Here is a 72,089-nt window from a genome sequence, read left to right as displayed (position 1 = left end):
CACTTTAACTCTTATCGCCAACTGTCTTAACATCTGGTGATCTGCTAAAACAAGTACAATACTTTAACTCTTATCGCCAACTGTCTTGACGTAAATAGTCTTCAGTGAAGTACCGTACGACTCCTTATCACACACAATACCTTGCTTGTGCTGACGGTATCGGGTACTTGTGTGAGCGTTCACGCACTGTCTAGCACAGACGTCTTGCGTCACTGAGCCCGCCTCTAAATATTAAAGTTTCTGAGCCTTCCGATATGTGTACTACAGCGTTATTAAACGCTTGCGTAAGTAAATGGCACCATATCTTGTTTACCCCCTTAGTCAGCAACGCAATAGAAGGAAACCTTGGACGTTGCTGCATTGTTTATGGACTTGTCATAAGCTTGTTAGACTAAGAGTGATCGACCAGTACAAGGCAAACAGGGCTAAAGCAGTTGAATATATCGTTTCTTTGGGTCATTCACAACATCATTAAATACTATTTTTAAATTTATTCTCTGTTGTATATTTTATACCCTGTTTTCAACATAACCTTTTGCTCCTGAATTCCATTTGATCCCTTCTTTCCTTGAGGCATAGATTTGAATTTCAGTATAGTTACTCTGAACAAAGATTCCATAATACACAGGATGTCCCAGGAGGAATGGCCAATATTCAGGGATATGAAGGGATCGATCATTCAAAGCAAAATATCAAGTAAGCTTGGGCTCTGAAATCCATAGCTGAAGAACTTCGAGCATTTCCTCTTCTATTTGTAACTGCTCCATCTACTGAAAATATTCATTGATGAAGTTTGTGCTACAACCAGTTAGCGATAGAATGTCTGAATACTGTCTGATAAGGAATGTTACGAAAGAAGTCTGTCCTGCTGCACCATATTCACGCAGAGTGCATATTAACTGTACCGGCCAGTTCAAATAATCATATGCTCCCCGAAGTGTACGAGCACAGCTCCACGCAGATGCATACAAACTGCTATTATTGCACTAATCATGGTTACAGTCTATATGTAGCAATAGTTTCTCCACTAAAGTTTTCATTGTACGTAAGCTAAATATTCTGAATAATACGATAACTTTTTTGAGTGACAAAGAATATATATATCAAACAACGGAAAATCGAGGATGGAATGTAATAATACCAGAGAAGGAATGTTGCTACTCACCATATAGTGGAGATGCTGAGTCGCGATAGGCACAAGAAAAATATTCACACAATTATAGGTTTCGGCCATTAAGGCCTTTGTCAGCAGTAGACACCCGTACACACACGCACACACACACACACACACACACACACACACACACACACACACACACACACGCGCGCGCGCGCGCAAACGCAACTTGCACGCACGTCTGCAGTCTCAGGGAACTGAAACCACTGAAACTCTGAGACTCAATTGGACTACTTTTCGGGTTGAAACGAGAAATCTGGGTGTGACTAATGCCTCTTTCACACAGACACTTTTTCCAAGATCTACACGAAAAGTACGAAGCATTTTCCGTCAACAAGACTCGGTTTTCCCACTTGAACTATGTATTTCTCTGTAATAATCTACATCATTGGCTTTACCCTTACTGATTTTAATGGGTACACTTGTATGTATTTGCTAAACAGGTCATAAAATGCAATCACACGTTTAAAATTACCCTTGGATGCTCGTAAAGAACCCATTCTGTCACACGAAACTAGATCAAGAACATTGTCGACTACAATAGGTTGCAATTCTGTTTTTGTGGAGTAATTGATCTGTATAGCTTTTTGGCAAATCACACAATTTTTTTAAATCCTTTGTGCAATACGTTTCAAATTTGAATCATGGGCGTACGCCATTATGACTTTAGCACATGTATACCCACTTGAATGTCCCCAAGAGATATGTGTATGCCACAGAAATTTGTACAAATAATCTAAGGGAATGCAAAACTTCCACCGTCGGAAAAAGTCACTGTTTTTGTAGAACAAAATATTGTCGCCTAGGAAATATTTCGTGTTGTGACAGCTACGGTTGTTACCTATTAGTGATTGTCTGATAATTTTCCATTTAGAATCTTTTTCCTGCAGTTTGGTAATGTTTTTGCACATGAAAATGCCCATGCATCTTGGTTAAGATCCTTGATGCAATCATTCAGAACGCAGGCAAAACGACTTGAATTCTCCATATACTTAGGTATTTCGCTGTTTACTTTGTTTTTAATCACGCGAAATTCCTCTTTCACTTGTTCAATACCTCTTGTATTGGCTATGTTTAATTTTGTCTCACTAGCAGAGTTTAATTTAAGTTCAACCAATGTCGTTTACTTGCTTCTTTATCTCCCTTGATTTTTGAAATATCCATACAGAGATTTCCTTTTCCCATTGATTAGATTTTTCAAGCACAAACATATCTACATTTTGTTTAATGTTTAACTCCAGTTGATTCATTTTGTCAAATAATTCAGAAACGCGCTGAACTACAGCGTTTTGAGTTGATTTTACTACAGCGAGATTTTCTTCCAGTGTTTGTACAGCGCCAGAGATGTCATTGATCTCAGTCTGTACTTTTTTCAATTTTCTGACTATATCTAAGATTCAGTCAAAGAGTTTTCAATAAGATCCAGATTTCACCAGTTGCTTTAAAGAAATCTAAGTATTTTCCCGCAATTCGATACTAATATTCACTTCCTTTTTCGTTAAATTACTAACAGTCTGTCACTTTGGGACAAAGTTCAGTCTTCCATTGATAATAATCAATTTAAGACAAATTTCTGTTCTTTTCCTATCTTTACTTTACGTAATGATATACTCAAAGTTGCTGATCTACCTATTTCAAGTTTAATGATTCCTAGCAGATTGCAAATCTCCGAAGTGTAAAAACAATTCGTATCGCCTACGTATAAGAGCACACGTTAAGTTACGACACGATCAAGCAAGCGCTAGAAGCACATTAACAATGTATAACTTTGTCTGCTGTATTCTACGGTGTCCTCAAAGAGTACTCGCAAGTAGTATTCTTTGAGGTCACTTGTTCTACTCTGTGATCTATAAGTACACTACTTTGCGATCTACTTTTAGTTTAATCTGGTACAAAAGGGATTCTATTTTAATTTCTTTTACAAAAATACTGGATTTCGTTTTTATTTCTTTTTACATTGTTTCTCTCCAGTATACTTGCTACTATTCAAGTGACGCTATGACAGTGGGAGCGTGTTTCCTTTTTCTATGAAACCTGGATCTTGGGTTTGGGGCTGGTATTGGGTTTTGGGTACTATTTTTACATTTTCATCTTTGCGCCCAAAGGAAGCGGCGTTACATACTGCTAAATGTTTGTTTCCCATTTGTGCGACAAAGTAGTGTAAACCAAAACAAGAAATATACATCCAGTACATATGGGCTCTAAAATGGTTACCGTAAGAGCTAGAAGAACTTGTGCAGTAGAAGAAATATGTTTCGTAGCGAAGATGAACAAGTAGCTGTGGTACATACTCTAGCACAGATATCTATAGACATTTTTTCTTCTTGTTTTGATTCGTACTACCACCTCTTAAAATATGGAAAGCAAAGAGATTTCAACAGAAGAGATTTGTTTTACAGGGATGAAGAATACTGACCGTTCCTTCTGGAACACCCTATATTGTAGGTGAGTTGTAACATTCCCTAGGCCGATGTACTACTTTGTAACATCCCCTCTGTGGAATGATAAACCCTAACTTATGACGTATTGGACCCCTTGGACTGTATGGTACGGTCAGCGGTAGATTTACAATGGTGCGTTTCAGGTCCTTTTTGTGACTTAGCTGCGCGGTAGCAGTGTACTCAGCCTCCGCAGTTTCTCGACCTGTAATATTACCTGCCCTTACCTGCAGTAGAAGAAATATGTTTCGTAGCGAAGATGAACAAGTTGCTGTGGTACATACTCTAGCGCAGATATCTATTAGACATTTTTTCTTCTTGTTTTGATTCGTACTACCACCTCTTAAAATATGGAAAGCAAAGAGATTTCAACAGAAGAGATTTGTTTAAAGGGATGAAGGATACTGACCGTTCCTTCTGGAACACCCTATATTGTAGGTGAGTTGTAACATTCCCTAGACCGATGTACTACTTTGTAACATCCCCTCTGTGGAATGATAAACCCTAACTTATGACGTACTGAACCCCTTGGACTGTATGGTACTGTCAGCGGTAGATTTACAGTGGTGCGTTTCAGGTCCTTTTTGTGACTTAGCTGCGCGGTAGCAGTGTACTCAGCCTCCGCAGTTTCTCGACCTGTAATATTACCTGCCCTTACCTGCAGTTCAGCCGCCCGTACATTATTCGGCACCCTGTGGATTCTGAACTTAGTAAATACGTAAAACTAAGTTTTTTAAGAGGAATTCCGGTGCTTCTAAATAATGTAACGCAACTCTGACAAAAGCAGTTATATTAGCCTCAAAATCCTCTGACACAATTTATTACAAACAGTTGCAAAATCATAGTTTCCACGACAGAATCCAGCCAGATAGCTGTCAGTCGGTACGCCCCTCTAACAAGGAGACGGCACGACCGTGGGGTCGGGGATTTGTCCGAAATTTTGTGTGGTGAAAGAGGACCTCTAACACCTCACGTACTTAAAATATTAGGACGCACTAGCCGGGAAATCCCGGGAAAAATCGATCCAAAGTTTCTTAGGTGCCTTATGAGTATAAAATGTTAGTCCATTGCCGAGCCTCGGAGTTTTACGCCAGAGGTCTCTGTTTCGATTCATCCTCTGGCACTTTTTTTCATCTCTTTCATTTTCTTTTGTTATTCCACCAATTATTCAGAAAGTTTTGCAAACCTACATTATCTTTAACAAATTAGTTACATTATTGAATAAAAATGATTTTCTTTTTGTCCAAGAACATAATACATGGCGGTGGGTTTTCCATTTTTAATTGTAAATAATATGAGGGGAAACATTGGGTTTTTAATCAGAATAACAAAGTTGATTGGGAAACATTTAGTTTTTATACATATAATAATTATAAACAAGAACCGCAGTGGTAATTACCGTAAAAACAAACAAAGCAATAATTTTTGCGACATCTTGCGCAACATGTAAAGGTGGATATTTCTCAATCACAGGGCGTTTGCAATTTATCTTTACAAAAACATGCCCCATTAACATTTTCGAAAATGTTTTGAGTTTCTGATAATTTTGAGGCAAACCAGGCATATTGAATCATGTCTCGGAATATTGGTGACGATAATTGACGGTGAATTATAGAATGAATTTTTATACAATCTTCCCGGGAATTAATTTCACAATTCTTCTGCAACAATGCGCTGCAATTTTGCAAGCAACAGACGAAAAAAAAGTGCCGCAGGAGGAATCGAACCCATGACCTCTGGCGTAAGGGTCCGAGCGCTAACCATGTAGGCCAGACGGCGGGTCGGCAATGGACTAACATTTTACACTCGTAAGGCACCTAAGAAACTTTGGGTTGATTTTTCCCAGGGTTTTCCGAGTAGTGCGTCCTAAAATTTTAACCACATGAGGTTTTAGGTGTCCTCTTTCACCACACAAAATTTCGGACAAACCCCCGACCCCACGTTCGTGCCGTCTCCTTGTAAGTGGGTTTAAGATCACTGTCGGATACCGATTGCCTTTGTAGCTGTCTCAATCAGGCTAATCCCAGGCCAATCCCAATCAGCTGCCACACGGAACTTTTAGTGCACAAGGCCAGGATCTACACTCCTGGAAATGGAAAAAAGAACACATTGACACCGGTGTGTCAGACCCACCATACTTGCTCCGGACACTGCGAGAGGGCTGTACAAGCAATGATCACACGCACGGCACAGCGGACACACCAGGAACCGCGGTGTTGGCCGTCGAATGGCGCTAGCTGCGCAGCATTTGTGCACCGCAGCCGTCAGTGTCAGCCAGTTTGCCGTGGCATACGGAGCTCCATCGCAGTCTTTAACACTGGTAGCATGCCGCGACAGCGTGGACGTGAACCGTATGTGCAGTTGACGGACTTTGAGCGAGGGCGTATAGTGGGCATGCGGGAGGCCGGGTGGACGTACCGCCGAATTGCTCAATACGTGGGGCGTGAGGTCTCCACAGTACATCGATGTTGTCGCCAGTGGTCGGCGGAAGGTGCACGTGCCCGTCGACCTGGGACCGGACCGCAGCGACGCACGGATGCACGCCAAGACCGTAGGATCCTACGCAGTGCCGTAGGGGACCGCACCGCCACTTCCCAGCAAATTAGGGACACTGTTGCTCCTGGGGTATCGGTGAGGACCATTCGCAACCGTCTCCATGAAGCTGGGCTACGGTCCCGCACACCGTTAGGCCGTCTTCCGCTCACGCCCCAACATCGTGCAGCCCACCTCCAGTGGTGTCGCGACAGGCGTGAATGGAGGGACGAATGGAGACGTGTCGTCTTCAGCGATGAGAGTCGCTTCTGCCTTGGTGCCAATGATGGTCGTATGTGTGTTTGGCGCCGTGCAGGTGAGCGCCACAATCAGGACTGCATACGACCGAGGCACACAGGGCCAACACCCGGCATCATGGTGTGGGGAGCGATCTCCTACACTGGCCGTACACCACTGGTGATCGTCGAGGGGACACTGAATAGTGCACGGTACATACAAACCGTCATCGAACCCATCGTTCTACCATTCCTAGACCGGCAAGGGAACTTGCTGTTCCAACAGGACAATGCACGTCCGCATGTATCCCGTGCCACCCAACGTGCTCTAGAAGGTGTAAGTCAACTACCCTGGCCAGCAAGATCTCCGGATCTGTCCCCCATTGAGCATGTTTGGGACTGGATGAAGCGTCGTCTCACGCGGTCTGCACGTCCAGCACGAACGCTGGTCCAACTGAGGCGCCAGGTGGAAATGGCATGGCAAGCCGTTCCACAGGACTACATCCAGCATCTCTACGATCGTCTCCATGGGAGAATAGCAGCCTGCATTGCTGCGAAAGGTGGATATACACTGTACTAGTGCCGACATTGTGCATGCTCTGTTGCCTGTGTCTATGTGCCTGTGGTTCTGTCAGTGTGATCATGTGATGTATCTGACCCCAGGAATGTGTCAATAAAGTTTCCCCTTCCTGGGACATTGAATTCACGGTGTTCTTATTTCAATTTCCAGTAGTGTAGTATTACCGGATGCCACAGAACTCACTCTTTACTGACACTTGTTACCCCACATAAAAATAAGTATTATCATAACCAAGTGGTCATAATGATCACTACCCAAACACAATATCAGAATTTGCAACAGCAGGAACGAGCACAGCAGCTGATTTACCATGTTCATTGATTGTCCGGTTGTTGCATGCACTAAGCTTAGGCCAATTAACCATTTGCGCCTATACCTCAGTAATTGTCACATATTAAGGTAAGCTTCCTTCACAGTCAAAATAACTTCACTACCTATGCGAACGTTACTTTTCCACGGTGTTAAGCAGATTAAGCCAAAAACCAAAGCTTAGTTGGTAATCTTGCAGGAGCGCAACCGCCTGCCATCCGTACTGCTCCCTGGTTTAACCGCTAGTCCTCCACAATGGCGTACTGTGCATTCCTTCCCCCCGCTAAACCGCTTGTGACGTCAGCCACCATCTCTGCCATACACATTTTACTTCATACTTTCCCTGGTGCTTTCTGCGCCAATACACTTTCGATTTTCACTCTTCCGCAAATTTTACTCTGGCCCTCTGCTCTAATTTAAAGTTTTACAAATGAACTACTTTTGTTCCTTTGGCAGCCTCTGGTTGGACCTGTCTATCCTTTCCAGCCCCAAGGGGTTTCCACCTATGGGTGCTGCATCGTATTTCAAAGCTACCCCTAGCTTTCCTGTGTCCTTCCGCCTTTACATATTGGGAAGTCACCGTGCGGGCCTACCGTGCCCGACTCGGCTCTTGTCTTAACCCTTCGGCATGCCACCTCCACTCTGGCTGTAACTCCGTCTGCCATCCCGCTGCATTCTATTGGGTGCTCGATTAGTTAAAAAGGCTTAAAACTATTGCTTACCTGAAGCATGGTCATTTGTGCACAGCACATTGCTACGTTTCACCACGCCTCCATTGTTTGTGTAAAATAAGCTTGCCTTTTTCAGAAACAATATACATATGTATGTTATCTCTGTAGTGTCTTAAATTATGTCTTTATGATTTCCCAATTTCAATCCTCCAGTTCTTTGTTTCTCATTAGGTACACCTTCAATCTGCCTTTTCGATGATTAAGCTTAATACTACTGATTCTCATTTCCTCTCCCAACACACCAATTTCCGTCCCACTTAATACAATTGTCACTTAAATACTAGACACCAACAGCTTTCTTATTAGATACTATACAGACAGTAACTTTGCACTATGACTACTATCATTTCACGACTCCAGTTTCTAATTACTGTCTTTGGTTGCCTGTCACAATAACTGTGAACTTACAAACCTACTGATTTGAGTCCTCGGCATCATTCATGGCAACTCCTACTCTTCTTTTTTCTGTTTGCTTATATTTCTTACTTTACCTTATATAATACCCCTCTATTCACAACCTTCACACTAACGTATTACTTTTGTATGTCTACCAGAACCTCACTTTCCACTACTCTCTTGTGCCCTTAAATTTCTGTATCACTTTAATTTACCTAACATATGTACAAGACTATTCTAGTGTATATCAGGCGGTCATGGCTGCTCAGTCCAACTCACACATCTTAAAGGACTCTCCTTTCACATCTTACAACTAAGTCATAGCATCTTGCTCGCTTAACTACTACTACAGAAAAACCTAAATGTAATGCTTCTTTAATAGTTAGTGCCTTCTATGGGCTCTGATCATTACTCCTCATCTTTGCTCTCTACTTTCAATTCGTCTTACATTCCAGCAGTGCCTCGCATATAGTACTAGACTCCATCTTCCTTCATCCTAAAAATTAAACCTTTTCTTTACCTTTAAGTACCCCTTTACTGCACTTAATTCTGTTACTTCGCAATTTCAAAACTAATTCTCTCCACTCGGACTATTGTCCTCCCTCCTTTTACTCCACTGTGAAGGATGTTTGATGAATAAATTATTAATAGAAGAGACTGAAGCACAGAAAGGAAGAATTACTTCAGACTGCTGAGGTGCACACAGTCGCAAACTGTGAAGTCTACCCAAGACTGAGAGGCTCCCTATAATAATTATCACTGTCTCCACTCGTGTAACTCTTCAATTCTATTACATTACTTAGTCCAAAACCTCGTTTGGAACCAGGATAGACGAGTCGATAGGCATTAATATGTTGTGAACTTTCTACCAGAATTGGGCTGTGATACACTATAAGAAGTTTCTTTAGCTCTTGGGGCACCTTTTTCGATCGCTCTTTGGTCTTAATTAGTACCAAATCCCCTGGTTTAAACACAGTTACCTGAGCCCTAGCATGATGTATTTTCTTTCTTTCAGCTGCCTGTCGACGTATTCTTTCTCTGGCCAACTTTTCCATTTCATCTTTAGTTAGAACTCTGCTTACTGGAAAAACTACTTCACCCCCAATAACATTCGTTGGTTTATGTCGAAACATTAATTCACATGGCGAAAAACCTGTTCAAATGGTTCAAATGGCTCTGAGCACTATGGGACTTAACATCTATGGTCATCAGTCCACTAGAACATAGAACTACTTAAAACTAACTAACCTAAGGACATCACACAGCACCCAGTCATCACGGAAAAACCTGTGATTCATGCCATACATAATTGATTATCTCCAACATTTACAGTAAAGTTTGCCCAAGTAGTGTTTCTCCTGTGACAATAAGTCCTACGTAACCGGTTCAACTCATTCATAACCCACCTACTGGGATTCCCTTGAGGGAAATTTGGCGAAATTCTGACATGTCTCAGTCCATGTCGCTCCCACATTTCTGTAAATTTGTGGACCGCAAACTAAGGACCATTGTCTGACAATAAAGCACTCTTTCTCCAGTTTTTCAGTCAATATCCTGGCATTCGCCCTCCTGACTGGGTACAACTTTACGTGTTTCACAAACATATCTGACACTACAAAAATATAAGTGCAACCACCCCTGGATACTGGGAGAGATCCAAACAAGTCCACTGCAATAAATTCTCGAGGTTCTTCTACTTGCACATTCTGTCGCAAATCTTTAATGGGAACGGTAACTGTTCTCACCTTTTGACATTGATCACAAGCTTGGATTCGTCTCTGCACCCTTCGACACATGTTCTCAAATATTACCACTTTCAGTAACTTTGCAATGCACGTTCGTGCCCCATAATGTCCATAGCTTTCGTGCGCTATGTCTGTTAATTCGTCTACATACTGCTGCGGAAAATAGAGTTTCCACTCCTCCTGTTGCTCTCTCCTCCTCCTACACAATACCTCTTCATTAATTTTATGAAATATTTTCACTTTGCGATGTTACTTTCATCCTAAAATTTGCGTAACATATCTCAAATATTCGTCGTGATTCTTCTGTCTTCTTATATCCTTACATACTCGCCTAATTACAGCCTCATGATTCGATCCTCTCATCATGAACGTCCGCAAACCAAGTTTCCCTTTTTCTCAAGGTCTATTCCCCCTACCGGCATTCTGGATAATGCACCTGCAGTAATTTTATCCTCTCCTTTAATGTATCTAATTTCCATATCAAACTGCTGTAGATACATTGCCAAATGTCCCAGTCTAGTATTACGCAAGCGGCACTTCTTCATAAAGCTTAACGACTGATGGTCAGTAAGCACTATTTTGTTATGACCCAACAAATAACCCTCAAACTTCTGGAACCCATGTAATATGGCCAGGACTTTCTGTTCTGCTACACAGTAGTTCCTCTCAGCTGCCGTAAGTGTTATGCTAGAGAATGCGATGGTTTGATGGCGGGTTCTCCCTCCTTTTCTCTCTCCTCAAATATTTCTACCCCAATGCCATAGCCACAAGCATCGGAATACATGTAGAAAGGTCTACCGAAATCTGGATGGTACAGAATTTTGCTACTTAATAGTTGCGTTCTCAGTTCCTGAAAAGTCACCTCACGTTCCTCTGACCACTTCCAGAGCACATTCTTTTTCAATAACTGATTCAATGCTGTGTTATTAAATGCTTGTTATGACACAAAATGCCGATAGAACCCAAACAGTCCATACATAACCCTCAAATCTTTCTTATTCTTTGGCCGACGAAACTCCTCAATGGCCCTACGTTTTCCACTCTCTGGTTGTATTCCTGTTCGTACAATGATATTCCCCATTAATTTAATCTTTTTCTTCAGCCAATCTGTCTTACTAAACTTAAGTTTCGTACCCACTTTGCGCATGGCTACCAGTAGTTTTTTCAATAATGCACAATACTGCTCCCACGTCTGTGTGGCTGTTAATAAATCGTCGACAGAAACAGTAAGCTGATCCATTAGCTCAGGTCCCAATACCTGGTGCATGGCTTGTACAAAGACACACACAGAAATGTTAAGACCAAATGGCAAGATGCAAAATTGATAACAGATTCATTTATGCAGGAACGCTGTATATTTCCTAGAATCTTGTGCTAACCTTATATTCCAGTATCCATAGGTCACATCCATGGACAAAGAAAACCTTACTCCATGGAACACCTGGAAAAGTTCGTCTATCGATATTGGCCTAACGGTCTCTCGTTCCACAATTGCATTCAATCTCCTTGCATCCAAGACAAGTTGCACACTTCCATCCTTCTTGGGTACTACAAACAACACATTGATATATTCACTACTTGCTATTTCAATTACCTCCCCCCCCCCCCCCCCCATGACAACATGCGGTTTATCTCTTCTTGTACTGCTTTTCTTTGGGCAAACTGTATTACTTAAGTCTTGGGGGCATACATCTCATGTGGCTCAGTAGTTAAACTGCACTCGAAATACTGTACCTCACGTGGTGCACCAGAAAAGACTCCACAATTTCGTTTTAAAACTTCACTCAGTTCTGGTTCTGTGGTACAGACAAACTCCCCATCTCTGACACCCTCGCTAGTATTTTCTCTTGAATCGTCTCCATCACATCCTTACCCCGACTCAAGCTATGTATCGTTACTAATTTCACCTATGCTGCAAAGCCTCCCTCTTCGATGTACTGTGCCTCTTTAGGACTAGTAAATACATCCTTTCTCTTAATAAAGGGGGCCACTAGTTTTCTACCTCCCACTTGGAATCTCAGCTCAGTTCACCCTTAAACGTATTCAGGAAATCCGCGCCCACTAATAACTCTACATTCAAACCGGGAATGAGAAGAAAGGAATTTTTTACCACTACTCCCCCTAACTGCACTGTCATCACTACTTCCTGTTTAATAACTTTTGACAACTTTGCAGTAGCACCAAATATTTTCACTGGGGACACTGGCCGCACTGCCATGTCTTCTTTTTCCGACCAACTCCCAAAATACTCTACCGAAATTCCGGAAACCACCGATCCACTGTCCACTAACACACACGACTTATCACTACTCCAACCTGCAAAAAATGGTTCAAATGGCTCTGAGCACTATGCGACTTAACTTCTGAGGTCATCAGTCGCCTAGAACTTAGAACTAATTAAACCTAACTAACCTAAGGACATCACACACATCCATGCCCGAGGCAGGATTCGAACCTGCGATCATAGCGGTCGTTGGGTTCCAGACTGTAGCGCCTAGAACCGCACGGCCACTCCGGCCGGCTCCAACCTGCACCTCGACAATAGGCTCACTACCCGCGACCGGGAATACCTTCCTCCTCTACTAAAAAATCGGCAATTGTCTCTCGTTGGCCAAATTCTGGAACAACTCTAACATTTTGGGATTGAAATTCACCTACCTGCCAACCCAAAGGACCTTAAGCAATCTGTCGTGAAGCGACAGTTCACACATACGCTCAACTTCTGCTCATTCTGTGCGAGATTGGAGGAGCTCAACTTCTCCGTCGTTTAACGTTAAGGGTGGTCCATGTTGCTTACCTCCATGAAACATGAAAAAACAACGTCGCTCGCTCGCTCATCACTGCTGGCACCTACCTCTAGTGGTTCCGCTATTGTAACATTTACATTCCTATCCATACCGCCAGATTCTATATTTACTCTTGGATGCCATAGTTCCCACACTCTTGACTAAACGAGATGTTACTATTTTTATTGCCCTATTGTCTCTTCAAATAATCGAGCTATTCCGCTAGTCCGCCCACCCCCTGCACTTAACGCGGTGTTTTCATTACCTCCGGCGCCCTCATGGTACTGCCGTTTGCCTGTCAGCTGTTCGCATTTCCTGAGCGCGGGACCCCCTACTACCGTTCCTCCCCCGCTCTCTCCTTCTATACGCGCTGCGCTCGCATCCGCTGTCACCTGTGTCCCGCCAGCAACAGCTGACTCTCTCCCCTCCAGACCACCTTGCCGAACGTCAAGACCATCTCTTACTGCCTACTTGCTCTTTCCTTTCATTTTCTCGCCCCCCCCCCCCCTCTCCCCGGGCTGTCTCCGACGTGAGCATCTATTTCTATATTGGCCCTTTCTTTTGAGTTGTCTCCAGTCGACCAATCACTGAGACACTATTTAGTTTAACCTTTAAGTAACGTGGTGCGGTCTATTTGACCGCGCGCTTTCATCACCATTAGCGATTTAGCCAGTTCCCTACCCATTATATTGGCCGTCGGCTCATTAGCTTCGAGTTTAGTTGTGGGTGGACCGGCAGAGCATGTGGTGTTCTTCTAGAGCTTCTATAAAGTGAGTGACGTCCTTTAGAAAATCGCTCGCGGTCGTTTTGACCGCACTACATTGTTTGTGTAATTTTTTCTGCGGTTACTTTCCTTACATATTCTCGATATTTTCCATTTCACAGCTTTGGAAATATGGCGGAATCTAGTAATTCAACAGATAAAGGCTATGACGCAAGTAGCAGACAACGTGTTAACACTTCAGATCGAAACTTTGAGAAAACTGTGAGCAGATGGTTGGAGGAATCAGTCGATAGTGACTGTGACGATAATCCTGAGGAAATTTAATCCATTCTGAGTGAGAATGACACTTTGTCAGAACAAACTGCAACAGAAAATTAGTCTCATGAAAGTAGTGATCCATGGGAGGAGCAAGGGACAAGCAGTTACTTCTATGGTAAAAATCAGTAGAAATGGGCCAAAGCACTTCCTATCCGAGATGTTAGAACTCCTCGCCATAACATCATGAAATTTCCGTCCACTACGTTGACTATAGGAGATCCAAAAGACCCATTTGCATTTGCATCTTATTTTGATGACGAAGTTCTCGATCACATCCTACTATGGACAAATGCTAAAATATATTGCGTCACGCAGCAGTCGTCTGACAAAAGAAAAGCTGAACTTCAGAAGCTGGATTTGGCTGAACGTTTGGCCCTTTTAGGATTTCTGATATATTTTTCTGCCTTTAAATCCAACCACAAAAATTTAAATTATGTATTTTAACTGATGGTTCAGGTCGGGAAATTTTCAGATGTGTCATGTATAGGAATCGTTTCCTAATGTTGTTGAATTGCATAAGGTTTGATGACTTTTGAACTAGAAAAGCGAGTCTCAAAGTTGTGAAAATGGCAGCAGCCTCTTTTCTCTTTAGAAAAATTGTCGAAAATTCCAAAAAATATTTCAATTTAGGCACATGTGCTACTGTAGATGAGCAACTAGTTTCCTTCAGTGGTAAATGCTCATTTGTGCTCAACATACCAAAGAAGCCTGGTAAATACGGTTTTAAAGTAATGTCCTTGTGTGATGCAAAGACCAGTTACTTTTATAATGGTTATATGTACACTGGAAAAGGCTCTGATGGCGATACTTTGATGGACAACGATGAGAAACTGATGATACCAACACAGTCCCTGTGGCGATTGTGTAAACCAATCTATGGCAGTAATCGCAACATTACTGCTGACAATCGGTTCAGCTCAATACAGGCTGTAGAAGAGTTAAGGAAAAGAGGATTGATTTTTGTTGGAACTCTAAAAAAAAGAATAAGACAGAGACTCCGCAAGCCTTCCAACCAAGTAAGGCCAGTTGGTTCCTCTATGTACGGTTTTACGCAAGGCACCACTCTGTTTACGCATGTGCCAAAGACAAACAAAGCGGTTCTCCTTGTCTCTTCCATGCATCATAGCCCCGCTAAGGATTTGACTTCTCAGAAAACCAGAAATAATATCGTACTACAACGCCACTAAAGGAGGTGTCGATGAACTGGACAAAAAGTGCTCCATATACTCCTGCAGTCGAAGAACTGGACGTTCGCCAATATGTTTATTCTACCGTTTATTGGACATCAGCACAGTAAATGCATATGTTCTTCAGAAGAGTGGATCAGATGAAGCTCCTGTCGACAGAGATATCTTCCTGAAAGAGCTGGCCCATTGTCTTGTGCTGAAGCAAATGCAAAAGCGAGCTCAGAACCCACGTTTTCCGCAGGAGTTACGACTAATGACCCGCCGGATTTTAGGCCCCAATGCTCCAACAGAAAAAGCATTGGAAGCAGAATTACATCCTAGGAATGCGAAAACGTGAAGAATCTGCCCAGCCAGCAATAAAAGGTGGACTTCGCATGTTTGATACATCTGCAAGATACCAATATGCATGCAGTGCTGTTCCCAGGTCTGCAAGCACTGTTGTGAAAAATTGTGATTTGGAGTGCTCTGATTTTTGATGAGGTATTTTTTCAGGTTAAAAACGTTGCATTTTTTGTTACGTTAGTTCTTCAGGATGAAATACAAAATCGATCTAAGCATTAAGTTCGTTTTTAGCTTATGAAAAACACATGAATGTATTAGTTTATGAGATGTGCAGTAAACATATCTGAGTGCAAGTTTATCAATAATTATTTAATGTTAGTGTTTTGTATTTTAATTTTTATTTATATTGTATTAAGGACTGCCATATGCAAAACAGAAGATTTCAAAGGGATTCAAATTGTTAACATTACACCCACCTATAATTAAGAGGTCAGATTGACTGCACCACATTGTTAGTGTCCCATGTTTGTCACTAGGTTAGTTAAAGGTTAAACTCTCTCCTCTCTCTTCCCAACGCCTGTCTCTTTCATTCTGGGCACGAACGCCTCTCCTAAAAAATCTTACGCCGCGCGGGATTAGCCGAGCGGTCTTGGGCGCTGCAGTCGTCGACTGTGCGTCTAGTCCCGGCGGTGGTTCGAGTCCTCCCTCGGGCATGGGTGTGTGTGTTCGTCCTTAGGATAATTTAGGTTAAATAGTGTGTAAGCTTAGGGACTGATGACCTTAGCAGTTAAGTCCAGTAAGATTTCACACACATTTGAACATTTGAACACATCTTACGTACGTGACATCACGCATCAAATGTCGCTGCGGCTGATTACCGTCGCGCAAATATAGGTGCTCGAGTCTGTCTAAGAAACTCACATATCTTTCGTAGCTGTCCCGTGGTGCTGCTACCAGCTCCTTCCTAACATAAAAATACAACATCCGCTCTATACCAGTGGCAAACAACTCAACCGCCATACCTCCATCTACATGCTTTATGCGGCGCCACCACCAATCACAAAACTGTTTCATAGCGTCATACTCTGCTAGGTACTTTCTGCCTCCCCAAAAATTCACTAACAATTGTTGCTGAATTTCTCCAGACCACCTTTGCAGTCAGTAATCACCTCATTAGCGCACTGAAAGGCATCGCCTCTTAAATGACCCTCTACATATGAAATTCGCTCTTGATCCGTCCAGTACTCTCGCATTACCCCATCAAATTCCTTAAGGAATACTTAAGGATTAATAGTTCCCTGTGCCTCAAAGGTACTAAACTTACGACACTAAATTAACGCTGCTTGCACTGAATTGCTCGTCGAACCGCGGCCTGCCCTGGTGGCCAGTTTAGCAACTGTTTGCTCATTTTGCAATTTTGATGCTACAATGAAACCGCTACGCGAAAACAAAAATTAATTAATTAATTAATTAACTTGCTCTTTGACTTTTTGTCTTTGAGAAAGATAAGACAGGCACTGCACTAAAATAAAATTCTCTATTGAATTTTTAGTCCAGATGCTTGCATTATAATATTTTTACCTGTCTAATACAAATAACCTGTCAAAAAATTTGACTATAGATGAATGTGTTTTTCTTCGTGGCTGCTGAAAGGAGACAACCTGTTAGGTACAGGACGAGCTGGCGGTCGGAGGTTTCCGCTTTTCCAGTTCTCAGAGAATACCCGGCAAGGTTGGAGAAGACTGCTACAACTCGTGTTGAAGACTCCGTCTCTCTCTTCGCCAAAAAAGTACTCACAGTCGCCATAACATTTTCTGGAAAACACCTTTCAAACTGAGAAGGGTAAACAAACAGTGTCAGTGTTGTATCTTCTGACTAACAACCTGGTCGCTTAGGGAACGTCTTTAACACACAAACTGATAGCGAAATGTTGCGCGTCTTTTGTACCGTGATAGTAACAGATTCGTCCAGTATAGTTAATTCGCGAAGAAATCACTATGCACTGTATTGCTAAACGCACTAATAGTTTTTATGAAGATCCGAGGATCCAACATCGAATAAAGGTTCGTAAAGACATTTACCTTCCCCTTTTTCTTCACAGATTCAATTTTTGTTCTTTATAATCGCGATTACATGTTGACCTCTGCACTTTAGAATTAGTTCTATATGCAAACTTACCTCCAACAAAAAAACACAATGTCTAATCGTAATTACTTATTTCCAACAACAATTACAAGAGAACATAGATGCTCCTCTCTTTTTTCGGCAAAGAGCGTTGTCGTCGGAGCAAAGAGCGTTGTCATATTAAATTCCGGTAGCGCATCATCGCTGGCACCCGCAGACAGAATATTACAGTCATGTTACATTATGTGGGGACATCATTAATACAATTCGTTGAGTTGCCTAGCGGGTCCATTAGCGCACGAGACCAGGCTACTACATTACCAGATACCACGGAACCCACCCCTTACCCGAGATACACTACATAAAAGTAAGCATGATCGTAACCAACTGGTCATAATGATGATTACTCGAAAACAAAACCAGAATTTGCAACAGCAGGAGCAAGCACAGCAGCTGACTTATCATCTTCAATGACGGTCGGGTGGTTGCCTGCACTAAGCTTTCTTCAATTAACTATTTGAGTATATACCTCAGTAATTGTCACATATTAAGATAAGCTTCCTTCACAGTCAAAATAACTTCACTATCTACGCGAACGTTACTTTTCCACGGTCTTAAGCAGATTAAACCAAAAAGAAAAGCTTGGTTGGTAATCTTGTGGGAGCGCAACCGCCGGCCATCCGTACTGTTCCCTAGTCTAACCGCTAGTCCTCAACAAAGGTGAGCTGTGCACTCTTTCTCCCCCACTAAACCACATGTGTTGTCAGCCCTTAAAAATGACACATTTTACTTCATACTTTCCCTGGTGCTTTCTGCGCCAATACACTTTCGATTTTCACTCTTCCGCAAATTTTACTCTGGCCCTCTGCTCTAATTTAAAGTTTTTACAAACGAACTAATTTTTTACCCTTCGGCAGCCTCTGGTCGGACCAATTCATCTTTCCCAGCCCCAGGAGGCGTCCGCCTGTGGATGCTGCATCGTATTCCTAAGCTACCTCTGGCTTTCCTGTGTCCTTCCGCCTTCACGTTCTAGCAAGTCACCGTGCGGGCCTACCGCGCCCGACTCGGCTCTTGTCGCAAACCTTCGGCACGCCACCTCCGCTCTGGCTGTCCGTTCGTCTGCCATCCCACTGCTTTCTAATCGGCGCTCGATTAATTAAAATGCCTTAAAACTATTGCTTATCTGAAGTGTGGTGATTCGTGCACACCACATTGCTACGTTTCAGAGTGTTGTGATTTTTGCTACTTCCGTAACTCAACCGATTCCCTTGCCTCTCACTGCCCAATTGGTATTTCTCACACTCTACGCAGCTTGATAGCGATCATTGTCATCTAAATTCGTGGATTAGGTTCCAGGACGTTGATCTGGCTGACCGTTCTGTGCCCCCTTACGTCTATGAGTATATATAGCAAAAAATGTCTGTCTTGTATTCGGTTTACATATTCTTTCCATATGTCGACTTTCTCTGTTGTTACAAATATTCTAGGCTCATTTCTAATATCTTCATTTATTAATCTATGTTCTAGATTGCAGTCTGTAACTGATTTGAGGAACTTCATTTTTCTTGTAGAGCCGTTATCATTTCAGGGACAAATCTGTGTGAATATACGGAAGGGTATTGTAGCAGCTACTGTCAGCTTGAGGGCGCAGCGTACTGTCATTACAGCAACCGAGCTGTTGGATTGTTGTGACACAAATCAAATTCGCTAGGAGAAACCTGTCAGTGCAGTGGTAACGCGCAGTTATTGCCGTGTAGGCTAGGGGATTTCTCCATCAGTGAGTATCGGTGGTGTGGCCGAGTACATGACCAGAAGCCGTGCATTGGCATAACAGTTGCGGAGCTACGTTGTACAAATAGCCGTAATTTTTGCAGCAGTTTCATTTTCAGCCCAACACTTCTACCATGTCCGCAGCTCGTGGTCGTGCGGTAGCGTTCTCGCTTCCCACGCCCGGGTTCCCGGGTTCGATTCCCGGCGGAGCCAGGGATTTTCTCTGCCTCGTGATGACTGGGTGTTGTGTGATGTCCTTAGGTTAGTTCGGTTTAAGTAGTTCTAAGTTCTAGGGGACTGATGACCATAGATGTTAAGTCCCATAGTGCTCAGAGCCATTTGAACCATTTGAACTTCTACCATGACGTGAGGGCACCACTGGGCGAGGAGACTATAAGCGACAGCCAGCAGCAGTAATGAGTTCGAGCCTCCATTGCAGTACCACCATCCCTCACTAAGTCACCCTTCTGGCCTTAGTGCCACAGTGCAGCGAGCGTACAAGGCTCACTCCAGCCAAAGCAGGAATCCTGCTCATAGGACAGCGGATCACATCCCACGTACGGCAGCCGACTTCTACTTCAGGCTACACACCAGCAGATGCCTAAATGCCATCGTTCATCGCAGAAATGGCAAGCCCAACAAGTTTCCCATCCATCTTTGCACGGCGCTGACACTTGGTGCTTGCAGAATGACACATACAATAGAGTCACATGCCAACCGCTGTGGACAGGCGTCAGCAAGGGTGGGTGGGCACGTGTTGGAGCCAACTGACCAGGATGCTGACTGGCACGTAGCTGGCCACTGCCCTCTTCATAGGCTGTGGGGGATGGTCGCTACCTTGCTTCAGTGGACCACAGATGGCCGAGTAGGAAATGAAGTACCAATTTCATCTCCCTGGACCTCCACCAGCCTGCTATTCCGCCTTATCTCTCCGCCGCTTGCCACCTTGACATCGTAGACACAAATTCACCCCTGGTGTCGGTAGTAACAGCAGTCAGAAGTGTTGCCGTCACCTCCAGTGGGCAGCTGATTCCGTGTCGTCCTTGTAAAATGATGTCTGGACGACAGCATTCAGAGTCAACACTGTGTGCTGAATAAGAGAACTTTTAGACGTCTTGCTGCCTGTAACAGACACCGGGTCTACGATGGAATCTAATAGTAACTTGATGATTACTTTATTTACGTTGGAGATACGTCTGCATTTGACGGTAACAGCAAAGATTAATACTTTCAGCCTGTTAGATTTTTGCAGTGCAGTCTGCTTGGCCATGTTCTGCATTGTGCTAAGTCCGTATTTGTAACTTCTCTTATGAGCCACTGTTATGGTAACGTCGCGAGGTAATGTAGGGATTCTGTATGATAAATGATAAGGCGTAAAGTGTAATTTATTGGTAATTTTCTGTCTGTAAATAGCTGCATATTTATACTCTGCCTATTGTGTTTTAATGAGGGATAATGGTGTTGCAATTGCAGAGTCAGAGACACCACACCTTTTGGAGCCAGAAGCAACGTATTTATACATACGTATGACTTGCAGGAGAATGATACACAAATAAAATTTTATGACAGGAAGCCACCCAAAGACAGTTCGACGCTGTCCTACGAGGACAAGAGCTCCTAAGCTTCTCCAGGCTGTTAAGTTGGCAGTGGAAGGTGGGGAGGTCGATATGTTAACAGAGATATGTGATAGGATGAGATTTTCACTGTGCAGCGGAGTGTGCGCTGATATGAAACTTCCTGGCAGATTAAAACTGTGTGCCGGACCGAGACTCGAACCCTGGCCCTTTGCCTTCCGCGGGCAAGTGCTCTACCAACTGAGCTACGCACGACTCACGCCCCGTCCTCACACTTTACTTATGCCAGTATCTCGTCTCCTACCTTCCAAACTTTACAGAAGCTCTCCTGCGAACCTTGCAGAACTAGCTCTATTGAAAGAAAGGATTTTTTGAGTTATCATTTGAAGTACCTGCGGCTGAAATCGACGCGGTGCTCAAAAATTATGGTAAAGTTGTTAGCAATGTTGCCGAAAAATGGGCGACGGTTAAGGTTCCTGTCCTGAACTGTGTTCGGCAGGTCAAAATGGAACTGCAGAGGCACATACCATCTTACGTTACTATTTGTGGATACAGGGCGATCGTCATATATGACGGTCAACCACGTACCTGCTCTTGGTGCGATACCACGGATCACGTTCGTGCTCAATGTACCCAACGAAGGGTGACGCAGTTGCCACCAGGAGACACCGTGCCAGCTAATACGATGGCTTCACTACCGCTGACATATGTGCCGGCAGCCCGCACGAACATGGCCAACGTGGAACATTCAGATGTGGACACAATTTCCAACGCCTTGGACGACGACCAAGTGACGCCAAAGGAAACTTCCACCACAGAGGACATCACTGATGTAGCCCCTCAGGTTCCAACGGAAACTAACGAGCCAGTGGGTACGAATTTGGCCAGCCTTCACTGTGATGTACAATCCCAAGGAAACATCAACGATTCGGACACTGGCAACAAACAGATGCCTGTCTCAGCGCAAACGGCAAGATTAACAGGTGGGCAAGATAGCGTTTCATCTCCAGAGGCTGACGAAAATCGAAGGCGAGGCAGTTCCCCGAAGGAACATAAGAAATGGAGAATAGCCCACAAGAATGCCGAGCAAACTGCACCAAGTTTGCGTGAGAAAGGTTTGCAAATTGCCCGCGACCTTACCGATGCCCTACATGGAAACCCTGATGAGAAGCAACAGAGTGGCACCAGCGATGTGGCAGACACCACGAAGCCCCATTCAGAGGTCGGAGACCACGCTCTCGCTGAAGGGGAAAAGACTACAAGGCGGGTCTTCAGGGATAGCTCCACACACCTCCGTCTGGCTGAGACAGCCTCACACACCAAGAGGGACTCAGTTAATGTTGGCGACTGGGCAGATGACGTAGAAGGCATGTCAGTGGACACTGAAACGAATAAGGTCGGCTCGGCGAAAGGTGCTTCCTCAGCTGTGAGGGATAAAGAACTCAAACGGACAGGACCTGCTTCAACAACTCCGACAGGAGACGCTGTTTACTTTCCTGATACTTATTAATGGTTCCCACCGACGTCTCCCTTCCATACTTGGATTGAGACTTCGCATCACTAGCTGGAAATGCCTCTCCGTTTCAGGACTACAAGTTAGCCACGTTAAATATCAATAAAATTCATCGACTCAGAAGCTGTACAGTCTTCGCGACTACATTTACAGCTGTGACGCGGATATTGTGATGCTGCAGGAGGTGGACGACAACCTTCACCTAGACATTCCTGGCTACGAAGTGGTAAAAAACACCACTCCGGATAGCTCCTCCGGTACGGCTTTCCTAATCAAAGAGGGAGTGACCATCTCTGATGTCGAACTACTGGAAAACGGGAGAGGCATTTCGTGTCTAATTCGCGGTATACGATTTATAAACAACTACGCCCCTTCTGATAATCAAAATAGAGTGCGCAGAGCCCAGTTCTTTGCTACTGACCTGTTATATCTCTACGACGGAATCCAGAAGACGTGGTACCCGGGGGTGACTTCAACTGCGTTTTAAAGCCTAAAGATCAAAGGCCGAATTTTAATGGTTCTCCAACTCTCGCAGAAACAGTGCGTCAGCTCGAACTGGAGGACACATGGGAAATACTACATGGGGACCAAAGCTGCTTTACATATTACACCGCACAAACTGCCAACCGCATCGATAGGATCTATGTGGGGAAAACTCTGAGGGGGCAAACATCGGCAACGGAAACGTGGCCAATATGTTTCTCAGACCACTTGGCTACCACAGTACCATTCGTATGACCAGACAGAAGACGTTCCGTGGCAAAACAGGATGGAAATTAAATGTAGACATCCTCCGAGAGGAAGGGCTACGAGAACAGTTGCAGGAGGTCTGGGAATCGAGTCTACACAGACAGGCTACTTTTCCGTCTGTCACGATGTGGTGGTGCCACTATACGAAGCCTCGACGTATTAGGTGCTTGAAGGCCTATAGCTACGCCAGGAGCCGCTTGCAAAAGGAGACCTTTGAATTTTACTTTAGATGCCTACGTGATTTATACTCCGAAACGTCTGTCACGCACGAAAACATCGTACAAATGAAAAGAATTAAGGCAAAGTTGTTACTATTGAAACGGAAACAAATGGAAGGTCCCAAAATCCGCTCTAGAGACACCAACAGTACTTCCGATGAACATCCATCCTCGTTCCACCTCGGCAGAGAGAAACGACGAGCAAGACAAAAACTGATCAGTGAATTGAAAACGGAAAATGGCGGCTTCTTGACGACTCAGATGGAAATAAAGGATTATATCACTGACTATTACCGGAGACTCTATATGGCAGAGTCGACAGATGATGAGATCATCTCCGCCATGCAAGATCTTCTAACAGCAAAACTAGCCGAGGCCGACAGGTAGTCACTGATGAGTGAATTCACTGTGGATGAAACTAAGATGGTCTTGAGGAAGGCTCAGCCTAATAAATCTTCTGGCGCGGATGGACTTCCCATTGAATTTTATAAGGAATACTGGCATCTAGTGGAATATTGTTTTGTGCATATATGTAACGAATTAGAGCAGGTCTGCAACTACCAGAAGACTTCAATGGCAGTTTAATTGTACTTGTTCCGAAACAACACCCACACGAAGACATCAATCATTTTCGACCAATCTCCCTCCTGAATTCCGACTATAAGATTGAGGCCCGCGTGTTTGTAAATAGAATTAAAAACGTCCTAGGGACGATAATCCATCACAGCCAGTCAGCAGCAGTACCTGGACGCACTATCTTAAAAAGTCTTGCGGATTACAGAGAGATCATCTCGTTCAGTGCAATTACACGGCCGACTGCAGCAATTCTTGCTTTACACCAATGTAAGGCTTTTGGCCGGGTTTCGCACCGCTATCTGTTCCAAATTATGAAACATCTTGGATTCGGTGACGACTTGATTACAGTGATTCAAAATTTGTACACCGCTGCCACTTCTAATGTCATTGTTAATGGTCAGTTCACCCGACCGATTCCTATTGAAAGATCAGTAAGACAAGGATGCCCCATGTCTATGCATCTCTACGTAATAGCACTTGAGCCAATTCTCCGGATGCTCCATTGCAAACTTCAGGGCTTAACTGTCTACTCATGCAACATAAAATGTATTGCCAATGCGGACGACGTGAGTGCTGTCATACGGTCGGAACAGGAGCTACGGGAGATCACTGACAGTATCACTGAATACGAACGAGCATCAGGCTCCAAATGAAATTATATGAAGACCAGATTTTTGCCGATTGGGGGAGGCTTTCCGACAGATGTAACTTGTCCCTACAGGTTGTGCGAGACTGTCAAACTGCTAGGTGTAAAAATGAGCAGTTGCTCCATAAGAACAACGGTAGTCAATTGGTAAGAACTCTTGGCCATCACGAAAGCCTGCCTCCAACAAAATAAAAGCAGAGAACAGAATCTACTTCAACGAGTTCAATTCATCAATACCAAGATCCTTTCCAAAATCTGGTATGTTGGGCAGGCTCTCCCGGTGGTAGACACTATTGCCAGGGGCATCATGTCGGCAGTCGGACGGTATGTTTGGAGGGGTGAGATATTCAAGGTGGGGATCAACGTCGTCACTCTTCCTCCGGCGAAAGGGGGCCTGGGTCTAATAGATCTCTCAACGAAATGCAAGACTCTCCTCGTACGTAATACACTGCAGCTGTGCCAGAAATACCCCGACAGCGCACTTCGTATGGCCATAAGGACATATCAACCATACAACATGCTAATACCAATAAACCTGGGGGAAGTGCACTATAAGGCGAATCATATCAGGATGTTTCTCTTAGAAGCCAGCTACCTGAAGTCGAAATCGAGTGCTCCATTAAGTGATCTAACATCTGCTCAACTATATCGGCTGATGAACGAAACTGGAAGAGCCAACCGCATGGTGACGAAGTACCCCTCTACGGATTGGACTAGAATCTGGACAAACATCAATAACAGTGTTCTAGGCACTGACGTCCGATCCACTTGGTACAAAATTGTCAATCAGACAATACCAACCAGAGAGCGACTCCATAAAATACATCGACACCTTACAAAACCGTTGTGCCTGTGGTGAGGACGGCCATATATTGAACTGGTGTCGTAGGACCATGGCATCTATCTGCAGGACAACAACGGAGAACATCTCTCTAACATCGATTCTCCAACCGGATGGAACTTACTATCCGGTAACCAAAAAGAACACGTGGACGTGGTTGGCAGCGCACACACTGCACTACATCATTAATGCCCAGGAAGACCGGACATACATGAGCTACAGAGTATACCTAGCCACACAGGCTAAGTTACTGATGAGGGACCCAAAATATAAGAGAAAGTTTGCCAATTATATCGCGGCATTACAACTAGTGACGATATGACACACATACGATGAAGAGACTTATAAGAGGATGCTAGACGAACAGATGGATGAACGAACAGGTGTTCAGTTTTTGAAACAGAAGTTCACAATTATTGTACTTGTACTTTTTTTTCTCGTTGCTTACATTAGGACTTTGTTTTTTACTATCATCGATAGTCGAGAGAAAGTTTTCAGTTTGTGACTCACGTTGTGAACGTCACTTTATCCGAAGGAACATTGCCTAACATCACACTCCAGCACACCACAGGACGGTCTGCGGACTTCAGCGACGTCTGCCCTCACAACTACGAGAAGGAAACCTGGGCGAAAAAGAAAGGATCACTTAACGAACGAGGCCAAGCTTTAATGCTTGGGGTATATAAAGTGAAGGCTTATTAATTTCGAGAAGACGAGTTTTGACGATCGCGTGTCAGCTGAGTCAGTGCCACCTTGTTGGAGGACGAGCAGGGGAACGTTTTCAAGGAAAATACTATTCTTTTCTTTACAGAAGAAGTCTTTTTATTTCGTCATGAAGAAGAACATTACGCAGGGGAATGATCTAAAGGAAAACAAGTTTCTTTTCTTTACAGAAGAAGTATTTTATTTCATCGTGAAGAAGAACAATTTCTTTTAATGGCGATGAAGCCAGGCCGAGAAGGCAACTTCTGGCGAGCTTAAGGATGGGTTGAAAAATCTGCCATGCAAGCAGGAGGTCCTGGGTTCGAGTCGCGGTCAAAAAAAAAAGTTGGTAGAGCACTTGCCCGCGAAAGGCAAAGGTCCCGAGTTCGAGTCTCGGTCCGGCACACAGTTTTAATCTGCCAGGAAGTTTCATATGTGATAGGCTTATGCAGTGGTAGTGCCAGCAGCCTAAGCCTGATAAGGATAATACGTGTTAGCAGTAAATTTTGGTAGAGGTAATACCACTGGAAAGGTGGTAATAAGCAGCAGATGACGCAAGAGGGACCCGAAATCCATTAGACTTAGATGCATCGAGGCGAAATGTGCATTAGTACGTGTTGTAGGGGGGGGGGGGGGAGGGGTGCAAGAAGCATCAGTCTTCATTGGACACAGGGATGGATATGTCAGAAATCATAACAACCCTAGATGGTGTTGGGGGGGGGGGGGGGGCGGCTGAAGGAACTCACTGGAATATAGGTTGCGTGTGGGAAAGATAACTTTCCAAGTAGAGTCAGTTCGGTTTAAGCAAACTATTGTAGTAGTGGCGTACATAAGCAAAGTTTACTGTGTCATCCTGTGAGTAGACTTTTTGTATCAAAATAATGCCTTAATTTAGCTTCAGTGGTCTGTGGTCTAACTTAGTGGGAACACATTTCAGACAGGAAGAACTGTTGCAAGGTGCGCCTGTCGTATTGGACAGACCGACTGATTCTCATGATTGTGTGGCACGTGGTATCGGAAAGTTTCTTTGGGTGAGTGTAGAGCCAGACCTACGTGTCGATGTTTTGTGTATATCTTAGGGACTGGAAGAGAATTGTGTGTTGGATCCAGAGAGTTGTTTTGTTAAAACGACTTTTCTATGCATACAGGAGACAGATGGCGTTAAGATGGATCTAGATATTTTGTTGCTAAGGAGGTGAAGCTAACGAAGGGGATGTTAGTGGCAGGCTTGTACACTGGTGCAAGGGGGTGTAAGATATGGGCTGCTGCAGGTCACCGTTAGGACTGCGTAATATAAAAAGGCAGACAACCTAAAAGGAGTACAGAGGGTCTGTATGAAGGAGTTGTTGTTGGAATTTGCAGACAAGTTTCCTCCTTGCGGTCTGTTAACTGTAGCGCCTATTACGCTGCACTGAAATCCTCCAGGAAGTGAAGCATCAGTGTTCAGGAAACAATATAATCTACGTCGATACTCGTAACTGGTTGTGGAAGAGTTTATCTACCAGCATTTGGTTGATAGGATCATAGAAGAGAGCAATAGTCCATCGCGGGGATGGGGAGAGGGAGAGAGCGTGAATTAGGATCATGCGTGAGAACACCAGAGACGGTTCTAAGAAATACAGGTTACCATCATCTGTATAGTAATACAGTGACAGATTCATACCCCACACCTATTACGGAGACCATCAGTAACTTGGGATGGTGTCAGTACCTGTCTGTTTGGATTTATGGAGTAGATACCATCAGTTAGATGTGATTCCGGGCGTCCAAAAGATGACACCATTTTCTGTACTCTGGGTCCATTACCACTATCAAAAGATGCCGCACTGGCTGACGAATACTCTTGCGACATTTCTGCGATTGTTGGAGAAAATATTGAGGGCATTGAAGCCTCGTGAATGTCTAGTCTATATGGCTAATACAACTGTCTACCTTAAGGACCTAAAGGAAAATATACAACTATTGAGAGAGCACTGTATTTAACAGATTGCAAGCCACACATCTGTCATTACATACGGAAAAGTGTGATTTTGCTTTGGAGGAAACGGGTTACTTACGGGGAGGGGAGGAAAGAGGTTTAGGGCACTCTTGCGCAAGGGATGGGAAACTACCTCTGAAAAGCAGAAGAATAAGCAATGATCAACGGCAAGAGGATGCAGAAGGCAATAAAAGGCACATTATTGAAGTTACATCAAGCGTATTCACAAGACATGTGGCCTGTAATTGAAAAAGTGTCATGAAGACCTCTCCATTGGCACAAATTCCGGACTAGTACCCCCTTTCGGATCTCTGGGAGGAGACTACCAACGAGGAGATGACCATGAAAACAATATTGAACAACCAACGAAACGATAACCTTGTCGCGTCGGGGCCTGGAATCCCAGAAACTTGAACATGGTAGAGAAGCTAGAAAATCTGAAAACGTAGATTATAACGCTCAATCTAGACGTAGCGGGAGCAGTGAAGCGAAACTGGTAAGAATACAAGGATTTCTGGTCAGAGAGTATAGGGTAAGATCAATAACTGCAGAAAGTAGTATAACAGGAGTACCATTCGTTGTGAATTGGAAGGTAGGGTTGAGAGCGAGTAACTGTAAACAGTCAAGTGATAGCGTTGCATTCAACAGAATCGGCAGCAAACCAACATCAACAACAATATTTCAGATATACATCCCGACTCACAAACGGACGACGAAGAGACAAAGAAAGTACGTCAGGAAATTGAGCGGGTAAACCAGCACGTAAAGTCAGACGAAAAAAAGTTACCGGCGACTGGAATGCGATTGTAGGGGAAGGAGTACAAGAAAAGGTTACAGAAGAATATGGGTCCGATACTAGGACTGTTAGAGGAGAAAGACAAATTAAGTTCTGTAATTATTTTCAGGTAGTAATAGCGAATACTCTGTTCAAAAATCATGAGAGGATGAGATGTACTTGAAAACGACCGGGAGATACGGGAAGATATCAGATTACATCATGTTCATACAGAGATACCGAACTCAGATATTGGTTTCCAAAGCGTCCCCAGGGGCAGACATAGACTCAGATCATAATTTAGTAATGATGTAGAGCAGGCTGAAGTTGAAGAGACTAGCCAGGTAGAATCATACAAGGAAGTGGGACACGGAAGTACTAAGGAATGAAGAGAGACGCTTGAAGTTCTCTGAGGCTATAGCTACTGCGACAATGAGTAGCTCAATAGGGAGGTCAGACGAAGAGGAATGGGCATCTTTAAAAATTTTAGTCACTGAAATTAGAGAGAAAGCATAGGTACAAGGCTGGTAACTACGAAATAACCAAGGGTGACAGGAGAAATACTTCTGTTGATCGACGAAAGAAGGAATTACAAAAACGTTCCTGGAAATTCAGGAACACAAGAACACAAGTCACTTGGGAATGAAAGAAATAGCAAGAGCCGGGAAACTAAAGCGAAATGGATACGGGAAAAATGCGAAGAAATACACGCAGAAACGATTCTCAGAAGGACGGACTCAGCATTTAGAAAAGTCAAAACAACCTTCGTTGAAATTAAAAGCAACGGTGGTAACATTAAGAGTTCTTGGGGATTCCACTGTTAAATGCAAGGGAGAGAGCGGGTAGATGGAAAGAATACACTGATAGCCCCTATGGGGGATAGGGCTTATCTGATGACGTGATATATGAAGAAACAGGAGTCGGTAGGGAAGGCATAGAGGACTCATTATTAGAATGAGAATTTAGAAGAGTTATGGAAGACTTAAAATCAAATAAGGCAAAAGGGGAAGATAACATTCCGTCGTAATTTCTAAAATCATTTGGGCAAGTTTGCAACAAACTGATTATTCACATTAGTGTGTAGAATGTATGACACTGGCAATATACCCTCAGACTCTCACAAAAATATCATCCACACAATTTCCAAGATATCAAGAGCCAACAAGTGCGAGAACTCTCGCACAATCAGCTTAACAGGTCATGCGTGGAAGCTGCTGACCAGAATAATATACAGAAGAACGGAAAAGAAAATTGAGGATATGTTATTTGGTGATAAATTTGGCTTTCAGAAACATAGAAGCACCAAAGAGACAGTTCTGCGCTGCCGTTGATAATGGAAGCGAGAGTGAAGAATAATCAAGACACGTTCATATGATTTGTCGACCTGTAAAAAGTGTTCGACAATGTAAAATGCTGCAAAATATACGAAATCCTTAGAAAGATATGGGTAAGCTATAGAGAAAGACGGGTAATATACAATATGTGCGAACAACAGGAAACAATAAGAGTGAAAGACCAAGAACGAGGTGCAAGGTTTAAAAGGGGTGTAAGACAAGGATGTAGTTTTCCATCCCCACTGCTCAGTGTATATGTTCAAGAAGCAATGATGGAGATAAAAGAAAGAATCAAGAATAGGAATAGAACTGAAGGTGAAAACGTATCAATTCACCGATGACATTACTATCCTCAGTGAAAATAAAGAAGTACAGCGTTTGTTGAATCGAATGAACAGCCTAGTGAGTACACAATACGGATTGTGAGTAAATTGAAGAAAGGCAAAAGCAATGAGAAGTAGCAGAAACAAGAATAGCGAGAAACTTAACATCATAACTGGTGACTACGGAGTATGTGAAGTGAAAGAATTCTGCTACCTAGACAGCAAATTAACCCATGACGGGCGTAGACTAGAGAGCACAAAAAGCAGACTAGTACTGGCACAAAGAGCATTCCAGGCCAAAGGAAATCTAGTAATATCAAACTTAGATCTTAATTTGAGGAAGAAATTTCTGAGAGTATTCATCTGGAGCCCAGCATTGTATGGAAGTGAAATATGGACTGTGGGAAAACCAGAAAAGAAAAGAATCGAAATATTTAAGATGTGGTGCGCTATAAAAGTGTTGAAAATTAGATGAAGTGATAAGGTAACGAGGGAGAAGGCGAGAAAAGGAATATGCTGAAAGCACTGAGAAGAAGAAGGGACAGGATGGTAGGATATCTGTTAAGACATTAGGGAGTAACTTCCACGGCACTAGTGGGAGCTGTAGAAGGTAACAACAATAGAAGAAGAGAGAGATTGGGATGCACCCAGCAATACATCCAGCAATTCTATCAGTCAGAAATGTTGTATGTTCACCACAAAGAAATTATCCAAATGACATAGAAATGGAAAGATGGGATGGACATGTACAGAAAAATAAATGATTACAATTTCAGAAACATTGGGTGACTAATTCAGGAGAAAGAGCTTCAGAAACTGAGAAATCAAATAATGAATTGGTCCGCTTCTCAAAATTATGCAAGAATAATGATGAAAACCGAAGAAGAAATGCAAGAAATTATTTTGCTTTGCATTGATTTACAGAGTGGTAGGATGTCATCCTAGTGGATAGCGTGCCAACCATTTGGCGAGTTAGATCGTTAAAATCCTGAACTGGCTGAAAACGGTTTACACGGTTCTGAGCACTATGGGACTTAACAGCTGAAATCATCAGTCCCCTATACTTAGAACTACTTAAACCTAACTAACATGAGGACACACACACATCCATGACCGAAGCTGGATTCAAACCTGCCACCGTAGCAGCAGCGCGGTTCTGGACTGAAGCGCCTAGAACCGCTCGGCCACAGCGGCCGGCTCCTGAACTGGCTGGAGGGCTCCACCCATAAAGTTCAGAACATTCTCAATTAGGGAGAGATCCGGCGACTTTGCTGGCTAAGCCGTTCTGGGCTTATATTTCAGCAAAATAAGGCCCGCCCACACGCAGCGAGTTTTCACTCCTTGTCTTTGTGCTCGCAAAACCCTACCTTCGCCAGCAGCGTCGCCTGATCTCTTCCCAATTGAGAACATTTGAAGCATTATGAGCTTGGTCCTCCAACCAGCTGGGCATTTCGACAATCTAAAGCGCCAATTGGCAACTGGACATAATTTAGCACGACATCCGTCAGCAATACATCCAGCAATTCTATCAGTCAGAAATGTTGTATGTTCACCACAAAGAAATTATCCAAATGACATAGAAATGGAAAGATGGGATGGACATGTACAGAAAAATAAATGATTACAATTTCAGAAACATTGGGTGACTAATTCAGGAGAAAGAGCTTCAGAAACTGAGAAATCAAATAATGAATTGGTCCGCTTCTCAAAATTATGCAAGAATAATGATGAAAACCGAAGAAGAAATGCAAGAAATTATTTTGCTTTGCATTGATTTACAGAGTGGTAGGATGTCATCCTAGTGGATAGCGTGCCAACCATTTGGCGAGTTAGATCGTTAAAATCCTGAACTGGCTGAAAACGGTTTACACGGTTCTGAGCACTATGGGACTTAACAGCTGAAATCATCAGTCCCCTATACTTAGAACTACTTAAACCTAACTAACATGAGGACACACACACATCCATGACCGAGGCTGGATTCAAACCTGCCACCGTAGCAGCAGCGCGGTTCTGGACTGAAGCGCCTAGAACCGCTCGGCCACAGCGGCCGGCTCCTGAACTGGCTGGAGGGCTCCACCCATAAAGTTCAGAACATTCTCAATTAGGGAGAGATCCGGCGACTTTGCTGGCTAAGCCGTTCTGGGCTTATATTTCAGCAAAATAAGGCCCGCCCACACGCAGCGAGTTTTCACTCCTTGTCTTTGTGCTCGCAAAACCCTACCTTCGCCAGCAGCGTCGCCTGATCTCTTCCCAATTGAGAACATTTGAAGCATTATGAGCTTGGTCCTCCAACCAGCTGGGCATTTCGACAATCTAAAGCGCCAATTGGCAACTGGACATAATTTAGCACGACATCCGTCAGCAATACATCCAGCAATTCTATCAGTCAACACCAATCCGAATAGCTGCTTGCATATGGGTCTTAGGGCGACCAACGTGTTATTGAGTTGCTCAATTTGTGAAACTCTCTCCCCTGAATAAATTGTCCAGTGTTTCTGAAATTGTAATCATTTGTCTCTTTGTCTGCACATGTACATCCCATTTACCGATAATTGCTCCACCTTGGGTTGTGTTTTATGTGTGGGAATATATATATATATATATATATATATATATATATATATATATATATATATATAGGATGTTACAAAAAGGTAGGCCAAACTTTCAGGAAACATTCCTCACACACAAAGAAAGAAAATATGTTATGTGGACATGTGTCGGGAAACGCTTACTTTCCAGGTTAGACCTCATTTTATTACTTCTCTTCTAATCACATTAATCATGGAATGGAAACACACAGCAACAGAACGTACCATCGTGACTTCAGACACTTTGTTACAGGAAATGTTCAAAACGTCCTCTGTTAGCGAGGACACATGCATCCACCCTCCGTCGCATGGAATCCCTGATGCGCTGATGCAGCCCTGGAGAATGGCGTATTGTATCACAGCCGTCCACTATACGAGCACGAAGAGTCTCTACATTTGGTACCGGGGTTGCGTAGACAAGAGCTTTCAAATGCCTCCATAAATGAAGGTCAAGAGGGTTGAGGTCAGGAGATCGTGGAGGCCATGGAATTGGTCCATCTCTACCAACCCATCGGTCACCGAATCTGTTGTTGAGAAGCGTACGAACACTTTGACTGAAATGTGCAGGAACTCCATCGTGCATGAACCACATGTTGTGTCGTACTTGTAAAGGCACATGTTCTACCAGCACAGGTAGAGTATCCCGTATGAAATCGTGGCGGTGAATCGAGGAAGTACAGTACATACTGACGAAACTAAAATGAGCTCTAACATGGAAATTAAGCGTTTCCGCCGGACACATTTCCACATAACATCTTTTCTTTATTTGTGTGTGAGGAATGTGTCCTGAAAGTTTGGCTGTACCTTTTTGTAACACCCTATATATATATATATATATATATATATATATATATATATATATATATATATATATATATATATATATATTAACAGATAGAAACACGACTGGCCACTTTACAGCCTTAGTTTTCCATGCCTGTAACAGTAAATCAGTGCTTTACAAATCCTGCACCGAGCGAGGTGGTGCAGTGGTTAGAACAATGGACTCGCATTCGGAAGGAAACCCGCATCCGGTCATCCTGATTTAGGTTTATCGTGAGTTCTCTAATTCGTTTCAGGCAAATCCTGGCATCGTTCCTTTGAAAAGCGCACGGCCGTTTTCATTCCCCATCCTTCCCTTATCCGAGCTTGTGAACCGTCTTTAATGACCTCGTCGTCGACGGAACTTTAAACACTAATATCCTCATCCTACAAATGCTCCAGGTAGTAAGCAATTGAACCTGGGATGAGATGGACACAATTCTGTATAATACAGGTAATCTGCATTGACTTGCCATAGCAACCATGAATACAAATCATCATCACATGGGTCCTGATGATGTACATTCGAAAGGAACTAATGGACTGTTAATTGGGATAATAATAAGCAGTCTAGTGGTCTAAGAAGAAACACAACAAGCCTTCGATAACTGTTTAACAACGGTTTATCAGTAACATGCAGTCTTTGAAGCTTGTGGATTACGCAACCGGAGATTTTTATAGTGGAAACTGGCTCTACACATATGGTATACTGTTGTAGATCGGTCTTAAGCGAAACATGATGGGCCGGGTCTTGCCTTGGAAGGAGCTAGCGGGATATGCTACAATTTCCAGGGCAAATCAGTGAGAATATGTGGAGGAGTACTGGCAGGAGCAGGGTGTTGTTATTTTAGTTAAAGCAACCGAGCTGTTGAAATATTTGGAGATGGGCTAGGCTTCCTCAGTAAAATCTGCCAGAGCTGCGGTAATGCATCGTTCTTGCAGTGCAGGAAAGGATAACTCCAGCAATTGATTTTGGTGGTATTGCCAAGTGCGGAGCTACACCGTATACATAGCTATAATTTCTGTAGCAGTTTCATTCGCAGCTCTACCGGGACGCTGTGGCTACAGAGGGCAAGGGGATAACATGGAGCAGCGAGAAGCAGTCACAAGTTCATGTACCGTCGCATTACCAGCTTCCTGCACAACGTCCGCCCTCTGGACATTGTGCCGCAGTGCAGCGGGACTTGTGAGCTCAACGAAGCCACAGCCGGACTCCTGCCCAGGGGGAAACGAGTCGCATCCCGCGTATGGTAGCCGACGTTCGCCGCCACAGAGAGCGCGCGTTCTCACTGCACAACAGTGGCGGTCTGGGTGTGGTCCTTTATCGCAGCTTTGGCAACTCCAGCAAGATTCTCACCTGCTGCTAAATCCTGGTGTTTACAGCGTGTCTCGCTCAACCGGTCCACGTGCCAAGCAACGACTGCAGGTGTCAGCAAAGCTGGGTGCACACGTGTTGAGACCAGCTGACCAGGATGCTAGTTGACATATTTCTTGCCACCACCGGCCCTTTTTACGTGGCTTGGGGTCTGGTCGCTATCCCACACTGACGGAGTACTACATCTACATCTATATTTATACTCCACAAGCCATCCAACGATGTGAAGGAGGGCACTTTACGTGCCATTGTCATTACCTCCCTTTCCTGTTCCAGTCGCGTATGGATCGCGGGAAGAACGACTGCCGGAAAGCCTCCGTGCGCGCTCGAATCTCTCTAATTTTACATTTGTGATCTCCTCGGGAGGTATAAGTAGGGGGAAGCAATATATTCCATACCTTATATTCGATACCTCATCCAGAAACGCACCCTCTCGAAACCTGGACAGCAAGCTACACCGCGATGCAGAGCGCCTCTCTTGCAGAGTCTGCCACTTGAGTTTGCTTAACATCTCCGTAATGCTATCACGCTTACCAAATAACCCTGTGACGAAACGCGACACTTTTCTTTGGATATTCTCTACCCTCTCCGTCAACCCGACCTGGTACGGATCCCACACTGATGAGCAATAAATATAGGTCGAACGAGTGTTTTGTAAGCCACCTCCGTTGTTGATGGACTACATTTTCTTAGGACTCTCCCAATGAGCCTCAACCTGGCACCCGCCTTACAAACAATTAATTTTATATGATCATTCCATATCAAATCGTTCCGTACGCCAACTCCCAGATATTTTACAGAACTAACTGCTACCAGTGTTTGTTCCGCTATCATATAATCATACAATAAAGGATCCTTCTTTCGAACGTGCTAGTGGAAAACAAGTACTTATTTTAAAAGCCGCTTGGCTATATGCTTCAACTAGCTTGATACTCTGCGTCAATCTCCTGGCACCTGCAAACTCTGGAGTGAGCTATATTGACTACTCTATTCATGAAACTTGCTGGCAGATTAAAAGCGTGTGGCGGACTGAGACTCGGAAACTTTTCCGTGAGCAGGATAGTGCTCTACCGACTGAGCCACCTAAACATCAGTCACGACCAGTCCTCACAGCAACAGTTTCACCAACATCTCGTCTCCTACCTTCCAAACGTCACAGAAGCTCTTCTGCGAAAGTTGCAGAACTAGCACTCACGGAGAAAGGATATTGCGGAGACTTGGCTTAGCCACAGCCCGGGGGATGTTTGCAGAATTAGAAGCTGTGAAGATGGGTCGTGAGTAGTGCTTGTGTAGCTCAGTCGATGGAGCACTTGCTCGCGAAAGGCAAAGGTGCCATGTTCGAGTCTCAGTCCTGCACACAGTTTAAATCCGCCAGTAAGTTTCATATCAGCGCACACTCCGATGCAGAGTGAAAATCTCATTCTGGACTCTATTCATGTCTTTCTTGTTTGCTAACCATGCATCAAAATCGTAAAGTAGCAATAGAACAGCTAGTGTTTTACACAACTTTCGTGGTCTTTCATAGTCTTTTTGTTTCATGTTGTCTTTATTGTTCCACAGACATTCTGAAATTTAGCTGTGATGTTCCTTGTATGCTTGTTATAATACAAACAAATGTCGCAATACAACTATTTAAATTAATTTGCTCCGCTATTTTTCTATCAAGCACTGTCTTTGAGCGCACCTGTTGGTTTCCCTGGAGTGAAATTACTCTTGTGTTTTCCTTAAATACTTTAAATTTATAACTTGATAAATTTGGTTTAATTTGAAAATATGTATTTGTACTTCTTCCCCTGAAAGGGCTATTACAGTCATGTTATTAACTACATTAACATCTCTATATAATAATCATTATCTAGCTTTATTTCTTTGTTTTTTTTAATCCGCATATCACTTTTTAACAACGTTATTTACATATAAAATGAAGAAAATTGTACGAAGATGGCAACCTTGTTTAACTCCCTGATCAGTCACAGTGGAAGTCTTATTTTTTCCATTGTTTTTACTGCAAACTCAGTTTCGTTGTGATACGGGGCAACCTTCAGTGGTATCTGCAGGAATGAAAGGACTCGGCAACAGAAACTAAACATCATTCACAGTAGCAACATATTTTATTTTATCTCTCCGTAGGGTACTATTCCAGATACCAATTTCACCATTCAAATAGCGAAGTGCAAATGCTCGCGTAATAAACAATAATGCTGATCCCTGCTGGCACCTCTGGAAAGAGAACGTAGAACGCTTCGCCCAAGTCTGGACGCACCACAGTGCATCTCTTCGGGTTACACAAAGACCAGGTACTTCTAAAACACTTATATAAGGCATCTTAAAAATAAATCAGAAAATGTAAGAACACGGATCGGCCCACCCAGTTAATAAGCAATTTTAAAAAAAGGCAAATTTCCTTTAAGATAATAATCGTTTCCTTTGAAATACAGTACAATGAATTTTAAACAGCAAAGTCCTCGAAAATCTGTTAACGGCCAATAATCGAGCAGAAAGACAGTAGTAATTGCTAATACCAGGCAAACTTTAGTGCATGGAGTTTTGCTTGCTAACAAGCTGTGCATTATTAGTACATGAAATTATGAACACCATACTAGGTGGTCTTGAACTGACAGAAAATTTATGAATAATGACACAATTTAAATGACCCCAAAAATTTGTTATTAAATACAGAAATAGCAATAAATTCCACTGATCATTCTCCAGAGTAAGATATTGAGCTGTTTCACAGAGAAAAAACTTTTCCTCTTGGACCTTGAACCGCACCTTAGAAATGACAAAGACAACAACACAGAAAAAAGAACAACAGGCGTTAATCACCGACAGGCCCACCCAAATAGGTGCCGGAGTGTGATTTCAATGCGACCGACTCATCGCCACAGCACAGTCGCAATTTAACCAATTCAAAACGCGATATACACCTTTAATCGGATAGATACAGTGGGTGTTGTCCTGCGGAATACGTATCCCTCCCCCTTGAGCTCGGCTCGACTAAGTCCTTTCGTTGCACCCTCAACGAACGTCGACAGTGAACCCATATCCAGTATGAGGGAGGGCCCTGGGTGATGGTAGACTCTTTTCTCCAAGCAAGCAGGTCCTGATCCCGACAGCCACGCTGCTCGTTGCGTCCACCAGTTGAGAGAGTTCGTTGTGGGCCATGTGCGCCTCCTGGGAGCGGATGTTCCCCATAGTAACGCCGTTGGACCATACAATTATTTTTTCTTAGATGCTTTCAAATTTGGTTTTGGTTCCAAGGTAACGCGTTCATATATCTGTGAAGGCAGATGAATCAAACGAAAATAGCCTAGCAGCAATCTCATCCTGGAGTAATTGAAACGTGAACTCCACGCTTCATGTACTCTATGATACCATAATCCAGATTACGCGATGAATGAAGAGTAATGAAGTACAAATTACGTATGAGACTCCTGAGGTTGAAGTGGAGGAGTGATGGCGAGATGAACCGATGCTTTCCTAGAGTCTAATCAAAGCCCTATCACGTGGTATCTGAAGCTGCAGTAAAATCCGTCAAATTTGTAACGCCAATATGGATACACGTGACTGAAATGAACTTAGGGATTTGGTTCGATGCATTTAATGCATATGCAACTAACGTTGGAGAGCCGTATAAGTATTCTGACTTTGAAAACATAGCAAATCTCCGAGCCGCGGTCTACCCATAGTTCCATAGAATCAAAGCAAATCATCTACAGAAACTATTTCTATCGCCATTTGTATATTTGTTCATAACGCATTAACAACCGTTGCTACAAGAAACATGGCGAGAAATTGTCAGACCAAAACTTCACATCTACATCTACGAGTACATGACTATTCTGCACTTCACAGTTCAGTGGTTAGCAATGTCTTCATTAAACCACCTGCAGATTATTGTTCTAGCGTCCGACTCTGGAACTTCGTGCGGGAAAACGAACATTGAAACCTCTCTGTGTCAGCTTTGATTTTTCCTATTTTTATTACGATGATCAATTATGCCTATGTAGGCGTCAAAAATATTCTCGCGTTCTGAGGAAAAAGTTTGTGATTCAAATTTAGTGGGAAACGCCTTTGTTTTACTGATTGCCATCCCGACTAGCGTATCCGTGACACTCTCTCCCCTATTTCTCTATAATACAAAACGTGCTGGCCTTCTTTGAAGCTTTTCGATGTCCTTCATCAATTGTGTCTGGTAAGGGTCACGTACCATGCAGCAATGCTCCAGAAAAGCACGGGCAAGCGTAGTACAGGCATTTACTTTAGTCTATTTATTGCGTGTTGTAACTGTTGTGCCTATAAAGGACATCCCCATGACATCTTCTGTGCGATCGTTCCAATTTAAGTTGTTCGTTATTGTCATAATTAGGTATTTAGTAGAACTGGTAGCCTCTAGATTTGTGTGATTCATCGTGTAACCGAAATCCAATGAATTCCTTTTTGTACTCACGTGGATGAACTCACACTTTTCATTATTTAGGGTCAATTGCCAATTTTCGCATCAACAGATATCCTTTCTAAATAATTTTGCAAATGGTTTTGATATTCTGGTGGCTTTACTCGATGGTGAATGGCAGCATCACTGCCATTTTGCAAATGGTTTTGATATTCTGGTGACTTTACTCGATGGTGAATGGCAGCATCATCTGCATAGAGAGGTGGGTGTTCAGATTGTCTCCTAAGTCGTTTATGTACATTAAAAACAGTAGAGGATTTCTAACTCTTTCTTAGGGAATATCAGATATCGCTTCAGGTTGCTCAATGATTTTCCGTTAATTACTACGAACAGCAATCATTGTGACAATGAATCACGCATATAATCGCACATTTGCGACGCTGTAGTCCGTAGGCCTGAAAAGGGGCAGCAGCCTTTTCAGTAGTTGCAAGGGCAACAGTCTGGATGATTGACTGATCTGGCCTTGTAACAATAACCAAAACGGCCTTGCTGTGCTGGTACTGCGAACGGCTGAAAGCAAGGGGAAACTACAGCCGTAATTTTTCCCGAGGGCATGCAGCTTTACTGTATGATTACATGATGATGGCGTCCTCTTGGGTAAAATATTCCGGAGGTAAAATAGTCCCCCATTCGGATCTCCGGGCGGGGACTACTCAAGAGGATGTCGTTATCAGGAGAAAGAAAACTGGCGTTCTACGGATCGGAGCGTGGAATGTCAGATCCCTTAATCGGGCAGGTAGGTTAGAAAATTTAAAAAGGGAAATGGATAGGTTGAAGTTAGATATAGTGGGAATTAGTGAAGTTCGGTGGCAGGAGGAACAAGACTTCTGGTCAGGTGACTACAGGGTTATAAAAACAAAATCAAATAGGGGTAATGCAGGAGTAGGTTTAACAATGAATAGGAAAATAGGAATGCGGGTAAGCTACTACAAACAACATAGTGAACGCATTATTGTGGCCAAGATAGATACGAAGCCCACACCTACTACAGTAGTACAAGTTTATATGCCAACTAGCTCTGCAGATGACGAAGAAATTGAAGAAATGTATGATGAAATAAGAGAAATTATTCAGATTGTGAAGGGAGACGAAAATTTAATAGTCATGGGTGACTGGAATTCGAGTGTAGGAAAAGGGAGAGAAGGAAACATAGTAGGTGAATATGGATTGGGGGACAGATATGAAAGAGGAAGCCGCCTGGTAGAATTTTGCACAGAGCACAACATAATCATAGCTAACACTTGGTTTAAGAATCATGAAAGAAGGTTGTATACATGGAAGAACCCTGGAGATACTAAAAGGTATCAGATAGATTATATAATGGTAAGACAGAGATTTAGGAACCAGGTTTTAAATTGTAATACATTTCCAGGGGCAGATGTGGACTCTGACCACAATCTATTGGTTATGACCTGTAGATTAAAACTGAAGAAACTGCAAAAAGGGGGGAATTTAAGGAGATGGGACCTGGATAAACTAAAAGAACCAGAGGTTGTACAGAGATTCAGGGAGAGCATAAGGGAGCAATTGACAGGAATGGGGGAAATAAATACAGTAGAAGAAGAATGGGTAGCTTTGAGGGATGAAGTAGTGAAGGCAGCAGAGGATCAAGTAGGTAAAAAGACGAGGGCTAGTAGAAATCCTTGGGTAACAGAAGAAATATTGAATTTAATTGATGAAAGGAGAAAATATAAAAATGCAGTAAGTGAAACAGGCAAGAAGGAATACAAACGTCTCAAAAATGAGATCGACAGGAAGTGCAAAATGGCTAAGCAGGGATGGCTAGTGGACAAATGTAAGGATGTAGAGGCCTATCTCACTAGGGGTAAGATAGATACTGCCTACAGGAAAGTTAAAGAGACCTTTGGAGATAAGAGAACGACTTGTATGAATATCAAGAGCTCTGATCGAAACCCAGTTCTAAGCAAAGAAGGGAAAGCAGAAAGGTGGAAGGAGAATATAGAGGGTCTATACAAGGGCGATGTACTTGAGGACAATATTATGGAAATGGAAGAGGATGTAGATGGAGATGAAATGGGAGATACGATACTGCGTGAAGAGTTTGACAGAGCACTGAAAGACCTGAGTCGAAACAAGGCCCCCGGAGTAGACAATATTCCATTGGAACTACTGACGGCCGTGGGAGAGCCAGTCCTGACAAAACTCTACCATCTGGTGAGCAAGATGTATGAAACAGGTGAAATACCCTCAGACTTCAAGAAGAATATAATAATTCCAATCCCAAAGAAAGCAGGTGTTGACAGATGTGAGAATTACCGTACTCTCAGCTTAATAAGTCACAGCTGCAAAATACTAACACGAATTCTTTACAGACGAATGGAAAAACTAGTAGAAGCCAACCTCGGGGAAGATCAGTTTGGATTCCGTAGAAACACTGGAACACGTGAGGCAATACTGACCTTACGACTTATCTTAGAAGAAAGATTAAGGAAAGGCAAACCTACGTTTCTAGCATTTGTAGACTTAAAGAAAGCTTTTGACAATGTTGACTGGAATACTCTCTTTCAAATTCTAAAGGTGGCAGGGGTAAAATACAGGGAGCGAAAGGCTATTTACAATTTGTACAGAAACCAGATGGCAGTTATAAGAGTCGAGGGACATGAAAGGGAAGCAGTGGTTGGGAAGGGAGTAAGACAGGGTTTTAGCCTCTCCCCGATGTTGTTCAATCTGTATATTGAGCAAGCAGTTAAGGAAAGAAAAGAAAAATTCGGAGTAGGTATTATCATTCATGGAGAAGAAATAAAAACTTTGAGGTTCACCGATGACATTGTAATTCTGTCAGAGACAGCAAAGGACTTGGAAGAGCAGTTGAATGGAATGGACAGTGTCTTGAAAGGAGGATATAAGATGAACATCAACAAAAGTAAAACAACGATAATGGAATGTAGTCTAATTAAGTCGGGTGATGCTGAGGGAATTAGATTAGGAAATGAGGCACTTAAAGTAGTAAAGGAGTTTTGCTATTTGGGGAGCAAAATAACTGATGATGGTCGAAGTAGAGAGGATATAAAATGTAGGCTGGCAATGGCAAGGAAAGCGTTTCTGAAGAAGAGAAATTTGTTAACATCCAGTATTGATTTAAGTGTCAGGAAGTCATTTCTGAAAGTTTTTGTATGGAGTGTAGCCATGTATGGAAGTGAAACATGGACGATAAATAGTTTGGACAAGAAGAGAATAGAAGCTTTCGAAATGTGGTGCTACAGAAGAATGCTGAAGATTACATGGGTAGATCACATAACTAATGAGGAAGTATTGAATAGGATTGGGGAGAAGAGAAGTTTGTGGCACAACTTGACCAGAAGAAGGGATCGGTTGGTAGGACATGTTCTGAGGCATCAAGGGATCACCAATTTAGTATTGGAGGGCAGCGTGGAGGGTAAAAATCGTAGAGGGAGACCAAGAGATGAATACACTAAGCAGATTCAGAAGGATGTAGGTTGCAGTAGGTACTGGGAGATGAAAAAGCTTGCACAGGATAGAGTAGGATGGAGAGCTGCATCAAACCAGTCTCAGGACTGAAGACCACAACAACAACAACTGTCCGTAGGCACCTATCTACGCGACTGTCCCAGGACACAAATCGAGTTGCAGGTTGCCTATACAACGGCATCAAGGGGCACAAATTATTTTATTTTCTATATTTCTAAAAATAACTATAGAATTTAAAATTTTAAAATGATGAAATCATCTATTTACAAAGAGGCATAATACTAGATGAAAAGTTTAAATCAGTAAGATAGAAATATTACATTGCTATAAACTTTGAATGTGGCTAAAGCCAACGTTGCTCACCGCGCACCAATACCCCCTCAATGTTTATCGAGATTTTCTGAAAAGAGCAGTGACTTGCAAACACATAATTACGAACTTTTTCGATTCTTTTTCTTTCTGATACTCTCCACAAAAACATAAAAGGAAAAAGCTTTCCGCTTACCGTCTTATTCGCTGTTCATGCTAAAACTTCCGATTATGCATAAACTTTCCATTTATTTCTTCCTTGCTACGAACCGTACTTGTAACAAATTCTGCCGGCGATCTCCACGTATAGCACTGAATATACCTAAAATTATATAATTATATCACATATGGTTCAGGAGATATAACGCCATAAACATTGAGATGTGTGGAAAACTAGTATTTGCTTAAAACGAGGCACAAATTTCCCAGACTACACTAACACAGTGTTTGATAATTAAAGCACTTGGCTACTTCCAACAAACTTGAAATATAATGTCAAACCTTTTCTAAACTTGTCCTCACTTACATGCTTAACGTCGACTACTCTGGTGTCCAAAATTGAAGCAACAAACCGCTATTTCTCCATGCTGTGTCTAAGTCGTGATATAATCATACAAACTGTTAGTAGATGTCCGTACAATCGTCTTTTGCAAGGAAGCTGGTATTCGGTCAACGGACAACCACGCTAGCGGTGACGTCAGGGTAGTGTTTGCCAGGAAATCTCACATCCACAATCGCTGTGTACAGAGTCATACACGGTGCAGTGTGGCACAAACCAGACGCTTACCATACACTCTGCGGTGGAGGGCCATAGGAAGAATGGAAGCAGAAGTGGTCCGATGGCTTAATGTGAATCGTTCTGTTGTTTCTCGGATGTGGAGACAGTTTATAGAGACCGAAACTGTATCCCGAAGACCAGGGAAGGGGCGACCACGTGTGACTTAAGAAAGAGAGGATCGTTATTTGGCTGCAAGGACACCACTGTACAGCCTTGGTACTACACGGTATCTGACCTCGCAGCATCCACTGAACGTGTTGTATCGAGGCAGACGGCGTAAGAAGGCTTCGGCAGAGTGACTTTCATTGTCGGAGACCTGCTGTATGTGTATCTCTGACTCGTCTTCACAAAAAGAAACCTCTAAAGTGGAATCATCAACATGCCACCTAGATGGTCTAACAGTGCACCAATGTTATTTTCACAGATGAGACCCGACTTGATCTAGAGAGTGATTCTAGGCAGTTTGGAATCTGGAGGGGGCGTGAAACGCGATTTCGGGACCGAAACATTCTGGAAAGAGTCCGAAGTCGAGTAGGAATTATGTTGACCAGTCGAACACCTCTGCATCAAAATGTATGCGTGAATCGGCAAGGTTTAACTGCCGTCAGGTATCATGACGAGATCTTGGAACATCGTGTGTGGTTTGCGTGCTGGTGTGGGCCCTTCGTATTGATACACGATAATGCTCGACCTCACAGAGATACTGCACGCGTAGCGTGGCCTGCTCGCTGTCCCGATTTGAATCCCATAGAGCAAGTCCGTAATGCACTAGGAAGACAGGTTCAATCACATCAGCATGCACCAACCACTCTCCAAGACTTGAGAGCATCTCTGCAAGAAGAATGGGCGTTATTGCCTCAACGTCGTAGACGGGCCCGTATTGCCGCCAGAGATGGTCATGCCGCATACTCAGCACAGCAACCAGTTGTCGGAATGTGTCTGCAAATCAGTTAAGATAGAAAAAACCAAGAACATTTTAGTCATCCGTTATGCGTGTTGCAGTTGTTTACGTTCTGTATTCTTTACATTGTTTCTACTTTACTATCACCTGTTTGTACTGTTTTCTGGAAAAGAAAACGCAATCCTGCAAAATTTATGTTTGTTGCTTTAATTTTGGACACCAGTGAATTTACCAGATACACCATTCTGAAACCTAATCAGAAGTTCAAAATTGTCTTATGTACGGGAGTTCGATACCTTAGGGAATCGGGGGTTTACTGGTTAGATTAGAAGCACATTGTGAGGAACGGTATCAAAAGCTTTCTAGAAATTTAGAAATACACTAGTAGTATTAATCTGAAACCTCCTGTCAATAGCATTCATTACTTCATTTGACTAAAGAGCTAGTCGTGTTTCAGAGGAACGATATTTTCTAAACCTGTGTGTCAATAGGTGTTTACTTCAAGGTAATTCATAATGTTCGAACAAAATCCGACTGTAAATCGAAATCCATGACATGGGACTGTAATACAGAGGATTAGTCCTGTTTTCATTCTTGAGTATTGGCGTGACCTGTGCAAGTTTCTTTGCTTTAGGTACGAATCCGTCTTAGAGCGAACGATTGTATATCATTGCTAAGTAAGAAGCTGCTGTATCAACATTCTCTGAAAGGAATCTGACGGATTAAGCGGTTTCAGCTGCTTCTCTATACCAAGGATGTCTGCTTCTAAGTCACTCATGTTGGCAGCTAATTTGAATTTAGTAGTATTTATTTGGTGAAGCACTTTCGGCAAACCGTACTTAGTAACTCCACTGTCTTACATTTGCTCAATTTGCTAGATGTCATCCCAATCCGAGAGAAGTTTGCTATCATCGTTCTTGCTCATGTGGCTGGCGATTATCTTGCTGAAATGTGAGACACGACGCCACCTCAAGATGGACCAGCCATCTCGAGCCCTAAAACCACAGCACAGCTGAAGGCCATTTTCTTGTGATTATGTTGAATTTAGCATGTTAAATCCAATGGAGACCCAAACCAACACACGGAGCGTTTGTCTTCAACACCGAACAATAATACAGGATGTGAAACTACAGTCGTTGGAGTAACGTAGTATGAAGGCAACATCGTAATACAGAACGAAGACTCAGTATGTCAATTATTTTTATTTATTATTATTAATTTATTATTTATTACTTACTGTTTTTACATATGCGCTGCACGGTTGTAGCTACTGCAAGCTGCATTTCACGCATTATCATCATTACCGTAATGTTTAAGACTCACAATTAAATACTAAAATAGTTTATTTATTTTGGAAACAGTTAATCTCAACAGCATCGAAATTCAACAAAATGTAGCTAGTAGGGAACTTCTGATTCTGGTTAAAAGCCCTGACTTATTGTCTGTCAGCACTTCCTGATCTGTGGTGTCACATGACAACTGAGACAATTGCGCACGTCATATTTTGCTGGCAGCAGGATAAGCACTTCCTTATCTCCAAGGTCGTTCCAGGAATCATGACATCGTGCACGTGCCAAAGACAAGGAGTGGCGGGGAAGGGAGGGACTCCCCACCCTGTTGGACTTCTGCAAGTTTTGCATGCAGCACCGCACTCCCTGCATCCCACATGCCAGAAATCCCTCTCTCTTTGTACCTCTACTTCTGTAATGTCCAATAGTACAACTAACATGTGCCAAGTGTAGGATTGTTTAAAATGCCTGTCCAAGCATGTAAGTATTGACAAAACTAAAACCATCGTTAAGTTGCGTTATTATTACGACAGCAGCAGTAGATTGTAGGATATTTTTAACATCCATGCATAGCACTCTTTTGCTGTATTTGCGTCTTGACAATGACAATTATTGATGAAGATATCTATGAAGATGTTGAAGCGATTTGCTGTTGTTCCTGTGGTATTTCAAAAATTGTAATGACAACATTGCCGGCAGTTATGTAACTAGCAATACGTGTCCTCTGGCTCTGAGGCGCGTATCACTCACTTCGCCTAAATGTCCTAACCAAATGAGCAGACACATACGTAAGATAGTTATTAATAATAATAATAGTAGTAGTAGTAGTAGTACAGGTTGCGAGAAATATATTTTCAGCAGACGTTTGACAGTTCAACCACTTATGAGAAACGTCAAAGGGTAAAGATGTCAAGACGTATATCAATACTATCTGCTTCGACGCTGTGTAAATATGAACGATGATGCTGACGAATAGGAAAAGAAAAGCAAAGAAGCTTAACTAAAAATGAGCGTTATGCTTACAGACCAGTGGAAGACGGAGCGACAGGCACTTGACGTGAACACAATGCTGTTCAACCAAACCTATTTTTTGAACACCACGGAAGCACGTCAGTGGCGGTACGATACCGAATAGGGGGTATTATTTCAAAACACTTGGTTTAGTGACCTCAACGTAATGTTAGCAATGGATGAACGGCGTCGACTATACGATGTGTAAAGGTCGATTTAGTCCTTGTTTCACGGAAAGGTTTACTCTCTCTCGATGATACTGGGTGAACACACAATCTCTGTCGGGGACTTCCTTGGCAGAGTTAAAATATTTAACAGCCGGCAGTGCACTGTTCTTCAGGAGCAGACTTTAAAGAGTGTAATGGATGCCTGTTCTGCAACACAGCATGAGCTAGAGGGTCGACAAAGGTGGCAATCATATGTTTACCGATTCTCTGAGACATTGTGGAGTAATCCACTAGAGTTAGCTCTTCAAACTCTCCGCTCATCTAAAGAAATCATAGCTTAAATCTACGATGCACATTGTGCACTGATGGAGGTGGAAGTGTATGATTCAACGTTATCAGATGTGGTCATTGAACTACGATCTTATTTTTTATTTATATATCCAACTATATGTGAGTGTTTATAAAAACCCTGCATTCCAATGTAAGGAACACCTACCACCAAGACCAAGCGGCTGAAACAGCCTCACCACAAAGGTGTTGTACAAAGCGACTGGTTCTGCAGTGTTGAAACAAGTAACCAGAGGAACGAGATAAATTGATCATTACCGCTTGATATTACACATGCTTTCGTTATTGGGCCTTCATTCTGTGGGTAAACTAATGTAATTCTAACACTATTAACACATCCTAAGGGGATCCGCTTCGAGCATGTATATAGCTTTCTAAAACTCTGTTTCAGCCAAAATATCATTTATTGCATGATATCTTGCACGGCATTGAGAGAGTAACGTACCAGGCGTTCAGCGACAAAAGTGATATTCCATCACCTGAAATAGTAAAGCCAAATGGCGTATTCATGTTTTACGACGTCGCAGTAGAAAATGAGGATGAGATCTGTCGATATTTCTGCTTTGGTTGTCACACATTAGTCAGTACAATTGATTTGAGCCAGATATACTCAAGGATCCTGTAGCAGTTGGTCCAGGATAATGCGAACCTTATTATCAATTTCAAACAGAACAGTCCCAATTTAAAGCATATTTACCAATCACATGTGCGAAATGACATGTTATTCAGTGAATTCGTTACCATATGTGGGGATTGCTAGAATAACTCACAGTTAGGTTTACTGGTTATAGATAAAAACTAGGAAATTGATCGAGGGCTGATATAGGTGAAACTTCAGAGAGATTATGCGTAAAAGGCAGAGTGTACAAAAATATAACTCTATCAGGATGCTGTAGAGTGCACATGTGTTGCACACTCATTCAGAGGGTGCAAAGCCCATGCGTCTATTTGATAGAAAAACTGAAGCAGTCACTGCTAAATTAATGGCACTTGAAATCTTTTCAAAGCAGGGCATACATGTTGAGTGGTAGAATACAGCAATGTGAACCGTATGTTTATGAGAAAATTGTAGAAGTCGTCGCACAACCAAAAGATAGAATACACCGAGGCGATAGCTAAGGCTCTTGACTCCCATTATCAGCAGTAGTCTAAGATTATATGTAAGTTGTAAACCACGTCGAAAAAGGTTTAGTACATAGTAGCATGTCCCCGAAAAAGTGTAAAGTTACAGAGGCGAGGAAAGGCTGTCACGTAATATCTAAGCAGACAGAAAAGAAAAAGAGCTATAAGAAGCAGAATATGAGGGTGTAAATGCTATCACAGACTTCAATAATGGTTACAGTAATTCTGTGATAGACAGAACAAATGGGGTCAACTGGATGAAACCATATATGTTAGATAGGCACCCAGTGGGTTTCATGGAGAACGCAATACGAGGTCAGGATAAGTAATTTTAAAGAACATCCGGTTTATTAGAGCTAATATTCTTAAAAAAACGTCGAACGTCAAAAAGAATACCAAAGATATAAACACATATGGTCAAATATTATGCATGACCAACGCACATACGACTACAAAAGTATAAATGAAAGTCTCAAATAGTCACTAATGAGAAAAGATAATTAAACGAGCGATAGCAGCTGCACGGAGCGCGGGTAAATGGGTTGAAATTCAGCACGAAAAACTGAACAATCTACCTCTTGAGTACATACATTATGATGACCCGAAAGAAATCATAGATCGATTACGACTACTTACAGCCTCATCTCCCTCAGGCAATATGAACGAAATAGTGTCAATCATATCTGAGCTTCGAGAAAGATGGTTCATAAAGTAATTATGGAAACAGTTGTTCGTGAGCCTCACTGACTCGCACGCAGACAGTTTCTGTGCAGAAGTGTGATAATACGATGATTGGATTATTTATGGTAGACTGATCTCGTAGATACCTGATCTTTCTACAGTCATCTCACCAAGCATGGACTCAAAGACTTCCTTTCAGTCAACAACCCCTCTATTATTCTAGTACTGCAAGAAACAGGAATGATTGTCATGTTAAGAATTCAAGCGTATTTGATCACTGTAATCTCACCAATCTTGTATTATGAGATTGAGGATCGTTTCGACTGCACACCTAGCCTTCATAAGTTTAAGGAATTATCATCGTCTTGATAGATTGTTCAAACCAACATGAGGTAGTGAAGACTGAAACTGTGAGCACTGCAGCTTATGCATTAATCCTTGACAAGGGTTTTACGACGGCTGTAGACTACTTGTGTTTGAAAATGTGGTGTTCCATGTATCCTACGATACTAATGACGTATTCAACAACTGTTGCGTCACCCAAGCCACTTAGCCCAATGCAGTGTGCTAAAACTCGAAAAACGGCAGCGTGGTTGACTCGATTTTACCACGTACATCTTTGGGACGACTTAGGGGTGTAGTATGAAGATATGGTGGCGTCACTTTGAGAGTATGATCATGCAGACCGCGAAGTCTTTGTCTAAGGTCGCGAGAATATTTCTTGGTTTGATGAAATTTGTAAATGTGCGACTGTTTAGAATCTAGACACAAAAAGATGTCCTACCCTCAAGCAGATGAAGAAGAGACATGAACAACATGGGTTTACAAACGTTTCCGAAAATGTGCTACTATCGTTCAATTGTCGTACTAATAAATAAAGTATTTCTTTTAAAAAAGCTTTGTATTTATTTACTACCTATTTTCCACCTTCTCACTTACGCCCTTTAGGTGTGTATTTAAATTACACTTTCCGCTGCCCTCTCCGTAATGAGGAAGTGCCAGGGGGCCCTTATGAATAGATGCATCATTAAGCAGACGTCTACAGGTATCACATGTCAGCAAGAACTTGGTTAGATTTGGCCGGAACATAATCGCGGTACCTCGTGCGCGCCACATACAGAAGCACTGGCTACAAGTACCCTGAATACGCATGTTGGATTTCACGTGTGTATGTATGTGAGCTACAGCAAACTCCCACTCTCGCGAAAACCACATACATAATGGCACATGTAGACGAGGCTGAACGTTCATCTCTCGCTCCTACGAAATGCACGAACATCAATGTTTTGCTAGATTCATACGAACTCAGACATCAGGCTCTCTCTGTAAATGTGTACCTGTACCTAAGAGCGTACGCTGCTTGTATATAAATCAGTTCTGAATGGATTCTTCTCATTGCAATCTGTTATGCCGTGAATAAACCTCAACCAGCCGATGGCGAAGGCTCTAGTAAGGCAGCTGATGACAGCTTGGTTCTATGCATAATGTCCCCACTTTTTGATGATTAGAAAATGCCATTTCTCATGGATGATTTAAGTGAGGATGAGCATATGAATATTTTTTATTTATGTGCATAATATGCTTTTTTTCCAAGTTTGCATGAGATGCTTACGTGCTCTGTCGTTTTCTTCTGCTATAGATGGACAGATCGATACTGATTTGTCTCAACAGGTATCGTCAGATTGTGGGGGAGGGATGGTGTGATATTGCCAGACACGTTAACTGCAGAGTGGTCTGGAACTTCTAGAGAGAATATCACACTAAACTGTCTTTCTGATATGAAGGGAAGAGGGTCTCGTAAGGCAGTCAGCGTGGTACTCTGCCCTGATGTGTACTCACACGTTTTTGATTCAGCTAATGGGGGATCCTGTTTCATCCCTCTCTCAGAAGACATTACCACTAAAAAGGCATGTATTATAATCCAAATATAGACGAGAAGGATGAATACTTCTTCACATGGTGGCTTCTGGAAATTAAACATGATTATATTACAGATACATGTGAAAACTACTAACGCCCGTTGTGGTTATAGCTTTCAGGGCATCTCACTCCCATTACAATCGCAGATATGTCAGAATTCGAGACTAGGAACCCTAATTACTTGTTCACATTTCAGTATTTGTTTAAATGAAAAGACAGCCAAGTCAGGAGATGTGAAGCAAAAAATAATTTGCCCCCTCCACCTCCCGTCCCCAGAGTCTCCTCCCCTTCTGTTTACCCTTTCCCCCCCTCCGCACCCTCCCTGCTACAATTACTCTTGCTTCCTCTCCCAGAGTCACCGCTGGCCACATCACAGTCGCCACCCCAGAGTGCCCCACCTCCATTCCCAGTACTACTACCTCACAAGAGGGGTGTGCCTCCCACCACCTCCCAATCCATCCCAGGCCACACCCGCAAAAAAAAAAAACCTCCCAAGTGCCAAAATGGCGACCTTTCCTCCACCCACTCTAAAAAAACCACTGCTTGGCCCTCCTCTTTCTGATACCCCATGGACACCACCCCTCCTCCCACCTCCCCAGCCCTGTCCTGTATACCTTCGACCTTGACAATATCGATTGTAAATTCCTAGATGCCCACACAATCACCCTCAAGTAGCTGTAAATACATCCACAGCACCCCCATTACCTAACTTATCCTCATCAAATCCCCCTCTCCCCTTTTCCATACTGATCTCCTCTGGTGCCTTCCCTGCTTCACCTTTGGCCTCCATCTGGCTCACCTTTGTGTTCAGTAAGGTCTTTGCGTCCATTCTATCCCACCATATTCATCACCACCTTAACCAACACCACTTCCTTCCCCATACCCAGTGTGGCTTCCAGCCCTCTGTCTCAGCTGACAACCAGCTTCTTAACCTTACCAATCTTTTTTCCCTCCAACTTAAATCCTGTTGCTCTACTATGTTTCCCTCGACCTCCAGAATGCCTATGACCACATCCGGTACCCCGGTCTCCTCTTCAAACTCCAGACCTATGCTCTCCCCATGAATTTCCTCTGTGTTGTTGTTTCCATCCTCTCCCATCGTCCCTCCTATGTCACTATCCACAGTTCCCACTCCTGTACTTTCTGTCCCACCGCCAGCATGCCCCAAGGCTCCATCCTGTCCCCTCTCCTCTACCTCCAGTGTACTGCCGATAGGACCAAACCTCCCCTGCCTGTTCATCTCCTCCAATTTGCTTATGGCACCACCTTCCTGGCCCTTTATCCTAGCCTTCACCCATCTCAACATACCCTCCAAATCCACCTTTACCAGTTCACTACTTGGTGCAACCAGTGGTTCCTTCGTATGAACCCCTCCAAGACCCAGACAATCATCACAGGCTGCACCACTCACTCCTTCTGTCTCAATGATTTCTACTTAACCATTTATGGTTGACCTATCTACCTCACACCTACCCTAAAATACCTTGGCCTCACCCTTGACTGTCACCTCATCTGGACACCCCATTGACTTACAACCCAAAACTAAGCCTAGAATAGACTCCAACTCTTGAAACAGCTGTCTAGCCAGACACGGAGACTGAATCCTTCCATCATCCTTCACACCTACAAATCCTTGACCATCCCCATCGTTTGTTACACCAGTGTTGCTTGGATCTCTGCCCTTACCAGATTCTATAAAGGCCTCCAAATCCTAGAACGCCATGCACTCTGCCTCGCCTTCCATATCCACCTCTCACCCCATGTGCATCCTCTATGACCTCATCCCCTTCCCCCACTTTCTTCTTTTCCTCAAACACATCTGCACTCTGTACATCGTCCTCCAACTTGGTCCCCCCCCCCACCCCTTGGTGTCCCTCTTCCTCCCAACCCACAGCCTGATGCCACGCCTTTACCATTGTGTCCCACCCTCTCTCCATCTCCACACCCTCCATCCTCTTTCCAAATGCAACTTCCAGTACCTATGCCTCCTGGACAATGAGCTTCGCCCTGATATCTACTCCTCCTACCAACTCTAACCACACCTTCTCCCCCCTACTCCTCAAGCGTCCCTCTCCCCTTCCCTTCCCCTGAGTGGTTTTCCTCCCTCCTACACTCCTGTACCTTTCCCATGCCCCCCTTCTGTCTCTGTGCTTCCTCCTACCTAGTGTTCCCTCTTCATCTCCCACCCTGCCTGTATCCTGCCTCTTGGTGCGCCCCCTAGCCACCTTTTACTCTCCCCCCCCCCCCCCCCCCCCCGCAATGCACCTTCCTGCGTCATTTTCCCTCCTCTCAGGCCTCCCATCCCTCAGCAGGTCCCTACCAGTAGTTTTTAATCTTTGTGTGTGCTCTGTCGTTTACAGTGGTTTTTTAAGTGACCCTTGCTCTGTGAGTTTCTATACTGGGACTGACCTTTAACATGTGTGTGACTCCTGTGTATTTTCAGTGCCCCACAACTTGTCAGCTGTGTTCTTTTAAGTCGACTTTTTTTAACGTTCCCTAGTGAATGTCCTCATGTTAGTGTGTGTTTTAACTTCCATTATCTCCACTTACTTTTTTTTTATATCCCCCATTCTTTCGTCCATGTTATGTACGAGATCTTTTTTTATATATTTTTGTAAAGCCACTTGGCTGAAGAGTGGCAGACTTGCCGCTGCCAGCCCTCCCCTGCCCATGTGAGGCAGGGGCATGAAATTACAATAACGGAAAAAAACAAAAAAAGAAAGTTCAGTGTGTTGCAAACGTGTAAATCAAGCAGGCAACCATATCACAGCGATGCACTCCTGCCTACTGAAGGAGTGTAACCATGGTCAAATCATGGCCTTCCATGTGGCAGTGTGGTCTTTTCGGAGAGCTGCCACTGAAGTAGCACCTGCTACGTCAGTTGTGCAACAATGCTGGTAACAGTAGTCACATGAACATTCTCACACCCATACATGAGTTTGTGCAAGTCCATGCAGCACAGGTACCTGCCAGGATCGTCGCATTGTAAGAGCAGGTCGTATAGCTACTAGAGTATGGCTAAGAAGGCTTATGAGCCCATACATCTCTATATGAATTGTTGTGAACTGGTTATTAGCAGTGGAACTACGGGTACACACACTTGTAGCCCATCTACGACTCATGCCACAGCAACGACATGTACAGATCGACCAGTGCCGTCGAAGGATCACTTGGAAAATGGAATGGCACGCTGTTGTCTTTAGAGATGAAATCCGATTTTACCTGCATACAAGTGATGGTCGTTTGTGCTTGCGACGTAGACCTGGTTGGCGCTGTCACATAGAGTGCATTCGTCCAAGACACACTGACCCCATACCACGCCTTGTGGTCTGAGTTCCGGTAACTACAATTGTCGTCTGCCATTGGTGTTTCTGGAGGGGACGCTAACCACCACTCAGAATGTTGTTAGACCCTTTCCTTTCCTGTTCTCGCAACATGGTGTTATTCCAACAGGATTATGCTCGGCCACGTATTTTCTGTTGTTGTGTACATAGTTCCGCATAGTCAGCGCATACACACCTTGACCATTTCACCGCTTGGTGCAACCAGTGGTTCCTCCGTGTTAATCCCTCCAAGACCCAGGCGATCATCATAGGCCGCACCACCCGCTCCTTCCGCCTCCATGATTTCTACCTCACCATTTATGGCCATCCTATCCACCTCATCCTACCCTCAAATACCTTGGCCTCACACTCGACCGTCACCTCACCTGGACTCCCCATCTCCTTACCATCCAAAACAAAGCTCACAACCGCCTCCGCCTCCTGAAACTCCTATCTGGCCGGACGTGGGGTCTGCATCCTTCCACCATCCTTCACACCTACAAATCCATGATCCGCCTCATCCTTTGTTATGCCAGCATCGCTTGGATTTCCGCCCCTCCCCGGTTCTATACAGCCCTCCAAATCCTTGAACGCCATGCACTCCGCCTCGCCTTCCTCATCCACCTTCCGTCCCCCACGCCCATCCTCTATGACCTCATCCCCTTCCCCCACCTTCTCCTTTTCCTTGAACACATATGCACACTATATATTGTCCGCCGCCTTGATCCCCCTCACCCCCTGGTGTCTGCCTTCCCTCCACTCCCAACCAGTTGCCACGTCTTTACCGTTGTGTCCCTCCCTCCCTCCATCTCCACACCCTCCATCTCCTTTCCCAACACAACTTCCACCATCTACCCCTCCCGGATGATGAGCTTCGCCCTGACATCTACCCTTCCTACCAACTCTAACCCCCTCTTCCTGCCTCCTCCTCAGGGCTCCCTCTCCTCCCCCTCCCTCCTTCTGAGTGGTTTTCCCTTCCTACTCTCCCCCCATCTCTTGTGCCTTCTTTCAGTGTCTCTGCGCTCCCTCCTGCCCTGTCCTCCCTTTTCCTCTCCCGCCCCATGTGTCTCCTGCCTCTTCGTGAACCCACGGTTGCCCCTCCTCTCTTCATCCCACCGCTTCCCCAGCTGCCCCATGCTCTCCCCTCCTTTTCCATCCTCTCTGACCTTTTCTTCGGCAGGTCCCACCTGGTAGTTCCTCGTCGTGTGTGCTCCAAGTGGGTTTTAAGTGTGTTGTTTCGGAGTGCTTTTAATACTGTGGCCAACTTTTAACCTGTGCATGAGCATCCAGTGTGTTCTCTGTGTTTTAAGAATCGCCAACTGTGTTTTTTAACTTTCTGGTGACTTTTTTAACTGTCCCCCATGAACGTCTACATGTCCATGTCTTTTTACCTCCATTTTCTCCCGTTACTCTGTTTTATGTTCCCCTTTTTTATCTCCTTATGTATGTATTATTTTATTCTTGTTTTAGTTGTCGTGTCACTCGGCTGAAGAGCGGCGCATTGTGCTGCTGACAGCCCTCCCCTGCCCATATGGGGCAGGGGAATGAAATCACAATAAAGAAAAAAAAAGCGCATACACAACTTTCCCACTAGAGCGCGCCCCATTAAGCACAACAGCGCAGGCGCAGCGTTTATCCATCACCGCACTACGAGATGGCGCTGCTATAGAGGCGGACCAAATTCTGCTTCCGCCAATCCGCTTATTAATATGTAACGCACCCTATGAGATTGCTGCTAATGTAGAAACTTTTCTCCTCGCGGATTACCACTTACACAGTGATACATGAACGTGCGAGGTATTATAACGAGTGTAAAGTCCTCTGATAAGTCAGTCTGCATTTGTCTGTACCGGTCTGTACCAGTCTGCATTTGTCTGCACCAGTCTGTACCAGTCGGCATTACTCTGTACTAGTCTGTACGAGTTCTACATTTGTCTGTACCAGTCTATCGTCAGGTTTCAGTCTGCGCCTAATAAGATTACCATATTCCTGTACATAGTCATGAAGATAAATTTATAGACACTTTTGTCAAGTATCAGAGATACATGTGAGAATTAGATTAACGTACCAATACCAAAAAACTTCAGATAGTCAATTGTAAATAGCATCCAGAACCAAATTAAGTAATTTTTATGCTTGTTATTATTTTAATAAATGTTTGTGAAAATTAATCAAGTTCTGTTTAAAGTTGGTCACCGTCAATCTGATACCCTAAGCGTGCAAGTGGCATTTCTATCGTCTGACCTAACGGCAGAAGATAAACATGCCACGATAAGACCACGAGACATATTGCTGACACTCGCCTACTTCGGTAGAGCGACAAGCCAAATAATCTGATGGTGTGTGTACCGAAGATCTTACAGTACGCACACCACACCTGTGAAACGCATCATGCTCTGCAAGATGCACTGCAACTCCCCTGGACAGGACGATCTCCAGACTCATCTCAATCACACACGTGTGGGATATAATGTGACAATAAATGGCTAATGCGACTGGTCATGCAACATCTCTTACAGAACTACGTGAACAAATCGAGAAAGATTGGCATAACGTATCCCAGGAGAGTATTCGCCAGCTGCAAGATTGACTGGATGTTAGAGGCACCGCCTGCATTGCCGCCCGTGGAGGTTACACCACTGCATGTTTCAGCATAGGCCGATACCTCGTACCTCAGAACTGTTTCTGCTGTTGACCGTAAATATAACAGTTTCATGTCCTCCATATGCAGTGCTGCAACCATAAATCTTGAGTGAACTGGATACCTCTAAGAGGGTGTACTAATCTTTTCCCACAGTGGGTTATACTGCTAACGATAAACATTGGCTACACATTACTGATTTTTATTGGTCTGAGACGAAAGCCTGTATGATTTACCATTCGAGAGTGGAGTGCTTCTCCTCCCAGATCCATGTAAGAGCGTCTTTACTGTTTGAATGGTGTGAATGAGAACAAAAGGTTATTTTCAGTTTTGAGTCGAAACGCGAATCTAGCTAGGGCAGCATAGCTGGTGGAGTCCTGGCCAGGAGCATTGTTTCAGCTTATCACTTAAGATAATCTGGTACGTTTTTCTGCGCTTAACTTGGTTTGTGACATATAACGACCGACAGGTCCTCTTACACAACTTGAAGTACTTGTACATATTACCTTAGGTCATAAGCTGATGTCCATTGTACGATACTTCCTCTTCGAAATCACAACGTGATAAAATTGACAAGAACATTTAGAAATTGTATCATATCTTATAGTTAACACCGATTATTAAACTTATGACGCCGTCTATGACTGACGCATAACGTGTACCACAATAATGAACAGATTGGGCACATAGTGTTAATCATACTGTCTGTTAACTGTAATTCGGAAAAGTCTAGATCACTTTAAGTGACAAAATTAATACCTAGTAACAATAATTCAAAGACAGACAGATATACATACAATATCAGCTGCTGTATAAACTACGATGAGACGTACTATTAGTTTCTATCTGTGTGGACCATCTTTTGGCGACGGACAAAATATCGTTTTAATATATTGCATTCTGTATATTGCATTCTGTTGTATTAAACATAGTTGCTCTAATATTTACTTGAATAGGGGAACATAAGTATTTATATTAAATGTCAACAAGGTTCTTTCAATAACTGGGCACATCTGTTCTCCCTCTGCAAAAGTGACGTACACCGTATATCAGGGTTCTCCATACGAAGCTAAATTACTGTTCCACCACGTCATTTTAGTCATTACAACAATTTCTTAAATAGAGATAATAATAAATAAGGAGGAAAAACCTTAGGAGCTTTTTTTTGCTTTCTTTATATATATACACTCCTGGAAATGGAAAAAATAACACATTGACACCGGTGTGTCAGACCCACCATACTTGCTCCGGACACTGCGAGAGGGCTGTACAAGCAATGATCACACGCACGGCACAGCGGATACACCAGGAACCGCGGTGTTGGCCGTCGAATGGCGCTAGCTGCGCAGCATTTGTGCATCGCCGCCGTCAGTGTCAGCCAGTTTGCCGTGGCATACGGAGCTCCATCGCAGTCTTTAACACTGGTAGCATGCCGCGACAGCGTGGACGTGAACCGTATGTGCAGTTGACGGACTTTGAGCGAGGGCGTATAGTGGGCATGCGGGAGGCTGGGTGGACGTACCGCCGAATTGCTCAACACGTGGGGCGTGAGGTCTCCACAGTACATCGATGTTGTCGCCAGTGGTCGGCGGAAGGTGCACGTGCCCGTCGACCTGGGACCAGACCGCAGCGACGCACGGATGCACGCCAAGACCGTAGGATCCTACGCAGTGCCGTAGGGGACCGCACCGCCACTTCCCAGCAAATTAGGGACACTGTTGCTCCTGGGGTATCGGCGAGGACCATTTGCAACCGTCTCCATGAAGCTGGGCTACGGTCCCGCACACCGTTTGGCCGTCTTCCGCTCACGCCCCAACATCGTGCAGCCGCCTCCAGTGGTGTCGCGACAGGCGTGAATGGAGGGACGAATGGAGACGTGTCGTCTTCAGCGATGAGAGTCGCTTCTGCCTTGGTGCCAATGATGGTCGTATGCGTGTTTGGCGCCGTGCAGGTGAGCGCCACAATCAGGACTGCATACGACCGAGGCACACAGGGCCAACACCCGGCATCATGGTGTGGGGAGCGATCTCCTACACTGGCCGTACACCACTGGTGATCGTCGAGGGGACACTGAATAGTGCACGGTACATCCAAACCGTCATCGAACCCATCGTTCTACCATTCCTAGACCGGCAAGGGAACTTGCTGTTCCAACAGGACAATGCACGTCCGCATGTATCCCGTGCCACCCAACGTGCTCTAGAAGGTGTAAGTCAACTACCCTGGCCAGCAAGATCTCCGGATCTGTCCCCCATTGAGCATGTTTGGGACTGGATGAAGCGTCGTCTCACGCGGTCTGCACGTCCAGCACGAACGCTGGTCCAACTGAGGCGCCAGGTGGAAATAGCATGGCAAGCCGTTCCACAGGACTACATCCAGCATCTCTACGATCGTCTCCATGGGAGAATAGCAGCCTGCATTGCTGCGAAAGGTGGATATACACTGTACTAGTGCCGACATTGTGCATGCTCTGTTGCCTGTGTCTATGTGCCTGTGGTTCTGTCAGTGTGATCATGTGATGTATCTGACCCCAGGAATGTGTCAATAAAGTTTGCCCTTCCTGGGACAATGAATTCACGGTGTTCTTATTTCAATTTCCAGGAGTGTATTCACATCGCACAACAACGACTGTAGCGCTACTGACGACACCGCTCGTCTCAACAGGTATAAGGTACTGATACACATTAAGAATTCTCTACTGTCATCAGTTATGGGCGAGAGCACGTTCACATATGATTCTGTGACAAGTGTCATAGCCGGTGACAAAATACCAATCATTTACCATGAACTAACCATGCTTTATAGTGAGTTTCGTTTTCCTAAATAGACAAAGAAATTGACCGTAGTAAAGAGAATATCGTAGTGAACCATGAGCTATGGCAAACCCGGAAAAGGAGAAAACTGAAGCGTTTTAGATGTGGCCTGTATAAGAATGTTGAAAATTAGATGCACTCTTAAGATAACAAACGACGAAGTATGTGAAACATATTGACAATAAAGGAAGATATGACGCTAGGACATATAGTAAAACATCAAGAAATGACTTACATGATACTAGCAGGAGTCGGAGAGGGTAAAAACTCTAAGTGAAGATCGAGACTAGAATACATGCAATAAATAACTGAGACCACTAAGTACAAGTGTTACTATGAGACGAAGAATTTGATGCAGAAGAAAATTCTTGTACAAGCGAATTAGAAGGCTGATTAAAAAAACTAAATAAAACAAAAATTCATCTTTCGTGGTGAATGAGGTCTTGCTAGTAGTCAATGACAAGTTCGACTTCCACGTTGTACACAAGAAGTCAGGGAAGCTATCACAGTTGAGCCTCTCAGAAAGCATAATGTCCCGTCGTAAAGGAATGAATAAAATGATGTGTTATCAGAATGTGGAGGAACATAGACGGCCGCGACAAGACACAGTATGAGATAAGCTGGGAAAAAGTTGAATCGTCTCCTACAGCATTTAAAAGGATCTTGAAAGCGATTATTGTTTTTAAAACGGTCATCCAAGTAGCAAAACAATTCACATAGAGCATCCGTACCCTACAACTGGAGATGCAAGAAAGTCTCCAGACTGCATTCCTATGCAAGCTGAAAGCTGGAGTAACTATCTCTTGCACTCTTAAGAGAAATTTTATTATAGCCAACAAGACGTGCACACAATAACCCAGCAGAAACTGTCTTTCGCAGCTTATTCAAGGACACAAATAGACTTGGAGCTGCACCAGGAACCATACTGTATACATACGACATTTCCAGAATAATGCGGCAGAAAACAACGTAAGTAAACCTGAAGCAGTAAGAATCACCAATATAGGAATAAACATAGTAACGTTGAACCAAAATTCAGACGAGGATACCTTGGTGATAGAAATAATAATAGTATAGTTAAGACTCAGCGGGTATATTGTACTGTAGGTTCCCAAATGAATGGCTGGATAAACCATTTCAGAGATCAGATGAAATCTAAGTCATACTACGTCAAGCAAAGCCATGCATATCTAAGTACTGCGATGTTTTACCAATCTTTGAGTGGGCGGCGGATTTTCCTGCACGTTACTTAAGATTCTGTTCCGTTACCATACATTTCGATAAAGAAATGGACATAGAATATGATTTAGATAAAGATTAATAAAGTTTTGCTTGCTAAGAAAGATGCTGGTAAGTTAATTACGACATAAAGGATTGCATGACAATTCAGTAAGCAACAACGTGGGAAAGATATGGAAGAATAGTTAGTAAAATCCTCGTTATGAATGAAGCCACAATGACATTTATTCTGGCCGAGGGAAGAGCTATATTAACATCACAACATGCAGCACTCAAAGACCACATAAAAAACTTCAGTTGGAATGAAGCAAAGAAACAAACTCTTAGCACAAATTATAGAAAATAATGTAACTAAACGTAAAGAAAACTTCGAATCAAACATGCTCTTTCCCACAGAGAAGAGGGTTAGTGGATGTGAAGACCACCAAATAGAGCTCACCCGTACATGTTTGAAAATGAATGCAAACAATGACTGCAAGCAAATAGATGATATGAGCGGTCAGTAAGTTGACCAAGGAATAGACGTTAAAAATCGCAGATGAACACCACTGAATCACAGACACAGCCTTCAGTATATATTTTACACATGTATGCAACTTCTGTGTGGCCCACTTACATCAAATCAGATCCCCTGTGGACAATTAAAGGAGTGGAAAGAGGAAAAAGGCCAATGCACTAAGGCTACTTTATCAAATGGAGAAATAATGATGAGGAACCCAGAAAGGGACAAAACCGGGAAGAATTTATACTATTGTATGTAAAACGCAAAATCAGTCACGGAGAGAATATTATAACTGAACACCCAGATTAACTTTGGAACTTGGTCTATAACCTAAGATGCGAGAAAATTGGAAACACAAGCACTATGATAATGGCGAAGAAGCGAACTGAAGACACAATCACTTACTTACGGGATTGTTGTGTACCAACAGACGAGGAAAGTAAAGGAAACGAGCATCAGAAAATCAGAAAATGACTAATGACAGGCAATTTACGGAAGAAGTTCCTGAAACTAAACAAAAAAAGAGAATTAATCCTGCAACAGCTTCAGCGAAAACGAAATTATTAGCAAAATATCCCTTCGAGTTTTCAACCTGCCTCCAAAGTGCTAACAACAATTGCTTAAAAGACAGATATTTTTCTAAATATAAGTTAATAGTTTTAAGAACAAGAAAGAGCAATACTAGAGCTACTAATTACTGCAACGGAGACTACAGTACTGAGAAACATGGCGGAAAAATTGCTATGAATTTTGTAGGGTCTCACAGCAATAATTATGAAAATCATGGGATTAGGTACGATACAATATACACTAAAAAGTCAATGTAAAACAAAGGTACAAAGAACGTAACTCCCAAGAAACCACGGGCACCAGTAGAAACACTTCAGTTGATCGATGAAAGAAGGAAGTACAAAAATGTTCGGAGAAATTCAGAAACACAGCAAAATAAGACACTGAGAAATGAAAATTATAGGAAGTGTAGAGAAGCTAAGACGAAATGGTTGTATGGAAAACATGAAGAAATCGAAAATAAATGACTGTTCTAAGGACTTACTCAGCATAGATGCAAAGAGTGCACTGAAGGCGGCTAAGAGTTGGAAGATTTGCCTGATGAGATAGAAAAGGAAACAGGGGTGGATTTAGGAGAGATAAAGGATCCAGTATTAGAATCAGAATTTAAAAGGGTTTTTGAGGACTTAAGATCAAATAATTAGGACTGTATAGATAACATTCCATCAGAAATTCTAAAAGCCATTGGCGGAAGTGTTGACAAAACGACTATTCAAATTGGTGTGTACAAGGTATGATCTGGCGACACCCATCTGATTTCGGAAAAAATATCTTCCATACAATTCTGAAGACTGCGAGAGCTGATAAGTGCAAGAATTATCGCATAATTAGCTTAACAGCTCATACATCCAAGTTACTGACAAGAATAATATACAGAAGAATGGAAAAGAAAGTTGAAGATGTATTAGAAGACGATCGGTTTGGCTTTAGGAAAGGTAAAGACACCAGAGAGGCAATTCTGACGTTGATATTGACAATGAAAACAAGACTAAAGAAAAATCAAGACACGTTCAAGGATTTGTCGACAAGCAAAAGTCTTCGAGAAGTTCGAAATCCCCTGAAAATTAGGGGTAGTGAGTGTAGAACATGGACTGAGAGGAAATCGAAGAAAGATGAAAGTAATGAGTAGTAGTGGAAATGAGAACAGCAAGAAATTTAACATCAGGGTTGGTGGTCACGAAGCAGATAAAGTTAAGGAAATCTACTACCTAGGCGGCGAAATAACTTGTGACATCAAAATCAGGACAGCACTGGTAAAACCGGCATTTCTGGCCAAGAGAAGTCTACTAGTAACAAACATAGGCCTTAACTTGAGGAAGAAATTTCTGAGAAAGTATATTTGGAGCACAGCATTGTACGGCAGTGAAACATAGACGGTTGTAAAACCAATACAGTGGAGACTCGAGGGGCTGAGATGTGGTGGCACAGACGAATGTTGAAAATTAGATGGACTGGTAAGGTAAGGAGTTGGGAGGTTCTGCACAGAATTGGAGAGGAAAGGAATATGTTTGAAACACTGACCAGGAGAAGGGACAGGATGATAGAGTTTCTATTAAGACATCAGGGAATAAGTTCCATGGTACTAGTGGAAGCTGTAGAGTGCAAAAACTGTAGGGGAAGACAGAGATTGGAATAAATCCAGCAAATAATTGAGGGCATAGGTTGTACGTGCTACTCTGAGGTGAACAGGTTGGCACAGGAGAGGAATTCGTGGAGGGATTGATGAGTCAAAAAGAAAAAAAAAACTACATTCTGAGTAAATTGTTCCAATGTCAGTAGCAGTCGTGAGAAACTGGGAAAATCGGTGTGAAGTACATTACACTATAGCGCCTCATCGACAATAAGGTCGTTATAGACACAGCATAGGCTTGGATTATTGAAGGAAGAGGAAGGAAATCGGCCTTGTCCTTCCACAGGAACCATTCTGGAATTTGATCTAAGTGATTTAGGGCAACCACGGCAAACCTAAATCAGATTGGCAGGACGGGATTTGACAGCTGTCACCCATAATGCGAACTGGGAGAAACTTGCCTGTTCACTTTTAACGGCATATTGGGATCGTACGTGGACATGTCTTTACTGTAGTTGCATATTTGTTTCAGTAGGCTTTATTGAGTGGCCACATAAGCAAGAAGATACACCGTTGTGTCACATTAATGTAACCCCCTGTCAAAAGCCTGAATAACCACCTGTTGCGGCGCGGACGTGCAGGAGGAGTCAGTGGAAGGTGTCGACAAGGATGTGGAGACTGCAGTGCTGTGGCCAGCTGCACTAGTATTCTCTGGTGAGGATCCATGGCGCTGACAGCCCGATCCAGGTGGTCCCACACATTCTCGATTAGTTTATATAGTGAGAGTCTGGTGGTGTACAATAACCTCATCCTACTGCTCTTCGAACCTGGCATCTATTGTAGTATCATTGCCACAGATGTCCGCCCCCGTAGCTGAGTGGTCAGCGTGACAGACCGTCAATCCTAAGGGCCCGGGTTCGATTCCCGGCTGGGTCGGAGATTGTCTCCGCTCAGGGACTGGGTGTTGTGTTGTGGTAATCATCATCATTTCATCCCCATCGACGCGCAAGTCGCCGAAGTGGCGTCAAATCGAAAGACTTGACCAGGCGAGCGGTCTACCCGACGGGAGGCCCTAGCCACACGACATTTCATTGCCACAGATACTACTACAACGTCGCACCAACACAAGGTTGGCAGCCCGTCGTCTGCCGAGCACAGCGCACTCTAGCGGGCTGGGCAGCTCGACGGAACTGGAGTGTGCCTCGCTCACTTCGTAGCTAGATTTCAACCTAGGCAGACGCACTTTCATAATCGGCCCTCAGCCAGTTCTGTAATGTATGCATTGATTGTTTGAGGAGGGCCCATCAGGCTTAGTCCCTGAGAATATGTTGTATTAGTTCATGGTATTCCATGTTACGAGATTGTCAGTTCATAGCCGCATCTGCAGTCCTACAAACTGCTGAAGATAAGTAATTTCATTGTACTGTGTGTTTCTTGAATAATAATCCTTCTCTCTAACAGTGTGCCGTACCGCATATTATTGCAACCTGGACTCCTTCAGCTCCTATCCACTCGGCCTCCTACTTATTTGCGTTTAGTAACGAGCTGTAAACACCCACGCGTTTTGTGCCTCTAAACAGTGAAACACAATACCTATACTGTGAGCTATGTGACACGTTGCATTGTCCTGCTGGTAGATGACATTATGCCGAGGAAACAACAAACTGCGTGTAGATTAGATTAGATTAGATTAATTATTCATTCCATAGACACATAAAAGAGGGAATCCTCCTGGGCGTGGAACGTGTCAGATAAACACATTACAAAAATTTAATTAGAAAAACTTGAGTTTCATCAATTTTAATGATCCTCAGTCATTAAACAGTAAAATTATGTACATGAATTAAATTTAAACTTCTAATATTTACAGGTTTAATACTTATATCTGCTTTCATTAAATCCACCATTCAGATATTTGCTAGTTTTTTGGCTGTTACAACCAAGTATTGTCAAAAATTAAACTATAATAAATTTTCATTAAAATGGTCTACTGCACCTGTTGAGAAACTCATGGATGGAATAGGGGTTGGCCACCAAAAATTCTTTTAAATTATGTTTAAATTGTGCCTTGCCTGACAGTAAACACTTCATGGTTGCTGGTAACTTATTGAAAATATGTGGTGCAGAATACTGGACACCTTTCTGGGCAAGAGTAAGTGTTTTAAATCATTATGTTTATTGTTGTTATTCCTAGTATTGATACTGGGTACTAAGTAGTTAGTTGGAAAAAGAGATGTATTATTTACAACAAACTTCATTAAGCCGTCGGCGTGGTCTGCAAGTATAGATACATACTTCTATTGATCCATTGTGCCTTGAAAAATGACGAGGTAACTCAAGGAATGCCCTGAAAACATTTCCCAGACCATAACGGTCCCTCCTCCAGCGTGGATCCTTACGATGGTTGTTGCAGGGCCATACACGCCAGAGGCCATGTTCTATGGAGCAAGAACGTGATTCATCTGGAAAGGGCACCTGTTACCATTCAGTGGACGCCCAATTACCGTACTGCATGCAAATTCCAGCCTTCATCCCAATGAACTCTAATCACGAAGGGTGAACCGGACGCCCGCTGTGGAAGCACATACGCAGCAACGACATTCACCGAACGATCGCTGAGGAGACGCTGTTCGTAGCCCTTGGTTCATCTGGATAGTGAGCTGCTCAACAGCTGCACATCTGTTCACTCGTACACAGCTCTACAGTGCGGCATTCGAAAGTTAACAAATTTAGCCGTTTCGGAAGTGCTTACACCCTCGGTGTGGAAGCCCGTTAGGCATTACGACAAGGACTACACTGTTTTCCGCGTCCCCACGACACGCTTTATATACCCTCGCCTGCTATTACTATCAGCTGCCGTCTGTGAGTATTCATTCCGCTTCATGTCGAAAATAGGCGGTAGTGACATTAATGTGACTGGATCACGCTTTATATAAACGTATACACCAAGAATATCAGCACTTTGTATTAAGCTATTTCAGAATTTCTTCCAGTGGATGTCTCTTTCGATGTTTTCGGCTTGTAATGGGCCACACCGAACCACATCTCCGTTAGTCTTCACAGACTGTGTAATGTGTTGTCAATATTATGACTCCTGGAACAAATTCGGCTGTATCGCCATTTCAAACGTAGTTTACGCCAAGAAAGCTACATTTGGACTGTGTAGGAAGAAATTATTCATTCCACGTCAGAGTCGGATTAAATTGCCCATCGTCGTGTAATCATATCCGTGTTTAATATCTGAAAGCAATGGCATTTCGGTGCGGAATTTTTAGGGTCATCATGATGTACGAAACCATTCATGAGATCCGCTTCTCGACAAGAAATAGTCACGCCAATGCGTTACTATAGATTCTAAATGTTGACTTTAATGAAAACTAAAGGTGTATCACGTGATTAATAACGACACGGTATTGCGTTAAATACTTTCTTTCTAAAAACAAGTTGAGGCATTAGCTCTGTCAGCCACATATGCATTCTCTTATTTCATATTCATACGAACAGCTTCATTGCGGAATAGAACCGCAGGTCTGTTCCATCTATATATGTTTCCCAATTACTGCTTTTGCGAGCAGAACTTCAGATGTTCGTCGAAAGCTTGGAGAGTCGATTACATTTATCGAGTGGAGACAGGTGTAAAACACTTATCATTCGACACACCCAGCCATTAACTGTTTGGGCGTATTTCATAATAATTCTCAAGTTGCCACTTTCCAGACGGAATCGGTTACACTGCTACTTGATGGACAGATTTGCTTTTAATGACAATCTGATTCGTCAGACTTTTTCTTAGAAGCAGATTTGCGTCATCACGTACCATCAACTGACGTGTTTACGGGGGGGTCTTTGAGGAGCAACAAAAACAGGAAATATTGTCGTCTACTATGAATCTGAAGAAATGTTTCCAAGAGCTATGTAATATCAGATACTTCATATGTTACGTACACACGTATTCAAATGATGGAAATACTGATGTATCGTAAATGTAATGAACTGGGCACTCAGAAACCGAAAGTGTAAGGGTGTTGCAGGGCAGGTTTTACGGAGAAATAACTGTTAAGAAAAAAATTCAGTTGGTTGTGCCGTTTCCGAGTTAATTAGCATTGAAGTCAGCCAATCAGGCCGTTGTGCCTGCAGTCAAACGGCCTGCCAGAGACAGTCGCTAGACGTGTTCTTCGATTCCTAAAACCGGACAGGAAGCGAAAACAAAAATTGGACACGGGACGGTAGCAAGGATCGAACCCGAACCACAGGCTCAGCTGCCTCCTGTCGTGCCTTATTACTATGAAGTTAAGAGAACAAGGGAGGTGGCCCTATAAACTTAACCTCACTATCTTAAATAGGCCAAATCGATAGCATACTACTGTTTACGACTGCTCCTTGTTAATACTTTCTGTCACGTGCACGTAACAAATCTCTTAAGTACTAAAAATTAAAGTCCTTACATGACTAACTCAGTGTCAGGAAAGCATTATCGTTCTTTTCTCCGCTCTTGAATGCGTATTTGCTTTAGTAATACGACAGATTTGGCCTCGTTAATATAACTTGTTTTTTACTGAAATATCTTGCATAATACAGAACAGAAGGAAGTGACGTGAAAAGCGTGCTTTCGTAACCCATTTAATTCCGCTTTTACTGTATCTGCATGGGCAGCAAATGAAGCTGGAACTCCGAAATCAATTATTGTTTCCTTACTGGTACTACTTCTTGCTCTTTGCATTTACAGCTGTCAACTCGTATTCATAATAGTTTTATTGTCATGTTTGCCAAAATTTTATCTACGTGCTCTTTGCTAGGCCATAAATGTGTACAATGAGGAAAGAAGTAAGCCAAGCTTTCGTATCTTGTGCGTCTTCTACAGCACAAATCTGTGTACTAAAACGTGCGTCCAGGCCACAGCAACGTAACAGGACGCAGTATTTACAAACGAGCTGGGGGAAACGTTCAGCTTGACTACACCAAAGCACGTTTGTAGATAAACAAAACACTACTATGAGGACGTGGTGTACTAATTTATACGTGTGGTTGATTTTCGTTGGCAGCCATAGGGTGTACACACTGTAAAATAAAAGTAAAATAATAGTAAGACCATTTGAGTATGCTGAAACTGTGGTGAAGCATGTCTGGATGATGGAGAAAAGGATATTTTGTGTACTTGCAAAATGGCAGACCCATCAATAATTAATTATTACGATTCATTTAAACTTTATAATACAATCGGATCGATTAGTACAACCTAAATGACGCAAGAAAACATTTTTTATTAAACAAATCGGTTTGCACACAGCCAGAGCACCAGATGGTATTTGGAATATGACCTCAAGACTCGATAGATATCGTCAATGGTCGAAACTGGGTACGTCACTGGGAAGTGTCAACGCAGTGAACCACGAGGTCTAAATACCGTTAACCTAATGTTTTGGGTTATGTAAGATGGTGGATGTTAGCTTCACGTTTGTGACATAACGACAACTTTCTTGCTTTTTTACCTCCATGGCTATCGTCTACGCTATGAGAACAACTGGCACAAATCGTACTGGTGGACCGCTTGAATTTGCATGCGAAACGGGGTGGTTGGCTAATTTCAATGTTAATTAACTCGGCAACGGCGAGGAGTATCTAATTCATTTCTTGACCATTTTTTCTCAACATAACCAGTCCTGTAACACCCTTATAAGCTTTTCATACTCTTTCTGTCAAACCTGCTTATTCTTTTTGAAACAGACGACTACTAACTAACATTATAAAGACAAGCACATACACACGGGCTGAAGGTACTTGACTGGTCTCTTTGCGACGAGTTTGTAACAAAAAAAAATGGCTCTGGGCACTATGGGACTCAACTTCTGAGGTCATCAGTCCCCTAGAACTTAGAACTACATAAACCTAACTAATCTAAGGACATCACACACATCCATGAACGAGCCAGGATTCGAACCTGCGACCGTAGCGGTCCCGCGGTTCCAGACTGTAGCGCCTAGAACCGCATGGCCACTCCGGCCGGCGTTTGTAACAAAACAGTATTTGTTTCGTCGACTTATTTAGATGTATACAATCGAACTCTGTATGTAAATTGTACCCAATTAGAATGATTGCCAGCTCAGTTCATATATGGATTACAATTTCGTATACCGATCTGGAAAGGAAAGGGCAATCGTTATAATTCATCCACCGGACATGAAAGGATCCACATAGCTCTCAACAAGTGTTAATCAAGAGCGATATGTAAAGCTGAACGATGATTTCTACTGGACATTACATAAAACAGCATCTTGCTCTGCCCGAAAATATTGTCTGCCTGGATTTCACTGTTTTAGAAAGGCTATCTTTATTCAAAGAAAAAGTGGTAGACAGCAATAATGGTATTTCAAAATAATTTTTTCTATGAAACCAACGAACATCAGAAAGTCCATTTCCGTTGTACATGAGTTACTATGCAGTCTAGAATTAGCAACTAAACAATTCATATGCCAATTTCAAATTTCATGCTGAAGCTTGTTAACGTACTTAACAGTTAACTGTCGTTGGTGGGGTAATATATTACCCCACGCGTCACTCTTTCGTTTGCAGTTCCGTTCCTATTGCACCGTTTCACTCTGGTTTTACGTAAACTTAACATCGACTGTGGTTTCGTCCTGTGCAGTCGCATGCTAACCGGCGACCACTTCCGTAGATACGTACCAGTGGAGTGAAATCTATCCCACGAATCTATAAATGTTACTTTTCTTATTTTCCATCACAAAAAATTGTTTGTTACTGTTTTAAACTTAGTGGAGCGACATCTGAACGATGATCAGACTTAAGTTATTCTCACCTTGTGAAGGTTGCTGATGCAAGCATACACCAAGAAATTTTCAAGATGTAGGTGAAGTTAGTGACAATGAAACGGAAACATCTGATAATGAAAATGACAGTCAAATAGAGGAAGATGAAGAGGCAGAAGAAGACCTTCGCGAAGAAAACGAGGAAACAGTAGGACAATCTGGATATTTTTACGGAGAAAAACGTTATAGAGAAAAATACTAAGATGATGCACAGAGATTGTATAAAAAACGCGGCATGGCATTGATCATAGCAAATACCAAGAGACGAAAATTAATCCCAGATATTTTTCTACCAACTTACAAACTACAATGGAGTTATTTCTTTCCAAATGGTAGGAGGTTCCACGAATCTGCAGCGCAAGACCAAGAGAGACCAAGTCAGCCTAAAAAGTCAAAGGTATCTCGATGCCGCATATGTCCACGCTTTAAGTACAGAAAAATACCCAACATGTTCTATATGTCGAAAATACATGTACAAAATGCAGTCCATTGACAAAAAGGTATGTCTTGACTGTGATGAACTTAAATACCTACTTAATTAATTCGTCACGTAGCTACTGCCTGTTTTATTGAAACACATTGCTTTTTCCTTATAGTTTACTTAATTGATGAAAACATGTTTCTGAAGATTTTTGAAGTAGAATTTCTATGTTTTTCGAGTTAATTACAAAACTCTGTTTAAGAGGCCAGTGTCGATGTAAGAGTCTTAATTGTTGGTAAGATAATATTGTCCTTTTTCATAAAGACTAATGTTTCGTAAAAGAAGTCTCTTGGTTACTTAACAACAGTTACAGAAACATACAAGTAAATAACTTTCAG

Source organism: Schistocerca serialis, chromosome 4 (genome assembly GCF_023864345.2).
Source record: "Schistocerca serialis cubense isolate TAMUIC-IGC-003099 chromosome 4, iqSchSeri2.2, whole genome shotgun sequence".
Classification (NCBI taxonomy): domain Eukaryota; kingdom Metazoa; phylum Arthropoda; class Insecta; order Orthoptera; family Acrididae; genus Schistocerca; species Schistocerca serialis.
This window is presented reverse-complemented; position numbering follows the sequence as displayed.